Raw genomic sequence first — 53898 nt, forward strand, 5'->3', positions numbered from 1 at the left:
GCAAGAAAGATAAGTTCAGCAAATTCTTCTCGTTCTCACTCGGGACAGCAACACCACATTCCTCGAACGTATTCCAACTGAACACAACCATCACCCACTCCATGTTCGCACAACTCCAGGAACTGGACCTGACAACGTCTGTCTCTAGAAGCAGCAGTTTACGAGGAAGGAGAGACCATGATTGCAGATCTGGCCCTGGTTAGTGGGGTTTGGTTTTGTTATGTTCGGAGCGTTCCGAGGGATCAGAGGGAAGCTTTTAATAACCAAGAGTCCAAGTTATACAACAAGAAGGACCGACATAGAACGTGTTGAGCAGCTGGGGAAGTTAAAGAAGTTGTCCCAGAGGAGGACATCCAGATCAAGAACAGGATGCTGAGAGTGGACCAAGGAAGTGTGTTCGAAAATCTGTACACATGTACATTAGTGACCTGTTGTTTTCTGCATTTTGTCGAAAAATTAGTTTATATTTTGGCCAACACGGAGCGAAAATAAAGTTTTAATAGTTTTTTTGTGACGAATTACAAATTTTTACCCTGTTCAAGTGTGAAATTTTGCCATTGTTAACATAGCACTGGCCATATAATAATTTTTATAATGACCGGCGATGGTTGAAATATATGTTTATTGATCCATAGTACGTATATAGGGTGTTTAAGTTGGTATACTAATATTTACCTCAATTTCACCATGTTGAGATATCATACCAATTTATGTGACATAAATTTACCTAATTTCTGCTTCTGTTTTTGTATTTGCCTATAACAATGAAATATGTGAACATTTCCAAACACGCTGCAGCTAACAAAACAATGCTCAAGGACTATTCCATTTCGTTGTCAGGATGCCATAAACATCCCCATATAAATTTTCTTAAATGTGTGACGGAGTTAACATGGGGCATATATACCAGTTAAAACGAAAAAGTCCTAAATAGTAGATAATAGTCATAATGCATCTGATCCTATTATTTGAAAGTCGAAAATTTTGTCAAACACGGCAACATAGGGTCCATATAAACTCTGTCACATTTGTTTTGATTTTTTATAGTGTTACAAAGTTTACAACTCACTGCCGCCGCATTTAAGCGATATCTCCCTTCGTCTGATAAATAGAATCGTTAGTGCGACAAAGTTTAACTAGAGGAGTAAAACGATTATCCTAACCATGAGGGTTTATATAGTTTTGATAGGGGGAATCAATTTTACATCAGCGTGCCATGAGTAGGGTCACTAATATTTACCAATATCCTCAAACATCAATGAACTGGTCCTTCTATAATATACCGTGCTAAAACACAGGGTCATTTCGGCTAATGGTCTAAGAAAAAATGTCTATTTTACAACGATGCCTTTTTTCAACTACTTTACCATCTATTCCGAGTGTCAGGACTGAGGACCAAGAACGATTGGGGCTTAACAATGGTCATTTAGAAATCCATTCTTTGTTGCGACATGTGGGACCATCAGGTTATGAAATTGTTTTATGTAGTTAAACTCCTTTGTCGGTCCAATCAAGCAGGGCATGGCTAATTGCTAAACAGTGCACTTTTAAGCTTTCCCTCAAAAACATATCCTACTGCATGATAAGTCCAGCCATGCATAAGCGTAAGGCTACGCGTCCTCCCACTTCAAACTTGTACATTCCTATCATGGTACATAGCCTCACCTAACCATGTGCTTTCTGCCACTGCCGGTGCGCTTGTTATCGCAAGCGGGGTCATGATTAATGTTTATTGTAGTCAAACTCCTGGGGGGACCAATCAATGCAGGGCCATGGCTAATTGTTGATTATTAAACACTAAACAGTGCACCGTTTAAAATAATTTCCTTGGAAACAGATCTCAATCCATGCTTAGTCAGCCAAATGCTAAGTCATCCAAGATGTTTTTGTTGGAGGCGTTTAGTATGTTTGTCAGTGGGTCAGCCTGGGAGGACTACTTTGGTCATTGAGGGCCTCTTGTAGGTGTTGAAAGCATCACATCCCAGATTTAAGGCAACGCTGAAGACAGATCCTACTTGAGAGCAATCATTTTTGATCTAGAAATTTATTTCCTACAGCTCACTTTCTACTTAACTGGTACGCTAGATAAACATTGTAAATGGCAAAAAAAATTTGAAATTTTGTTTTCTTTAAAAGGTTGTTTTCCTTAATTACAGTAAGATGACCTGATTTACTGCAGAAGTTTGGGAAAAGGGAACAGTTTCAGTTAATCAGGGTTGGTGGTAAATTCAGGGTTGTTGAATGGAATTGTTTTTCATGGCGTATGGTAAGCACTATTGGGGGAAGGAAAAGCTGCAGGTTTGCGATAATCAGGGTTTTACGAGCAAGTTGAATATCTCGACCCTACTTAGTCCCCCCATCATGCAAACTGTACAGCACTGTATTATAATTGTCTAAGTCCTAATACTCCCAAAAGATGGTTCTCTGTCACGTCCGTAGGCAAAGAGAAAGATTGACAACAAATTAGTGTGGCTGGGAGCGGCAGTTTTGTTTTGATTTTATCAGGTCCGGGTATTTATCCCTTTTGTCTTAAAAGTTTAACGTTAAGATAACGCTCCTTAAATTAGTTTAATTGCAGGCGACATCAGATTAGTTTATACAGGACACGTTTTAACGAAGACACCATACTCTCCCCACAATAAGGGGGGCCATAATTGTTTCATTATGTATAAGTAAATAATTATAATTTTATCGGCGTTCTCAATAAGAGTTCTCAACTGCCTAGGCATCAAACCTGGCAATCGGTAATTTCTCCTCTGGCCCGGAATCAGCTGACCTAGGACAGAGGAATAAAGACGGTGGAGACTGTGTGGGAAGTCTACAAAATGTGGATGTTTTTTACAAGAACAGGGCTGGCAATGCAAGGGAAGAAAAATGGGCGAAACAATCATAAAGTGTATAATAGAATGAGAAGCGGGTCTCAATAAGAGGTCTCGACTGCCTATAGGCATCAAACCATGGCAATCGTAATTTTCCGCTGGCCGGAGTCAGCTGACCCTAGGTGACGCAGAGGGTCAAACAGGCTTGCAATGCAAGGGAAGAAAATGTGGCGAAACAATCATAAAGTTTATATAATATGATTAACAAATAGAAATTATATGAATTACATAAATTCTTGCCTCCTAAACATGAATATTTAGCAAAATCTCTTCGATAGCATTAATGATGTAGAGAGGGACATAAGAGCCTGAGGTTCTGGTGTCTACAGGTGTTTCACCCACTGTTAGGTCATTGTTCGAGACAGTTTACTTGACTAGTAGAACGGGGAACAACAGTGTTAAGAAGTTTATACTTTGTGCATAACTGAACCTCCAGAGAAGACACTGGCAATGCCAGGGAGGGTGAGTAGCTCTTGCCGCAGCCTCAATGGACTGCTGCCGTTACCGACCCCGGGTGCTGACGCTCGAGTATTAGCCTCGGACCCAGCTACTCACTAGCTCTGGGTTTCTGGCGGGGGGGGGGCCTTATTATATTATTATTACTGTATAATACACTTATCCCATTATAATCAATGGATGAAAAGGGAAAGGCAGTCCACTAACTAAAAGAACACAGGGAATTGATTGTTAATCTACATGCAGCAAAACCCTCAACGATGTGTATAGAAACATCCTGGTATGGTTTTGTGCGTACCTTTGCAGAGGAATTAGATTAAGCATGCACAAAGCACCACAAATACTGATGTCTGGATATGGAGTAAATCATTCATGATGGATATCACAGGAGTCACCATTGAAGCAACATGCTTGTGCATAATCATAGGAAAAATCTGATAGTGCTTACCTGTGGATCTCAATAGCACTGCAAGATACAACCAAGGAATGTTAGATAATAAAAGCCATCAACAGATGCATTGCAAGGTGTTCAGCATTAAAGAACAAGAGCCAGCTGACACAAAATGGAAATCACTAGTGTATCTTCACCATCGAGAATGAAGCTATCTGTGTCATCGCAATATGTTAATCCCAGTGCCAGACACAGTAACCAAGTTATCCAATGTTGGACTTATCTTCTAGCCGCAGCATCATACTAGTGGTACAAAGGGCCTGAAAACAACCACTGCCAGACACCACCGATGTTTCCCTCCGTAACTAGTGGCAAGAAGTAGGGTCCCACCAAGAAATAATGATGTCACTCCCTTTAGCGGTGGCCCTAAACGGGATTGTTCATACTGATGACAAGTATGAATGCATACTTGAGTCAATTTACAAGGCTGTCGAAGAATTGATGCGAACTAAAAAAGCAGCAACCTTGTGTGTCACCAATGGTAGCGTTTAACGAGACATGTGATAAACCGAGCAGAATGATAGAGCTTCGTCAAGGCGAAGCTATAACTGAGTTAGGAAATAGTTTCCTGGATCTGACTCTCTTCTCTCTTATTGTCCACTGGCCACGTCCTCTAGCATCATGTTGTCATGATTCTGAAGATTGCTCTGTCAGAGAAGGATCTGCAAAAGGGACAAGTAACAACAAATCGATTTTTATTTAAGAATTGTCTCTTGGAAGTTATTTTAACACACATATAGCTTACGTGTACATCTTAGCTGATGTTATCTTCTCTGTGTATCTATATTCTTGAGTGTCACTCTTAATGTCTTTTCACAGAGACTGGATTAAAACGGCTTAAAAAAAATAAAAACACAGGAGAACTGGCACACACGCCACAAATTTCGTGATAGGGGCTTTTCACCTATATTTGATTTCCCAGTGATCTGAAATATTTGGGATAAGGATTGTGCTACGGAAAGATCAATATTCTGTCATAACAGAGGTAGGCGGGTGAAAAAAAGCAGAAAGCAAAAAAAAACTGAACGTGTCTTGCAGTGAGTAAGAATATGAGAGGACCCTGCGTCCTGCATCGCAATATCTGCAGGGAAGAATACGTCATCCCCCATACTACTCAATATTATCCCATAAACTATATAAATATAATGAATGATTTTAGATAACTGTAATAAATGTGAGATGTTAGATTTCGCATATAAACATCGAACTATTTATGAGCTAGATGACGTTACCGGTCAATGCACAATAATCAGCATTTGTACAGAATGAAGTTTTTAAGCTTTTGGCCTTAGAATGAAAACTTGCGTGCGAATTAATTTTTGGTCTGTGAGAGCCCTAAAGTCTAAACCAATTATTGGTACCTTCAAAGCTTCAAGAAAACCTTGTTAGTTTGTCTATACTATAAAACAGACATGAACTATAATAGAATTTCGTGTCCTCTTGATTGTGACCTTATTATTACTGTTAGGTAGGTTAACTATTATTATATAGGTTTATATTGCAGTTCCAGATGAAGTTATAGACTTATAGAGTTAAACTTAAGGAGTTATAGACGGCTAGCTTGACACAAAAACCGGAACTAGGCAATTGCCGCTTACTTCGGCCTGATAATTGGTTTAGAGCTCATACAATATTAATTATAAACCCCAAATTTTTCTGCAAATGTTTTGATAATTCCCTTTTCTTGTTGAGCTGATTGCCGTTCCCTGAGAAAAGGCATTAAGTATAGTCACATCGATGTCATTTTGAGAGAAACGTGTTTGTCGTTTTTTAGGTAATTTTACTCGCATAAAAGGGGTTAACTTTGACATTTATGCGTAAATAAATTATTGTTGTATGTCCTAAACAGTAAACATGCTTAAAACTTTGAAAGCTTAAATAAAACTTCACTAACACTGATAGATCTAGACTTACTGCCTTTTATCAATTTCAACCGATTCTTCTCTATATAGAAAGGCAGTGAGTCCATTTTTCCTCAGATAATCATAAAGTTTAATTGACGATGTCAATTCATCGCAGCTCGGCGCGGCACAACAGCGCATCTCGCCGATCTAGCGAGGAGCCTCATTGAGTGCGCGGCGCGGCGCGGCACAGGAGGGGCTAAGTGCAAAGAAACTGCTGAGCAGCAGTGAGCAGCAGTGAGCAGCAGTGAGCAGCAGTGAGCAGCAGTGAGCAGCAGTGAGCAGCAGTGAGCAGCAGTGAGCAGCAATGAGCAGCAGTGAGCAGCAGTGAGCAGCAGTAAGCAGCAGTGAGCAGCAGTGAGCAGCAGTGAGCAGCAGTGAGCAGCAGTGAGCAGCAGTGAGCAGCAGTGAGCAGCAGTGAGCAGCAGTGAGCAGCAGTGAGCAGCAGTGAGCAGCAGTGAGCAGCAGTGAGCAGCAGTGAGCAGCAGTGAGCAGCAGTGAGCAGCAGCTTGAGCAGCAGTGAGCAGCAGTGAGCAGCAGTGAGCAGCAGTGAGCAGCAGTGAGCAGCAGTGAGCAGCAGTGAGCAGCAGTGAGCAGCAGTTTATTTGCACTTAGCCCCTCCTGTGGCGGCACACCCAGCAAATTCTACCGGCTGGGGTATATCTCCAAAAGTAAAATAAATAGAACCTTCCGGTTTTCAACAAAATTTCCGTCTCGTAAATTTAAAGTTAGCTCCCCAGGAGCAAAATTTGGGACAACTTAGATTCTGAATTAAATCGAAAAGTTTGATTTTGGACTAAATAAAAGATCGCAGCTTTTAAACTTTGCAAAGTAATGTCGTTGTCATAACTACTAGTACTAGGCTAAATGCAGCGTGCCAAAGGTGAACTTGATGTGACGCTCGAGGACTAACGTGCTGTTGAAACTCGATCACCTCTAGCGAGCCCGGCAGGCGGTAAGGTTTTTTGGGTTAAAAGTATGTGCAAGAGCAATCCATTCAATTTTCTATGTGAACGAACAATATACAGCCTATTATAAGAGCCCAGATTTCCACTAAAACACTGGCAAGTGCATAATGATTAATGCAAATGCTAAAGAGCTAAACACAGGAGGGGCTAAGTGCAAAAAAACTGCTGCTCACTGCTGCTCACTGCTGCTCACTGCTGCTCACTGCTGCTCACTGCTACTAACTGCTGCTCACTGCTGCTCACTGCTGCTCACTGCTACTAACTGCTGCTCACTGCTGCTGTCGCGCGCGCGCCCATAGCAGCAGTGAGCAGCAGTTAGTAGCAGTGAGCAGCAGTGAGCAGCAGTTAGCAGCAGTGAGCAGCAGTGAGCAGCAGTTGCGCGCAGCGTGCGTTGCCCAGTAAATACACGCATATAACTGCTGCTCACTGCTGCTCACTGCTGCTCACTGCTACTAACTGCTGCTCACTGCTGCTCACTGCTGCTCATTGACAGCAGCAGTGAGCAGCAGTGAGCAGCAGTGAGCAGCAGTGAGCAGCAGTGAGCAGCAGTGATATGACCAAGGAATTGTTATAGTATACTAGTTTCTCGTATGGGTTAGGGTTTCAGCATATGCGTTTGTTAGGGATTGGGCTAGGGTCCCGGTTAGGGTTAAAAAAGTCACGTGACAGTCGAGTGTAGAGTGATATTAATCATCATATCCGCCGTAGTCCGTACTATGAAGAGTTTACTGAGAGACAGTGTTACTATACCTAGCTTGCTAGTCTATATTATTATTAGTATATTGGTCACTATTCTCACGTATAATGCGAGAAAAGAGCGCCCGGTCTTGGGATTGGCGTGCCAGTTAAAAGATAAGACTGTACTACTCGAACTGACGACCTTTGATCTGAGGCTGATATTAAATAAGCTACTGAGAGGTGGGAGCGACAAGTGTGACTGAAGACATACTACCTATAATATCTGTATCAGCCTGTATCTTGGATCCAGATAACCCCCGATAAAGGGAGCAGTAGGGCAAAAGTTGATTGACGATGTCAACCCTTCCAGATCGTTGCTCTGCGCGGCGAAGCAAGAATGCTAGTTTGCGCGGCGCGTCGAAGGGGCGAAGTCCTCCAAGGCAAAAGTAGCTGCTTTCTAGATGCAGAGAGCCGCACTGACAGGGAATGTCCCCGTGTATACTGTATAGGGTTTACAGTTAACAGGGTTTATAGGGAGATGGGCAGGGTTATGTTACAACATCTACACGGGTTGTATTGTGACAGGAACGAGTAATTCTACAGTACGGAATTCAATTTATGCAATTATATTATCACTAGAAAGCCCGTGGTAACAGGAAGGAAGAAAGTAGTATTTTTTTGAAATAAATTTTTAATCACAAACAAAAATATTCATCTCAACCGAGGATACAGCCGATTTAAATATAAAACACTTTAAGTTTAAACAAAAAGTGATAACCACAATACAAAACCGATCAAAATGACGTTAAAACAATCATTGCACATGCATGTGCGCGTTTCAACACCGTTACCATGGTTACTACTTACTATGCAATCTTTTGCTTTGTGCCTAATAGTAATTTGAACGTGAACGGTCGTACATACAGACAGACAGAAAGAAATTATAATATTGACTAGATATAGAAGGCCCGTGGTCACAGGGAGGAAGCTAAAAGGATTTTTTGATAGTCATGTTTTTATCGCATCAAAAAATATTCATCCTGACCGAAAATACAGCCGATTAGAATGTAAAACATTGCAAACATAAACGTAATAATAATGTAACAAAAAAGCCGATCATAATGATGTCTAAAATCTTTGCACGTGCGAGACGCGCGTAGCAACCAGGCCCACAGGAGGGGCTAAGGGGTCGTTCACATATTACGTAATCAGCTGAGGGGGGGGGGGGGGGTTTCCGAATGATTACGCTAGTGTAATTTTGACACAATAGCTATGTGTAAAACTGATTACGGAGGGGGGGGGGGTAAAAATGTTCAAAAAAATGATTACGTAATATGTGAACGACCCCTAAGTGCAAAGAAACTGCTGCTAACTGCTGCTAACTGCTGCTAACTGCTGCTCACTGCTGCTCACTGCTGCTCACTGCTGCTCACTGCTGCTCACTGCTCAGCAGCAGTGAGCATCAGTAAGCAGCAGTTTCTTTGCACTTAGCCCCTCCTGTGCTGGGCGTTTGTACATACAAACAGAAAGCCCGTGGTCACACTCACAGCTAGGGAGGAAGTCTGAGGTTCCGGTGGTCTACAAGTGTTTCACCAGCTGTTTGGTCAAATCTAGCCCGTTACTTGGAATAGTAACGGAGGAACTGACAGTGTTAATAGTTTAAACTTTGTGCTATAACTGGACCTCAGGAAGAAGACATCTGGCGATGCCAGGGAGTGAGTAGCTCTTGCCGGCAGCCATCCATTGGACTGCTGCCGTTACCGACCACGCTAGGGTGCTAACCACGAGTATCAGCAACGGACCCATTACTCACTAGCTCTGTTGTTCTGAGCGGGGGCCTTATTATTATTATAATTATTATAATTATTATTACTATTGTTTAAGACAAAATGCTTGTATTGCACGCCTCGGCCGGCATAAAACCAAATATGCTTAAATTGTTGCGCCATGCTAAAATTGTTATGTTTTAAATCTGCTTTTTTGTTCAACAATGGAACAAAGAGCGAAAACTCAACAGAAAATTGGGATTCTACAAACTCATCAAGGCAAGCTTCGGTGGCGAAACATACCTGTCGATCAACCTACGGCCACAGCAGACTAGGAGACTTGCGCAACTCAGAACAAGCTCGCATCAATACAACATCGAAACAGGAAGACACGGCATGCATCGCCATAAACTTTCGAATAGGGCATGCAAACACTGTTCTACTACAGATATGGAGTCACTCAACCTTATTCTAGAGCTTCCGAAGATGAGCTTCATGTATTGCGCACTAATTACCCTCTTTATGAATATTTTCGTCACTGTTTGTCCCCACAATGTAAAACATTACTCTTCTCTGATATTGGACAGTTCTTCGCACACCCTACAACCATCGGACTATCGGAGACCTAGGAAGGTTCTTTACCAAAGCTCATGAACGAAGATTCCCTAAAGCATCCTCTAAACAAATTCCTAACAATAACAATATTGCCTAATGTAAGAATCGGAACTCATTTATAAGAGTTCATTTAAATTATTAGAAAAATAAATCTCATTCTGAATTTTTTTCGGGGATTATTTCTTTGTTTATTATAGTGGTTGCAATTTTATTCTCATTCTCTTGTATATATACTTTTTGACTTTTGGGTAAATTTAGTTTTTATAGCGGGTCAGACATTACCATTGTAATTTGATTTTTGAATCGTTTAATCCGTTTATGTAATTTTTGAGTTTTTTCGGAAAAGCTGAATACCATACGTGTAAACACTTTTTACTCAGTCTTTTATATGTGAATAAACTAATCGTTTGATTGATTAATTCCTCCAGTAACATCAAATATTTATACCATACCTGTAAAGATGGACCTATAGGCTTATTGTAATTTTGCAAGTTATACAATATGGTATTAGTTCCACGATAACAATAAACCTACTGGTTCATTTTATTGTTATCAGTTTTGTTATTTTTCTAATCCACAAATGTATTTTACAATTCAGTAAATGCACAGCTGCAAGTTAAGAAATTGGCAATATATTTTTAGAAGCAATTACGGACTCACGCTCAGAGTTAATCAATAATAAAGAGCGATCCAAATGTTCATTAATAGGTGTAAAACCATGTGGTGTGTCACGTGACACTAAAATCTCTTAACTTGGTCAAGTTAAGCCAGGTCCGACAAATCACGCGACTCGTGTATCCTGATTGGCACTTGTCATGTGACCATGTTCTTCTGTCATATATCTACCGTGTGCACGTGCGAGAACACTCGTGCACGTGCGGCAACATTACCCTGTCACGTGTAAGCTACGTATTATCACTATTGTAATACACATTTGAAATTGTAATTGGATTGATTCACACGCTATCTCGTCTCACAAATGTATTGCTCATTTTCTGCAGTACCTCATAGTTTCCAGGGTCCTGCACTAGTTAGTACTTTATAGTAGCTTAATGATGATTTCCTTATTGGTCCAATTTTCCAATTGTCAGCATTAATATGAACGATTGACATTTATAAATTGTCCCTTAACTATGGTAACTAGTAGTGTAACTATGGTAACTAGTAGTGTAACTAACATGAATCCTTTGTGAAGGCCTTCTCCGTAGCAGTAATTTTTAAAACAGTAAAAATTTATAAATCATTGGAATAATAAAATTATAAACTGTTACATGTCTTTTGATAGCCCTATTGTTCCATCATGGTATACTTATAGAATTGTTCGTTACAAGTGTCTGTATTCGTTTAATTACAACCTCCAGTTCACGTGAATGTACTGTCTATTATAAAATTATTACTAGTGTAACCCGTGCCTTTGAGAGAGAGAGAGAGAGAGAGAGAGAGAGAGAGAGAGAGAGAGAGAGAGAGAGAGAGAGAGAGAGAGAGAGAGAGAGAGAGAGAGAGAGAGAGAGAGAGAGAGAGAGAGAGAGAGAGAGAGAGAGAGAGAGAGAGAGAGAGAGAGAGAGAGAGAGAGAGAGAAGAGAGAGAGAGAGAGAGAGAGAGAGAGAGAGAGAGAGAGAGAGAGAGAGAGAGAGAGAGAGAGAGAGAGAGAGAGAGAGAGAGAGAGAGAGAGAGAGAGAGAGAGAGAGAGAGAGAGAGAGAGAGAGAGAGAGAGAGAGAGAGAGAGAGAGAGAGAGAGAGAGAGAGAGAGAGAGAGAGAGAGAGAGAGAGAGAGAGAGAGAGAGAGAGAGAGAGAGAGAGAGAGAGAGAGAGAGAGAGAGAGAGAGAGAGAGAGAGAGAGAGAGAGGGAGAGAGAGAGAGGGAGAGAGGGAGAGAGGGAGAGAGAGAGAGAGAGAGAGAGTAACTGGTGGCAACCACTGTCACCAGTAGTTGGTCACTAATCACGTGACTACTATAACCAATACCACCAGTAGTTGGTCACTAATCACGTGACTACTATAACCACTACCACCAGTACTTGGTCACTAATCACGTGACTACTATAACCACTACCACCAGTAGTTGGTCACTAATCACGTGACTACTATAACCACTACCACCAGTAGTTGGTCACTAATCACGTGAACACTATAACCACTACCACCAGTAGTTGGTCACTAATCACGTGACTACTATAACCACTACCACCAGTAGTTGGTCACTAATCACGTGACTACTATAACCACTACCACCAGTAGTTGGTCACTAATCACGTGACTACTATAACCACTACCACCAGTAGTTGGTCACTAATCACGTGACTACTATAACCACTACCACCAGTACTTGGTCACTAATCACGTGACTACTATAACCACTACCACCAGTAGTTGGTCACTAATCACGTGACTACTATAACCACTACCACCAGTAGTAGTTGGTCACTAATCACGTGAACACTATAATCACGTGACCACCAGTAGTTGGTCACTAATCACGTGACCACTATAATCACGTGACCACCAGTATTTGGTCACTAATCACGTGACTACTATAACCACTACCACCAGTAGTTGGTCACTAATCACGTGACTACTATAACCACTACCACCAGTAGTTGGTCACTAATCACGTGACTACTATAACCACTACCACCAGTATTTTGTCACTAATCACGTGACAACTATAATCACGTGACCACCAGTATTTGGTCACTAATCAAGTGACCACTATAACCACTGCCTCCAGTATTTGGTCACTAATCACTTGACCACTATAACCACTGTCACCAGTACTTGGTCACTAATCACGTGACCACTATAATCACGTGACCACCAGTATTTGGTCACTAATCACGTGACCACCACACCATGACTATGAACGTCACGGTATATTGTATAAGTGTCTGTCTCCTCTTTATTAGCAGACTGTATATAATATATATAGTTTATGTTAAGACTTAAGTGGTAGAGCACTATAATGTAACAATATAGAGTGGCAGTGTTTATAGTACTATAGTGCTATAATGATGCAGACCCTTCCTGCTTCAGCCGCAATTTACAGCATATCCTTTTGTTATAGTGGTCGATGTTTGTAATAAGATCACATTGTTTTCTATATGGTGTGAAAATATGAGCTAAAACCGACGTAATTTTGCTGAGTTATGGCTGTTTGAAATTTTTGATGAACGCGCGGGTGCCCATCGATAACAACTAAATGCTCGAAAATTTGTCGAAAACGCTTTCGGAGTGACTATATTTAAACTTCGATGAAGTATATCAAGTGGGTACTTCTCGGAAAATAAAATGTATGCAAAGACGATACGACTATTTTTGAGTTGATTTAATACAACTGCAGAAAATTATTCCAAATTTAAGCAAAAGATAGCACATTTTGACTACCTTTTTGGATTTTTACCCGGGGAAATCCTGGAATAATAACTTAATTTTAATGCCATCATGTGCGGCTGTGTTTCAGCTATCTTTATGCAAATTTTGCTGATATGCCAACAAAATTAAGTTGGTAAAAAGTTGCTTATTTTTGGCCCAAAAATCTGGGTTTTTTTTTGCGATTTTACCCGGGGAAACTCAGTCTTATCATTTCAAAACCACTTTTAATCGATTCTACGGTCAAAAGTACGTCCAGGAAGGTGTATTTGGGGTCCCTAGCGTATCGAGCAGAAAGTGCCCGACGCCCGTAAGGCATTCTACTAAATTAGTGCCCTGACCCTCTTAGTTCTTTAGTTTAACCCCCCCCCCCCCCCCCCCCCCCCCCCCCCCCCCCCCCCCTTAAGATAAGGTCCCTGCAGTGCTCCTAAGATAAGGTCCCTGCATGAATTGTTTATATCAGGGAATTTACTGGAAGTAGGACATGACTGTCCTAATCCATATTTCTTCACGAATGTTTTTGAAATTCTTGGCAAGGTACAACTTTCAAAAAGCCTGGGCACGAATCAAAATACTGCTTGTTTAACTTCAATACAAAATACTGCTTGTTTAACTTCAATACAACTGCAAAATAAGATTCTTCGTTAATTATCGAAGTACCGTGCGACAAGCCTTAGCAATACTCACGAAATTACTATCGCGAAAGTCACCGACCTAGATTTGGCCCTAAATAAGAAACGTTTTTACTTTACTGCAGCTGCTTGTTAAACTATATTGCAACTCCGAGATTTATCAGTGATGACAGTCGGGTACAGTATACACGGGAAGAGATGGTTTAACAACTTATTTACGTGGAAGGAAGGTGGTTATTGTAGGTTTGTAACAGGTCCACATTTACATTAGCTTGTACTTACTTATTTCACTTACTGAGTTTAGTTACTTAGGATGAGACTTTTGTTATGGTGCTTGTCGTTATTGATGCTGCCAGTGCATGTATCTATGTTCTTTTAAAATTCTTTTAATATCAATCGTATTTCAAAGAATGAGTTTTTGTATTTTGGTATGGTACAAAGTTTAAAATTATGTGCATCTTCAGAAAAAAAAACCTCGTGAGACTCACTTACTGAGTTTAGTTATTTAGTTTAGTTATTTAGTTTGGTTACTTATTTTACTTATTTAAGTTACTAAGTTTAGTTATTTAGTTTAGTTATTCAGTTTGGTTACTTATTTTACTTATTTTGGTTACTTATTTTAGTTATTTCGTTAGGTTACTTAGTTTGGTTACTTAGTTTAGTTACTTAGTTTCGTTACTTAGTTTAGTTACTAAGTTTCGTTACTTAGTTTAGTTACTTAGTTTAATTATGTAGTTTAGTTATTTAGTTAGGTTACTTAGTTTGGTTACTTAGTTTAGTTACTTAGTTTTGTTGCTTAGTTTAGTTACTTAGTTTAGTTACTTAGTTTGGTTACTTATTTTAGTAACGTAGTTTAATTATTTAGTTTAGTTACTTAGTTTAGGTACTTAGTTTAGTTACTTATTTTAGTTACTTAGTTTAGTTACTTAGTTTAGTTACTTAGTTTAGTTACTTATTTTAGTTACTTAGTTTAGTTACTTAGTTTAGTTACTTAGTTTAGTTACTTAGTTTAGTTACTTAGTTTATTTACTTACTTACTTACTCGCATACTCACATACTCGCATACTCACATACTCACATACTCACATACTCACATACTCACATACTCACATACTCACATACTCACATACTCACATACTCACATACTCACATACTCACATACTCACATACTCACATACTCACATACTCACATACTCACATACTCACATACTCACATACTCACATACTCACATACTCACATACTCACATACTCACATACTCACATACTCACATACTCACATACTCACATACTCACATACTCACATACTCACATACTCACATACTCACATACTCACATACTCACATACTCACATACTCACATACTCACATACTCACATACTCACATACTCACATACTCACATACTCGCATACTCGCATACTCACATACTCACATACTCACATACTCACATACTCACATACTCACATACTCACATACTCACATACTCACATACTCACATACTCACATACTCACATACTCACATACTCACATACTCACATACTCACATACTCACATACTCACATACTCACATACTCACATACTCACATACTCACATACTCACATACTCACATACTCACATACTCACTCATAATATTCACATACTCACTCATAATCCGCTAATGGATAGAAAATAAGGCGTCTACTAAAAGTAGGCTCACACGAGGATATTTACATTAGTCGCGGTTTATAATACCTCTCTCATACAAATAAACATTTAATTGGTTTAATTGGTTTAACTGGTTTAATTGGTTTAATTGGTTTGGTTAGCTCTTCTGTTTGAGATCTATCTATTTATTACTTGAACTAACTATTCAATTTCAAGTACACTTATCGATTGAATTTGCATGGCAGTTTATTAATAACAGGGAGTTGCAGGGTTAATGCTGTCTGTTAAGGAATGAACAGCCGAATGAATGAATCAGTAAATGGTTTTAGTATTACTTATAATAACTAATGGTTGTCATTACAGTAAGTAATGAGCAACTGTCTGGATTTTAGTTTGGCCAGCAGACATGAAGGCATCGTGGAGGTGTTTTAACATTAAATACCGACCATAATGTTTTATGAAGGAACATTATGTTTTGTACGCGATATATTAGACGAGGAGTTTGACTGTCTGAGATCCGGTTGTTGGGATTAGTTTTCAATTGTAATTGTGCAGCGCAAACTTGATAAACTTTGCCCATGACCAATTATGTTTGGTGTTATCAATGCTCAGCATAAAATTAAATATCCAGCATAACCATCGTCTTGAGCTTTGATAGCTCACGTTAATCTGGCTTATCGTCGTTTTATCGTTACTAAACTGATAACCATGATCACGCGAGTGTGCTTTGAATAACTTAAATACTTTAAATAACTTAAATGCTTTGAATAACTTAAATGCTTTGAATAACTTAAATGCAGCTTGAATTGAGAAACTATTGGCCATTCGTTTAGTAAGAGTTTGAAATTTGCCTATTCTGTCGTGTAAACACAATACGAGTATAGTTTATGTGACAAATAAGCTTAAAAAAGCTCACGTAAAGAATGTTTTCTGTTAACCTGATGCTCTTAACTTAGTTGGTTTTAAGTCTAGTGTCTCTTATTCTCGTGGACTCCAGCCGAATTATTGTTCGTGCTATTAGCCTGTTAATCAAGTGTCTCTCTTGACTCATGCTGATACAGAATAGGTAGCCTTGGAAAAATCACCAAGATTTTTGACCCTATTCAGCCGCTCTTAAGATGGTTTAATTGAGCGTCGGATGAAAAGCTGCAATTTTAGTTAAGACAATATTTATTTGTTCACTTATGTAATTTCAAATTTCTCAGCATTTGGAAGAAACTCAAATGGACGATAGTGGGTATCAGAAATCTTTTAAGTTTAGTTCAATAAAAACTGTTTTTTCAACTTTAATAAGACCATATCCAACTACCTCCACCAATTCTACCATAAGAACACAACCCTCTCAAAAGGAATGCCTTTCCTATATGAAACAATTTCCCGTGCGTCGTTACACTCTGCCAGCATGAATATGGGGGTATTATTAGAATAAATGTTTGCATTTATAGCTCATAACGACAACATGATTTCTTCTCGATATAATAGTTATTCAATAATCGTCTGTGGGATTGTCTGGCGTTTCCTTACCGCCGATATCATGTGTGACGTCATGTCACGTGGTGTGTGTGACGTCATGTCACGTGTCGTGTTCCACCATCATCCTCACCCCACACTCTGTCATATGTTTTCCCCTGTTTCCTACCCCGCACTGTTCTGATGATTCACGTCTGTGCCGGGAGACGAGCATTTTCCTTTCCCATCACTTCCTCCCGGGTAGTATAACTATCGACCTCGTCTTCAGTTAACATGGTTATTCTGATCCGTATGCCGACTTTATTTGTTTGCCGTGTTGATGCCACGCTAATCTTATTCTCCGTTTGCTATCTGCTGATATCTGGGCGATGAGTCTATTTTTGCTGAAGATCAATCTTTCGGATTGATTTTTATCATTGTTCATCTATTGAGCAATCATGAATAACTGTATATCTGTGATAACAATGTTACACGTACAGGGTGTACCCTATAATGAGAAGTACGTACGGTACTGGGCTTAATAAAGTACCTGTATTTACTAAGCTGAAACACACCTAGATAGTTTATAATTGAAAGCAAATCGATCCTTCCCAGTTATTTCCCGTGTGAATTGCTTTTATTACTCTATTAATAGCCACCTAGTAGCTAACCCGAATCAGTTGACCAATAAAGAACGACTGTTGACCAAATTTGAAGACTGATCCGAAAACAACACAATATGTAGAATCGGAAATATGATCTGAATTATTGCTAGCTAATTGCGGGGAATCCTGACAGCTTCGTATTGATATTACATGTGTGGAGTGAGGGTTTGTTGTTGATATCACATGTGTGGAGTGAGGGTTTGTTGTTGATATCACATGTGTGGAGTGAGGGTTTGTTGTTGATATCACATGTGTGGAGTGAGGGTTTGTTGTTGATATCACATGTGTGGAGTGAGGGTTTGTTGTTGATATCACATGTGTGGAGTGAGGGTTTGTTGTTGATATCACATGTGTGGAGTGAGGGTTTGTTGTTGATATCACATGTGTGGAGTGAGGGTTTCTTGTTGATATCACATGTGTGGAGTGAGGGTTTGTTGTTGATATCACATGTGTGGAGTGAGGGTTTGTTGTTGATATCACATGTGTGGAGTGAGGGTTTGTTGTTGATATCACATGTGTGGAGTGAGGGTTTGTTGTTGATATCACATGTGTGAAGTGAGGGTTTGTTGTTGATATCACATGTGTGGAGTGAGGGTTTGTTGTTGATATCACATGTGTGGAGTGAGGGTTTGTTGTTGATATCACATGTGTGGAGTGAGGGTTTGTTGTTGATATCACATGTGTGGAGTGAGGGTTTGTTGTTGATATCACATGTGTGGAGTGAGGGTTTGTTGTTGATATCCCAGGTGTGGAGTGAGGGTTTGTTGTTGATATCACATGTGTGGAGTGAGGGTTTGTTGTTGATATCACATGTGTGGAGTGAGGGTTTGTTGTTGATATCACATGTGTGGAGTGAGGGTTTGTTGTTGATATCACATGTGTGGAGTGAGGGTTTGTTGTTGATATCCCAGGTGTGGAGTGAGGGTTTGTTGTTGATATCACATGTGTGGAGTGAGGGTTTGTTGTTGATATCTCATGTGTGGAGTGAGGGTTTGTTGTTGATATCACATGTGTGGAGTGAGGGTTTGTTGTTGATATCACATGTGTGGAGTGAGGGTTTGTTGTTGATATCACATGTGTGGAGTGAGGGTTTGTTGTTGATATCACATGTGTGGAGTGAGGGTTTGTTGTTGATATCACATGTGTGGAGTGAGGGTTTGTTGTTGAACAGCATTAGCTACAGTAACGGATTCAGCTTTGCAGACGACACAAAGCTGATTGGGGCTATCCGAGGAATGAGTAGTGTGGAGTTACTGCAAGATGATCTCAACATAGTCATCGAGTGGTCACGTGTTAACAACATGGAGCTACACGAACAGAAGTTTGAGGTTGTAAACTACCCCCTGAATGGATCAAAAGCTCTAAGAGAGCTTCCGTTCTACCCAGAGACTGTTGAGTATACTACACCAAAAGGACACGCAATATCACCACAGGAAACTGTCAGAGACCTTGGAGTGTATGTTAGCAGCAGTAGGTCATGGGGTCCTCACATTGAGAAGACAGTTCAAGGAGCTAGAAAAATGGCGGCTTGGACATTGAGTGCCTTTAGAGACCGGTCACAAGTAGTCATGCTGACTTTATACAAAAGCATGGTTCGCTCTAAGCTAGAGTACTGCTGTCCAGTCTGGAACCCTACAAAAGTCACAGAGATACAAAAGCTGGAGACTGTACAGAGATCCTTTACTAGAAAGATATCTGGCTGCCGTGATCTCCAGTACTGGGACAGGCTAAAGAAGCTTAAGTTGATGTCCCTTCAGAGGCGGAGAGAGCGTTATTCTATAATTCATGTATGGAAAATTCTTAATGAACATGCTCCGAACGATACGGGCTTCGAGTTCAAGTCTCATCAAAGGCATGGTATTAAGGCAGAGATCCCAGCCATGAACAAAAACGCACAGTTGTCGGTAAGAACAGATTACGACAACAGCTTTAGAGTTAGAGCAGCTCAGCTCTTCAACGTGCTCCCATCGGAGCTCCGGAGTATCACATTGCTAGACAGTTTCAAAGTTGGTCTAGGCAGATTTATGGAACAGTACCCAGACACACCACCGGTTCCGGGATACACTCCGACAAACGATAACTCAATGCTGAGCTGGAGGAGGACGCACTCGATGCAGTTGTCCTGAGCACGCCCTGCCAAACTCACCAAAACGTACCAAAACGTACGTACGTTGATATCACATGTGTGGAGTGAGGGTTTGTTGTTGATATCACATGTGTGGAGTGAGGGTTTGTTGTTGATATCACATGTGTGGAGTGAGGGTTTGTTGTTGATATCACATGTGTGGAGTGAGGGTTTGTTGTTGATATCACATGTGCGGAGTGAGGGTTTGTTGTTGATATCACATGTGTGGAGTGAGGGTTTGTTGTTGATATCACATGTGTGGAGTGAGGGTTTGTTGTTGATATCACATGTGTGGAGTGAGGGTTTGTTGTTGATATCTCATGTGTGGAGTGAGGGTTTGTTGTTGATATCACATGTGTGGAGTGAGGGTTCGTTGTTGATATCACATGTGTGGAGTGAGGGTTTGTTGTTGATATCACATGTGTGGAGTGAGGGTTTGTTGTTGATATCACATGTGTGGAGTGAGGGTTTGTTGTTGATATCCCAGGTGTGGAGTGAGGGTTTGTTGTTGATATCACATGTGTGGAGTGAGGGTTTGTTGTTGATATCACATGTGTGGAGTGAGGGTTTGTTGTTGATATCACATGTGTGGAGTGAGGGTTTGTTGTTGATATCCCAGGTGTGGAGTGAGGGTTTGTTGTTGATATCACATGTGTGGAGTGAGGGTTTGTTGTTGATATCACATGTGTGGAGTGAGGGTTTGTTGTTGATAGTGAGGGTTTGTTCACATAGTCAATCACTTATCGATGGACGATGGATCAGATGTCAATGGAGAGATATAAAGCACGAATCATTCTTAAAAATAATTGTGCGCTATGAAACTCTAGTTTCTTAAACACTAATTGGTACAAGAATTACGTATTTCATTAACTTTGTTGAGTCACAGAATTAGTCCAAGATGATCTAGGTATATAAACGCTGGATAGTGGATTATATAAGGCCTATCCTGCTCAAAGTTAATAACCTTCAACTTGCTTACAAAAGCTTGGAGAATAATTAATGTGCAAAATTTGGAAAGATCATTGATTCTACCAGATTTAACTCTACTTGATCAGCGTTATACTCTACTAAATTACTCCTAATTACTTTTTAATTACCGGTACTAACACATGCAGACAGCTACTTCCGATTACAGTGACAATTAATTAACTAAATCATGTACTGCACATACTGCAGCAGTTCGACAAATGCATCCGAAATTGATGTCCAGCCGCGATTTACAGCAAATTATACTGTCTCTCCGCCGATTTTGTCAAGAAGACAGCTAACTTCTATATACTCTTGACAATTTACAATTTACATTAACGCTTCACACAATTGGATGTGTGTGTTCTTGTTGTTCTAATTAAGTAATTATGAGTCGTGTTATAATTACTCTCTAATTGTGTCCCACACAATCAAAGAGTTATTAGAAACCTTCCAATTACAGCCAATTGTTTTTGTTGTGGAGATAATTATAAACGTCCCTTCTCCTGCCATTTTATGCACTAAACGTTTATTTTATTCGTGTTCCCACTCAACGTGACACACCGTGCTGAAAAGTGCGTATTTTTATACATTGAGCTGGGTACGTCACTAATACACTTTAATACACGGTGTCTTATGCAGGCACTATATATATATAGGCACTATTGTAGTGCTGTAACATGTATTATTACAGTGTTAGTCGTAATGCTGTATCTTTTTCCCGGCTGCCGTGTTCCCAGCAGCATTCTGTGCTGTCACGCAGCACACGCTACAACACCAGTTGTATGTGCGGGTTGTTAATGTGTTGTTAGGTATAGTGCTAATTTATGTTTTTTTTGTTTAATTTTCCTTTTTGTTTGTTTGTTTTTGAACCCGTCCTCAATCTCGCACCCAACTAAGTCATGAGCACCAGTTTGTTGGTGTAGTGCTAATTTACATTTAATTATTACATAGTTACAGTGTATAGACGTGTGTAGTGTGTAGTATGTAGGGAGACCGTATCTTGTGTTTGAGTGTACGTGTTTTTTGTACTAATTGTTAGATTGATATTTTGTCAGATATTGCCACTGATATTGTCAGATATTGCCACTGTCAATGGATAGTTACAGGCCCATAGTGGATAGTTTATACTGGATAGCTTTACAGGCCCATAGTGGATAGTTACTGGATAGCTTTACAGGCCCATAGTGGATAGTTACTGGATAGCTTTACAGGCCCATAGTGGATAGTTACTGGATAGCTTTACAGGCCCATAGTGGATAGTTACTGGATAGCTTTACAGGCCCATAGTGGATAGTTTATACTGGATAGCTTTACAGGCCCAGATCCTTCCAGACTGCATATTCTAATCAGACTTCAAAGTTCATTTTGAACTGTAATAAACCTTCATGAACATTCTGAAAAGTATGCAGTACAATATCAGTTGTTGGTTACAGATATCTCGGCTGCAGTGGAATCTTGTACAATCCAACATGTATGATGGGAAATTGTGCACAAGACTTTGAAAGAACTGCAACTCTTGAGCCATCAAGTCGCACTCAAGACTTAATTGGTTTTAAGTATCCGGTCCAAAATACTAAAATAAGGTTGCTTCTGCTGGTAACGTGACAGATTGCAATCAACAAATCCATTGGTTGTTTTACCAATCATTAAACACATCATTGGGTTGTGATTTGCTCTCCGCGTTTGTAATGCTCGGGCTAAAAAGCTATTGAAATATTTGTGAGAGACACAAAGCGGTTGGTTGCCATGGCGATGCAGTTAGTTGCCATGACAACCACTGGTGATGCTTCTTGTTGCACTTTGATCCTTTTATTGCCTATTACAGATTAATGTTCCTATTACCGGTTATCCTGGGATGGATATTGTTGTCACGCTTTCTGCAATAACTCCGATGTTTTGAAGTTTTGATAACATCGTTATATGATGTGTTCTGTATGATAGCATGATTGCAGTCATTATTTTGCTCAATTGCATCGCAGTTTTTCGTCACGAATTCCGTAATTGCAGTAAATTCCGACACTTACTTTCTCTTGTACAAACACACTGCTTCCACGCAGTAACGTTGCCTGTTGGCGCCCCTGCCGAAAAAGCGCCCTCCTGTTGCGCCCTTTCCCCTTTTAACGCCCCTTCCGGAAATTAGACAAATTAGGTGATTTTAGAGGATATTACGCCGGTAAAATCTCTAAAAAAGTGTGTTTCTAGAGCAAAACGCGCAGTTTTGCTAGTAAGTACCACAAATAAGTTTTTCAAAATTGTCCCACATTCAAACAACGATTTGGCGCCCCCCTAAGATGCCCCCTCCCCCCGCGTACAGCGGGGCCCTTCGTTATACTTATACCACTGCGTCCACGTTGAAACATGTCAAAATTAAAAACATTTCCTGTTTCCATGTATAAAATTGAAAAACATTTCCTTGTATAAAACACAACACATAAGGTCTCTGCTAGCACTACAAATACACACGCCCCTGAAAACTTAAGTGCTTGCAATTCCTGACACTTTCCTCGACTGTGCACGCTTCACAATACAATTACATGAATTCTTCTGTAGACTATAATATATAAATATACAGTAAATACATAAATTATTTTACAGCCTCAAATTCTTACTTTCACTGATCTTGCTGACTCAAAAAATTTCCATACCCAATTTTTGGAAGCTTCTCGAAGTGCTATATCGGACTATATCCAGTAGTTGTAAAAGCGTTAGTTGCCATGGCACCTACCATGCACGAAGTATGAAACCTGCCTCTATCAACGTGGTGAAAAGTAGCGCTTTAAATAGCAACAGCAGCTCACATACGGAACTGGCAGTGTCATGTGTATTGTAGATTTTCAAATTTCGTTCTTTGTTAATATTATTATTTTGGTGTGGGGCGAGAAATCGTGTTATGATATTGTTTTTATCCTGACAGTTACTCTTGTAGCTAACGCTTTAACCCCAGAATAGCAACACTACAACTAGCAGGACTGGCAGTGTCATGTGTATTTGTCTTAAGCGTGTGCTTTTTCGAGGTGTCATGTGTATTATTAGTTCGTGCTGGTATCATGTGTTTTAATACTTTCAACACTACTACTCTACTATATAACAAATAATTTGAGATGATGAATACGATGTTGTTATATCGAAACGTCGAATAATTCCTTTCCTGATAAGATCCTTTTCCTAGTCGCAACAAACGGGATCAATACAAATTTAGCCCAAGAAACAGTGTCATGTCTATTGTAGATTCGTACAGGGTGTTTGACTGGTGACAGTGTCATGTGTATTATATCTCTCTCCGTAGTTGTACTACTGTCAGAGGTAGTCACACTTTATGACGTGAGTTATACAGTTATAATAGGGTGGCAATAACATGTGTCCTGACATGTAGCAGGGTATTGTAGGACACATTCGTCCTGACATGCCAATAACATGCTATTAACATGCTATTAACATGCCAATACCGGGCTGTAACTTAACTTGATAATGGCTATATCGTAATATGCATGTCAGGCTAGATGCTGCAGTTGCGACGTTGTATTTTGTATATGTTCTTTTGTGCAGTGATAGTTATTACAAGTATTATATGTATATGTAACTGCCTGCTTGTCTGTTGTGAATATGATGTTATGACGAAACGATTGCTGTTATTTGGAGAGAAATGAAAATAAACATAATAAGTTTTTAGACAGTATGGTTGTGTTTTTATCATGTTTGTTGAACAGTTTGATTTGTTTATTGATTCGTCCGTCACGTAAAAATGGAATTATCTTAATAATAATTATCTTAATAATAATTATCTTAATAATAATTATCTTAATAATAATTATCTTAATAATAATTATCTTAATAATAATTATCTTAATAATAATTATCTTAATAATAATTATCTTAATAATAATTATCTTAATAATAATTATTATCTTATAATAATTATCTTAATAATAATTATCTTAATAATAATTATCTTAATAATAATTATCTTAATAATAATTATCTTAATAATAATTATCTTAATAATAATTATCTTAATAATAATTATCTTAATAATAATTATCTTAATAATAATTATCTTAATAATAATTGTCTTGATAATAATTGTCTTAATAATAATTGTCTTAATAGTAATTGTCTTAATAATAATTGTCTTAATAATAATTGTCTTAATAATGATTATCTTAATAATAATTATCTTAATAACAATTATCTTAATAATAATTATCTTAATAACTTGACTTGCTAGCTCGATCAGTGGATCACGAAAGTCGTTATTGTTGCAACCGTATTATAATAACTAGCAGGAACCCGTATAACCCTAAAATGGTGTCAAGACTCAAGAGACTAAAATAATTATTACCTATTTAATTCGCGTTTTTGACACCACTTGGGGGTCCAAATTTTGGGCTCTAAAACTCCTATTCCTTGGCCAATTTTTTATTTTTTCATGCTGATTTGAAAAGCATAAAAGCATTTGACCCAGTCAAAAAAGTTTCAGTTGTATATCTTTTACGGTTTTTGCTGAAAGTCGCGTTAAAGTTGATGCTGTGGTGTCAGTAAAATGGCACAGATATATATATATATATATATATCGTCTCGCTTTATATATAGTAAGATACAATAATCAGGCGATACTTAAATTTACCGATAAACGATATTTACAATTCTTGTTCCATTAATTTCCTCAAGGATCACTTATATCTTTTACAAATAGCACTAATTACGTATCTGGCTTAATTACAGCTCCCAATCTCGACAAGATTGAAGTGGGTTTGGAATAATTTGGGTAAAGTTGTGGTTTTCCAATTTCCAGGCATCACTTGTCGCCTATCAGCTACCTATAAGCAGCTTTCAGTTGCATTTAATTGTACTACTACTTGCAGTTGCTTTGTGGAGATATTCTCAATGCTGATCATTGAAACCCTGATATTCTTTATAAGCGGCTATATTTTTAAAATAACTGCATCTTAAACGATCAAAGATTAGCCAATAAATAAACACTTGTTTCAAATTGCCAAAACAATTAGTTTTATTTCCTTTGTGGTTAGCATTGTATTGCAGATGTTTGTTCTTTGCGGAAGTTTGCACGTCAGATCTGAGGTTTTATTGCTGTTGATGACGATTGTGCCTTAACTGCACTTTTAAGGTTTTCGTAGCTTTTTTCCATCGTATATTTTGTCAAAAATATTTCATTCTGTTATACGGAAACACATATAGGCGTTCTTACAACCCATTGAAAAAACTACAAAGCAATTTTACACGGGCTGGAAAAGTAGCTATATTGGTATATTGGTCTCCATAATTCCTAGAGTACCAAGATTCTTGAACAATTTTCGTCTGCACTCACGGATTTTTCTAGACAACCCTATTATACCCTGCTATATATCTCCAGACTACATGACAAAGACAAGCCACTCATGATACTGTACCTATCTGTTGAGAGTGTGGTAGTCACGATCGCTGTTCAGCTCTTCTTTGTGAAACAAAAGGTTTTCAAAGGCGTGTAAGTGCGCGCCAATCAGTTAAATCAATTAAAATCAAATTACGAATAAACCGAATGGCGTGAATTTAATAAATGCGCGCCAATCGGTTTTTTCATAATTTGATCCTAATTATAAACTCGAAGAGCGTATGAATTGCTTTATTCACGTGCTGGAGAAAGGATGTTGTGATCCCCTGCCACAGCACAGGTTGCCGTATTTATCCTAGAAATACACACGTGTGTGTTTAACATTTCAAGCAACGCGAACGGAAACTATAAAGCAACCCTAGACAAGTTAATAGTATTAGTAAGTTTGTGCTGATAATGAAATAGTTAGTTTCTAGTGTTCACTTTTCGTTGACCGGCAAAGCTTTTTGTTTGTAAGTTAAAAACTCGATCTTTGTCACGTGATCGATGATAAAAACTTGACCATACTCAATTTAATGTTACTCAAATCTCAGTTAGGTTTCTCAGTCAGGTTTCTCAGCCAGTTTAACATATTTTCAGTGTTCATCGCCTAACAAGCCAGTTTTAGTTTGGAACAAGTTGAGTAGGGCTGTATCAGACAAAATCATATCACTGTGGTCACAGTGTGAGTAAGACTAAGATAGTAAGGTTGTACTGATAATGAACTAATCCACTCATTCCATTGTCTGGTTGTCTAGAATTTGGGCTAAATATTTCTAAAAGCAATAAATCGGATCCAATAATACGTGGTCAGTGATCTGTATGAGGGTGGCTGTCAGCATTCTACTGTTCGCATTGTCAAAGTCATGTTGTGAGCATTGTCAGAGTCAAATTTGACGATCTGTAGTCTGGTATGTGACCAGGGTTGATAATTTTCTGCCTATTCTTTAGCAATCTATTTATAAATAACCTTGTCTGAACTGAACTGAGGTATCCGAAGTGCGAACACGTTCAGATTCGTCGTGCTGTTGTTCTGATAATGCATAACTAAATGCTAATGTAGATGCTTGACTAAACTCATTCAGCTATTTCTCTCGTATGTAATTGTGCAGACTTATAAAGCTGTGAAGTTGATATTTCATGAAGTTATCGGCGTATCAAAGTTTGTTTGATAAACCGATAGCAGGGCTTCCCTCCCTCCTCTCCCTCCTCTCCCTCCTCTCCCTCCTCTCCCTCCTCTCCCTCCTCTCCCTCCTCTCCCTCCTCTCCCTCCTCTCCCTCCTCTCCCTCCTCTCCCTCCTCTCCCTCTCCTCCTTTTCCCTCTCCCTCTGATCCATCTCCTTCGCCATCCTTTTTAAGTTACGATGTTATATTATCAATTGATAATAACTAAATGTATTATTCACCAAAGTCTAGTGAACGGAAGCAAATAATTATACGTTGCACACCAAATTCTAGATTTTTGACGTGACGAAGTGCATCCTTTGTTGGACCATTGTCAAAAATTACTTAGTAGGTACCTGTTAAATTAGTCAACAGGATTATTCGCGGATTATTTTTTTCGTATTTTTGCGTTGGTTCTTGGTGTTATAGTTCATCTGTGCACTGCTCGTCATTACAACGAGCAGAGCGAGATGTACTCCCGGATATGCTAGCGGCTGCAATTACCGGCAAATCACCTCCTGATTGGTCCACTGCGGTCACGCGACACCTATACTGCTCGCTGATTGGCCGAAACCAGTCTTACCTGGTGTATGGACTAAGGTAACGTGACCATTTTAGCATTTAAAGTTACAATGACTGGGAAATGCGATATTGGACAGCTATTTGATCTGCTGAGCAGGCGAAGTGTTGTCCTATCACTGCTTTTGTCAGTGTGTTTGTCTGTTAGTTTTTCTGTGCGTTTGTTTGTGTAGTTACAATGTTGTTTAGTTGTGAAGGTTCTCCTGAAAAGTTTCCTAAGTGCTATCTTTGCTGCTCATTTCCGTATTCGTTTTAATGGTGAAGGAAATTGTTCGAGGCGTCAATTTGGACACTGTTATTGGCGTTATAGGTAATTTCACGTTTTCTTGTCTAAAAGTTTAAGATTTATGTGGTCCAAGTTTTCTTACACTTTAGTAAGTTAGCTTAGCAAAACTGATCCGACCAGTTTTGAAGGGTACTGATTATTTGAGTCGCTCAACGAAGAATTCTCGCATTAAATTATAATGAGTCCAGACTGTGTGATTTCGTGCGGAAATTTTTCATTTGGGGTAATCGTTTTTTGTTTGTTTGTTATTACTCAAACTTACACCCTTGATACAAAGCATGACTAAATGACTGACGAAAGCTTACTTTTGTCACAATGATACCATCCATGGTGCAATAACTGACCGAATAAATGAAGTCTGCACTTAAAATGCTTTGACCGCGACAAAATTCGACTTAGCGAGCGTTCACCTCATTATAATACGTATTATACGTATTATAGCCCGAACTGCTCCTTTTCACCTCATTATATTTAGTAGCAGAATCTGTCTGAAAGCCCGGTTCTCTGAAAATTCACAGCTTTCTGAACTTGACTGTGGGTTGACACGTTTATACACTGCTTTCTGAACTTGACTGTGGGTTGACGATACCTCTTAAAAGCTCAAGCATCTCCACTTGTTCGGTGCTGACACGGTATTCAGCTACCATCAACAAGGAGCCACTAGAATCACTAACACATGATACGTCACGTGACACAACTAAGCATGGCTCTCCTACTTTAACAACTATTTGACTGCGAATCTGCGGCTGGAACTCAATCGAAAGCTACTTGGCACTTTGGTGGGTGACAGAACGTGTTGTACTGGACTGCAGTTGTTTACATGAAGATGTAAACTTGGGAGCCAATTAGCGGGCTGATCTGTCGACCAATCAGCTCTCAGAACCCAGTTTTGGGACCAACCAGGAGCAAGAACCCAGTGACGGTGAGAAAGCAGGAGTGGTTAGGTAGCATGCAAACTTGACAATAACTCTTTAACTTTCGTGCAGGAATTTGGCTCTAGTATGATAAGCGATCTAGTAGTAGTATAGTCCACCTGTTTATCAAGAGCTGTACTGGTTCAGTGTTGACGTTGTGTTTAGGGAGCAAGCTTGCCACATTAAGCAGGGGGGGGGATGTGGGGGTGGGGGGTTCACACTCAACATATTAAGTTTGAGAAGCAAAGATCCCCCACTGCCTGAATACAGTGTTGAAGTTTTGTTTTGCGCCAATTAGCACTTTACTTTTGGTCTTCAAATTGCACTATATTTGTGCGGTGTTCAAATTGCACTAAACCTACCCTGTAAACAAACTTTTGTAGTTCATGTCATTATCATCGCACAGGCCAGGATTGAGAATACAGTAGTTTGGTGGGAACCCTGAGTAGTGTCCTTATTTCGAGTATAACCCGTCTTTTTCAACGTAATTTCAACGTAATCATTGCTTACTTGATACAAACAAAATAGTGATTATGAATTAAAAATCATGGACACCACTCGCTCATGTATTCTGAGTAATACAGGATTAAATGCTAATGTAACTGAACTGTTAATGTTATGGTAATGTTAGTGTTATGCATTGTGGCCGCCAGTATCTCGATTGCAATGCTGCGAATTTAAAATCGCCTCATATTTGCTCCGTGATAGTACATCAACATGTATCTAGTGTGTGTATCTAGTGCGAGCACCGCTTTCTTACGAATGCTTTCTTCTATCTTTTTAATAGTTCTGGTAATTATGTCATGTATGAGAGACGAGAAACACCGTCTTAGGACGCGAGGAGAGTTTACACTCCTGATCGCACTACAATTATAAATCAATTCCCTCTGTAGCGTAACGTCCTCAATAAATATAATATGTGTTTTTGTTGTAATTTATGAATTTTAAAACTATTTTTTTCTCATGCTCTTTTCTCGTGGAATATTGGCTGCTCAATTTTATCACCCTAGCATTGATTTCGTTTGAATATGCCGAAACCTTTGATTTGAAATGCTCATAATTTGATATCCTGAATTTTTATATCTTGTATTTTTAAGTGACTACATTTACTTACTTTCGGGGAGACTACTGATTTTTCGCACTTTTATTCGGAACTTATAACTTTGTAACGTTATTTTTATTGGATTTAACTTTAACAGCCGTTGGTGTGAGATCTGAGCAAGACCACACATTTGCACGCTAGTAGTTTGGTATTCGTTAGCGTCAAATTGTATCACTAACAGTAACACTAAGGGTAGCGAAACAACCACTTTCTTTTTTCTTTTGTTCAAGAGAGACTGGACCTAGGTTGCCCATAATAGAAATGGCCACTTGTTCATTGATATTTAATTTGACCCTCGTACATATATATATATAGGGAACAATCATTACCAATCCGTCAATTACATGAGACTATTTCTTGACAGGCAATTAACAATTCCCATTGTCTTGAAGAGTATATTCCAGTGGCTTTTTGATAAAAGTTAAAAGTTTTCACTCTTTTCACATAGAGAACCTGTCACCAGCAATTAAAAGTTCCATATGTGAACTCCACTATAGCTTCAGCTAAGTGTTTCAGGTTATTATGTTTCAGAGTTTTAAATTTTTGACGTTCTTTTGACAAAGTCTACATTTTCTTCATTTTCTTCATTTTATTTATTATAGTATTTATAGTATTAGTAGAGGTACCTAATATCAGTGCCATCTTGTCTAGTGCTGTGCCATTTGTGGGAACAATACAAATTCCTCCTTTTAGAGATTTTGGGAACAACTTAATGTCCCTCTATTCAGAGTAATTCTTTACGATATGAGTCTGGCAACCCGTCAAATATTAATTTTTCCGTACTTCCATGCTGTGCTGTGTAATATTTGAAAAATATTTGATAAAACCAATGCCGATAGTACGTGGTAATCGGTATGAGTCCAGCTTCATATAATGTCAGTGTTGCACTAATCGTGAACAAAAAGACTATAAAAACGGGCGTAGCCTATTGTTAAACTGTACAATTGTATCCATGTTAGGAGTAGCCCATTGTTGGTTGATTTAAGCGCGACCATGAAGTGATCTTAGTAAAGCTGGTCTACTTATTAATTACTAGATACTGCATGCTTTGTTCAAGTGAATTGCTAGACTGTACTGTTCACCACAAAAACAATGGCGGAGGTCGTGTAGGTTTAATAGGCTCGACTGAGACAATGTTGCAGTGCTTTTCAGCAAAGGAATTATTGTTTAAAATAGGTACATGATTGATAGAGCACTACCCAGAGGCAGTACTCGGCACTAACGCCTAAAAGGTTTAATTCAATTAAAATCAATTGAAAGATATACCCACATGTTATATAGTTATATAGATATAATGCTACTTCCAGGAAATTAAAAAGTTTTGAGTTTTTTATTGTTAAGTTTAGTGTCCAAAATGTCTGATAATAGCAGTTTCCCTTGGTCGTTTTTACTGCAGCTGAGTACCATCATTACTTATTTGTCGATTTCATAATACGAAATCGACAAATAAGTAATCATTACATATAAAACCTGATTTCACGCTCATAAAAAATCCACATCTATTAATTCCTTGCCGCTTAGTGGTAAGTTACATGTTGAGTTGTCATCTAGCTGTGCTTTGTAAACGGAGCTGTTTGAGGGATACTATTACCTTTCTCAGATGCAGTTTTACAGGCGTTGTGTTTTACTTACTGCTAACTACTACTTACTCATTACTGGTTGATGCTTGTATTTGTTACTTTGTTAAGTTGTATCACATAATGATAAAAGAAATTGCAGAACTTGCAATAGGTCCATTATAATTACACAAAAAATATGATTTCTAAACGCAATCATCTTTGTGAGGACTAGGCAAGAGATACAATCGTCATTGCATTTGGCACACGATACTTTTAGTTTTTACGTTTCTGCCACTCATTTCTTTCCAAACCAAACCGTTATTAATTTTACTACCTGATCACGACCTGGAGCTTAAAAAGGTATATACTATAATATAATATATGATAAAACTAGACCTACTTGAGCCAGGGGAATGGCCAGGGGTATCAGGAAGGCCCGGTACCCAACATTCTAATTAACTAGCAAAAAAAAACTAGGTAGAATAGAAACCAATATTATATCAATATAGGACGAATAGGACAGAAAGATCAAACCTTTTGTAGTTTCTTCTGGAACCTACAAGGGTAGTTTCACCTTTCTAACAATGGGCTCATCTGAGTTTGCAGTACGTTTGTGAGCCCCTGATCTCATCTCTTAACAATAACACTCAATTACAATATTAATCACTTACCATGGCGCGCGGCGCGCTACATACCAACGTTACTAAGGTAACTCAGCTTGTGTGGTTGGCAAGGTGCCAAGATGTGTGCCTGGATGTTCTTGGCAAGGATCCCTCTCTCCCTCTCATTATGACCTCTGTCACATCGCTCATCTTTGTCCTAAGACTAAGCCATACACCTCTTACCTTTGTTATAAATTGTATGTTTAGTTGTGGAGCAGAAGAGCTCGTTTACACTCGCTCTCTGCAGCAGCTCTCTCTTTCTCTCTCTCCCTCTCTCTTGTCGTGTTTTTCTTGCAATAATAATCACTAAAACAGCCAGGTATACACAAGTGGAACTGTTGTTAAGGTGTCATAAATGGTGAGCTGATCCACACTGGTACAGTTCAAATACAGGCTCCTTTTGTTCTCTCCTCCTGCAGTGTAACCCCTCCAGTATGCGACCAGTCCCACAATTATTGATCTCAAATCTACAATGGAGGCCACATTTATATTCAGCAAATCACCACATCTTAGGGATTATTATTTGAGGCTACTTGCATGTTCGAATATTCAGCCCTTATTTGTTGATGATCCAAACATTGCAGGTAATTTTTCGGTAGGTACTAAGTATAGTACTGTATGCTGTGTACGTTTTGTTGTACGACGTTCTGTGCAATCCTTCTTCTATTTGTCGGCGCTGGTTGTTCTTTGGAGCTTTGCTTTACATATCGTTGGTAATCGATAAGACTAAAATTTAGCTTTCTTCCCGTGCAGTTTAACCTCAATTCAAAAGGGCAGTTGATTTAAGTAAACGAATCTCAGACTCGTTCTCTAACAATATAATAAATATGTGCTCGGTTTGTTGGACGTTAGTCCACTAAAGTAGGCATTCTCTTAGTGGCTGGCTGGTCGGTACTACTTCCTTTTAATAGAGCTGATCCTCGCAATAAATTATATTTAATTAACGATTACGTGAAACTTTTATCTTAGGATTGGCTTTAACGACACAATGAGGAGGACTCTGTGCAGGATTACTTAAGAAATCTGGGCATTAATTGCTAATTACGGGTAATTACATGTGATTATAGGTAATTACAGGTATAATTGCAGGAACAAATAATGGATCCTCGAAACGGCCCAGTACTCGACGTACTAGACAAGGTACTGGACCCTAGTTGCCTGGTTACTAATCCCGGTATCTACAGATGTACTACACTTGGACCACTACGTTAACTCCCTGTGGTATAACGTTCCATTGCTAATTACCAATTTCCATTGCTAATTACCAATTTCCATTGCTAATTACCAATTTCCATTGCTAATTACCAATTTCCATTGCTAATTGGTAATTATCTAGAATACCCCTCCCATAAGGAGATAATGTTTCCGTACCTGGACCACACTGTTTATTTTCGAGCATCATGCACTGTAGCTACTGCGTTGTTATACTGTGAACTGTCAGTAAATTTATACTGTCAGTACTCTTCTTGTTATGCCTACTTTGTTAATATGCCTTCACTTGTTAATACTTTAATATCTTGATAGTAAAGTAGCGTGATGCAGTTACTAATGTGTCGTTATAATATTAATGTCAGTACTCTTCTTGTTATGCCTACTTTGTTAATATGTCTTCACTTGTTAATACTTTAATATCTTGATAGTAAAGTAGCGTGATGTAGTTACTAATGTGCCTTCACTTGTTAATACTTTAATATCTTGATAGTAAAGTAGCGTGATGTAGTTACTAATGTGTCGTTATAATATTAATGTCAGTACTCTTCTTGTTACGCCATATACTAATTTAATATCTTGAACTTGTCAATAATCACTAATCTTATCCCTATCTGAATGTTGGGGTCATTTTCAGCTCCCAATCGAGAAATTGCAAGTTTGAGTCCACTTTATATTTAATATTTTCAGTTGAGTATTGTATTGACTATCAGTAGCTAAAACCTGCACATATATATAATACACTGAGTATATTATATATAGAGGATAGATTAGTTACTTTTTATATGATCACAACAAATTAAAATTCCTTTCATTTAACATTTAACTATCAATTAATGCAGCCACGATTGGAGCCTCATGATAAAACTCAGCAGGACCAAGCTTGATATAATAAAGTATGAACATGTATTTGTACACACTTAGTGAGTATTTGTACACACTCGAGTACCAATTCAGTGAGTAGTGTCTCTGGTTATAATTATATTAACTCCTTGGACAGTGTCGCACCACTTCAGTAAGACCACTAATGATGATCACGAACATGAGAATCATAAGATTATATTGGCTCTGCAATGCAGTACTATTATTATCATTAGAGATCACTACAATCCAGTAGTGTAGGTAGTATTATTATTAGAGATCACTAACAATCCAGTGGTGTAGTATTATTATTAGAGATCACTACAATCCAGTAGTGTAGTTATATTATTGTTAGAGATCACTATTATAATAATCTAGTTGTGTCTGTAAACAACTATTTTATTAAAAGATTAAACAAAGTAAAACTTTAATCTTTACCACACAAACATATTACATTTTATGAAATGGTAATGTTTGGGCACCCTGCACAGCTATAATTGGATTACAATGCTTTCTAGTATAAACATTATCTATATCTATAAGTTTATAGACACTTAGATAAAATGTAAGTAGTTATTGTGGAGTAGGTATATTCTAGACACTCAGATACAATGTTAGTAGTTATTGTGGAGTTTTGCTTGTGGAGTAGATACAATGTTATTGTTAGTAGTTATTGTGGAGCGCGCGAGTATTGCTTGCGGAGGTATATTCTTCAGAAGTTCTATTAAGACTCCTGCGTAAACCTGGGTGGAGTTGTTGACTACAGTAAATACTGCTAGTTGTTATGACGTAAATCATTTTAACTACTACTTTTGGTTTCTTAAACGATAAATTACGACTTCCACAACAGTACTACCGACGGTGGTCTGGGAGTACTAACTGTTTTCTAACTACAAATGTGATTTGATAATCGGCTGTGTTTAAGTTATTAAGTTGTTATTGGTAGGTTGTGTCTGTTCCTACACTGAGGTCGACTGTAAGGGCATTACGCTAACTTTGCATTGCTTTATTTTACCCTTAATTTTAATAAATAATCCCAAGTCTTATATGTTTCAAAAATTAAAAAGCTTTTTAATTCTATTTTGCATTCAATGTTTTGGCTATCTCAACGGTTTTATTATCTGAAATTATCTTAACTGAAAATTTTAGACAGGAGCTCATCCCTCAGACTATGATATTGATATTAGGATATTCTAAGGCACATACTTTAATAAGTTTATACTCACTAAAGGGCAAAGAAGTGCGCCATTCTTACACTTATTATTAGCTATTAAAACCATTTTCTGTCATTATAATTCTTTTCGTGGTCCAGCCGTATATTTGGATGGTTCATCAATCTGAAAAACGAAAAAAAAACTTTATTAAAGGTACGCACTACGTGTGAGTGCACGAGACTCTTTAAAGAGACGCCCAAATGCTTCACTGAGCATTATCTAGGGTCATCAGGTCGAGGCACCACTCAGTGAAACAGAAACTGCTTACGTTGTTTAACGTAACAAATTAACAAGTGCTGATTCTTCATCGGATCATAACCAATAGATAACTCTTCTCGAATTTTAAACAGGAATAAACATTAGATTTTTAAGATCATTTTGCCTGTGATCTTAGTTCAGCATCAGCTAGCTGCTGTCTTTGCTGTTTTGATTCCGTCAACTTTTATGTTAAACTCTTTGTACCTGGTTCAATTTGAGATGGACATTCGAACCTCCGCAAACCTCCGCAGAGGCTTTGCTTTTTAAAAAATCCACCAATAAAAAATTTTATTTAGTTATTTAAGTGCTTTAGTTTAACTAAGGGTATCTAGTTCCATATTCAAGATATAAATGTGAACGTATATTTGGGGAGGTGAAGTATATTTCTTTAACACGTGACAGTGCTTTTGGGGTTTTATTGGTCGATTCAAGAAGCTGATTGTTAAGAAGAAGCTGATTGGTTAAATTTCATCACATGTCAAACAAATATCCATACCAGTTCAGTATTTAACATAGTTATTTAATTTAGGAGCTGTGTGAAGGCAACGTAGACCCACTAATACTCACTAAGACTCACCAATACCCACTAATACTCACTAAAACTCACAAAAACTCACTAAGACTCACCAATACTCACTAATACTCGCTAAGACTCACCAATACTCACTAAGACTCACTAATACCCACTAATACTCACTAATACTCACTTATACTCACTAATACTCACTAATACTCACTAATACTCACTAATACTCACTAATACTCACTAATACTCACTAATACTCACTAATACTCACTAATACTCACTAATACTCACTAATACTCACCAATACTCACTAATACTCACTAATACTCACTAAGACTCACTAAAACTCACCAATACTCACTAATACTAACCAATACTCACTAATAATAAAACTAATAAAAAATAATTAAACTGACCAATTCCCGAGTGCAGTTCGCAAATAAATCTATATATATTCATTCGATATATTATTATTATATATATAATATAACGTCGTATAATTCTTAAGAAGAAGAATTCGTCTACTATTATACTCCGCGTAGCTTAAAATATTTCACTGTAAATGCCAAGTTGGAATAGTTAGTATATCAGCTGTTGATGCTTTGTGTTTTGGGAAGATTGAAAACTTGGTTACCTTATTTTGTCTTGGAACATTTGAACATTATACGTTTACTGCCGTGTTTGAAAGTTTACACCAATAAAGATTGTTTATTATTTTGAATTTGATCGGTATACAAATTTCCACTATTACAACGATCCTAACGTCTGGGATTAAACTCGTCATTAATCGGATCAAACAATCTGATTGATGCTGTTAATTCATTAACGAGCCAGCCACCAAATGCACATCCACGGTGATCATCCAAATACAAGATAGATTTAAACAAATTCTAGGCATTAAGCCAAGTATTACGTATTTACAAACAGTCTGCAGTCCCCCTTAATGCTCACTAAATCTCAACCTTTCGTCTATAATATATTTATTATGACAAAGGCATGTAAACGTCGACAATACTTGATGCATTTTATTTTCAGTGGAGACTTTCATTTCGTCCCCCTTAATCTATTATGATCGCGACAGTTATCAAATCTTCACTATGTCAGGTCGATGAAAGATGGAAGCTGGCTAGATAATACTCACTTATACTCACTTATACTCACTTATACTCACTTATACTAACTTATACTCACTTATACTCACTTATACTCACTTATACTCACTTATACTCACTTATACTCACTTATACTCACTTATACTCACTTATACTCACTTATACTCATTTATACTCACTTATACTCACTTATACTCACTTATACTCACTTATACTCACTTATACTCACTTATACTCACTTATACTCACTTATACTCACTTATACTCACTTATACTCACTTATACTCACTTATACTCACTTATACTCACTTATACTCACTTATACTTACTAAATGCTCTGTCAGGATGAAAGATGGAAGCTGGCTAGCTAATCCAACTCGTAGCTTGTTGGTACCGGTAGTACTATGTTAAGTCACCGCATCCTACAATGCATAGTAGTGAGCCCACCCACGCCAGTAACGCCAATTCCCCCAAAAAACAGGTTAGTTAACTAAATAATTAATATTTAATCAATGTTGTAGTGAGTTTTAAAACACGTATAGTTCTGATTAAAAAACATATCAGTAATTTTTATCGTTACTCTCATAATAGTTTTATATTTTGCATCCTCTTTATAACTTAAATGATGTTTTCGTACTTTATCTAAAATCAGGTTGATCTACTAATCAAATGGGCATGTTTGCAATGCATGTCTTACTTAATGTTTGCAATGCATGACGCATGTCTCACTTAATGTTTGCAATACATGTCTTACTTAATGTTTGCAATGCATGTCTAACTTAATGTTGGCAATGCATCACTAAATGTATGTTTGTATGTCTAAATGTGTTATAAAATGTAACAATTTTATAACATTTATTGTTGATTGTGCGAAATCTGTCCGACAGCCAAATTAGCAGTTTCGGACAGGATACGCTTTCGGGCAGTAGTATTTTTTGGCGACATCTGTCCGACTTCGGATCACATTCGTTTTCACAAGCTCACGGGTACTCTTGTGACGTTGCTCCCACTGTTCTAATGCTGATTTGATCCATTGAGATCTGATCCATCGATACGTGATTGACTATTTAAGGACAGGATCGTGCTAGCCGTACACTAACAAACTGTAACAAGCTGCCGATCACAGTATATAGGAGAGGTATGGAGATCAGTTATCGCAATCAATGGCGACAATCTTCAGTTTACCCCTCGACGCAAGCAAGGCTCGGAGGACCCTGTCCTGAATTGATTTACATACAAATTAGAAATTTTACGTATACAAAGTAACTAGTAACAGTTCAAATCATGTCTCTAATTGGAAATGTGTCGTATTTAAATTGGATCATAATTTCGGACAGATGTCGTTTTTTTGGTAACATGAGTCGGACAAGAGTCGCTGTTGGACAGATGTCGGACAGATGTCGTGTTACCTTTATATACTATATATTATATTATTATATTATTGTTGCACAGCTTAGTTACGCCTATTTGTGTTATCGGATACTAGTTTTTAAAAAGGTTAACGGTCGGCCAGCATTTCCACTCGTCACTGCAAGCACTAAACATGTAATATTGTAATTGTTGGCGGAAATGGAGTGAGGTTCAGAGGTTAATGTTAATTACGATCAGTTTATCATGGTTATTATACTATAAATAAAGTCTTTTATGGAAAAATCACGTTACAGGAATAAAAAACAAAATTAAAACACTTCGCAACTCAATATCTATTCACAAATTGGACATCTATTGCGCACTGTTTCCAAAGAATCTAGTTTTTAGACTGGTATACCCCAAACTAGACCTGCGTAACAATAACGCTTGCTAAACAGTCCAATTATCAATTATCTTTTCTCGTGACATCGAGCACTGGCCAAAACGGCCCAATCACACGTTTTTAGACTGAAAATTGTTACAATTAGTGAGTGAAATTTCAAAAAAGTAAAAAGCAACGCGCACAATTTAAATCCTTTGCACTTAGGAAATTGATACCTTTTATAAAACCGAAAACAGGAAGTCTTGCAGTTTAATTTGCATGTATAAAAATGAAAATTACTAAAATGTTGCACTCTCATCTTAATGATTAGACCGATGGCGCGATTGGACAGCCACATTATGCACATATTAATGCAGCTAAACATTGAAAAACCTGGACTATTATTCCGCAAGGAGACTAACCTATTCACAGCTGTGTAGATCAAAGCAGAATCTTTGTTCGCATAAAATGGTATGGCGCCCGATCATTACGTTTCAAACCACAGGGATTGTTATTATTGTTTTGTATGATAGAGGCAAAGTATTGACATGGCTCTTAGACACGTAAGCAAGGTGGTGTGTGCTCTTTTATGATATTTATTGTTCGCGGTTTGGTAATTTTCGGTAGTTCTTGGTTTGTTTTGGGGGAACGTGCTTGTAATTAAAGTAGTGTCACCTTTAGTGAAGTGTAGTAGTGTCACCTCTAGTGTAGTACTAGCAGTGTACCTACTATTCGTAACCCTTGCGTTAATGGTCGTTAGTCATGTGGATTACCAGTACGTATAATATTATAAGTAAGAGGTTACTTTGCTAACTCCTTGTCACAGCAGCTGTAAGGCAAAACAAATATGAAGGATATGTTACGGACGTGACTATATATTATTATAGTAGTACAAAGTTATTAACACTGAGTCAATAATTTGAACGGACGGTTTCAGAAGAATATTCATTTTGATTTTGGTCTCATTAGGATCAGCTGATATTTGACAGAATCTTAATAATTTTTGTTTGCGTTACGGTTACGATTAAGTGCTGAAGATATCAAAGATATCGAGAAACCAGGAGACCAAAAAATTCAAATTTTAAGGTGAAGCTTGATTTTAAACCAATTACACATTTACATTAACGATCATAAATCTGCAAGGCTGATTGAATTTGTGCATAAAATGGATCTTTAGAAGGTCATCGAGCTGAAGTCCAAAGGTCAGGACAATCGTCTCGTACCTGACGTCTCTTATTATATTGTTCGGCTGCTTTGTAAGTCATAGTTATTTATTCAAGCGTACAATTTGGGTTAATATATGTTCTGGACCGGAAATGGATCTTATGAACAATTATTAAGTAGTCAAAATACATTTATAATAACCAAAATAATATTGTTGCGATATAAAATTGCCGGGCGCGCTTGCCAGTACTGTAATTACAAAACCACATACTGTTACGATAGTGTTGTGATATAAAGTTAAACTTGCCGGGCGCGCTTGCCTGCACTCTAATTAAAATCTCTTGACGTGCGTGGTTGGTGGTAGTTGTACCTTACGCTAAGTACTTAAATTTATCGACCGATCCAGAAACTTGAGTAAAGTACGCAGCCTGCCGCCCTGAGTTTAAACAATTTCCAGAACTATTCCATGGTTATTATGCTAGCATTGTGTATGTTTTTACTACTTATTCTATCCCGAAATTACAATGAAATACTGTTAACATGCCGTCTGTATCCGGAAATGTAATATGAGAATATGCACATATCCGAGTAAGCCATGACTTATGTAAAGCTTATAATGAGCAAATGAAGGTAGTTGCAGTATATACTGCAACTACCTTCATTTAAATTGGGCTCTTATAGATATATACACTGCTTCATTCGTTAGACTCTTGCAGTACCATTGGCTTTATCATTTCCTATTCCTGAAACAAAATCTAATTTTACAATCGTTTGATAGATTGCCTTGAATTGTAGTATGCTTGATACTTATATATATACTATATATAGTAGTGTAAACCATATCCATTCAGCGTTTTAAATTTGCAGCCAAAAGTGTAGCTGTTGATATGAGGCGGCGGCGGAGTAAAAGTTTGATACTTACTGTTAAGCATAAAAGTTACACGGATCGGAGACACTGGTTCATGGTTCAAAACTTTATTTTTATAAATTTATACAGCTAATGTCTTTCTATAATCTGCATCATATACGGCTGGCTGATGGTTATATCTATAATTGCTCGTGTCAATGAAGTGCACATTTTGTTGCTCAACTTTCTTTTGCTGTATCAAATATCACAGTAAAGATCACAACCATTCCATAAAAATGTTTGATGTAATAGTCACATCCCAGTTGAACTCATTTATAAGCAGCTCATTATTTAAACAATTAATTTAATTAATTAATTGTTTAATTTATAGGCAGTTACTCCACCAATATAAGTTATATGCACGGTATATGGATAGTGTAATTTTCAGGCCTTCTTAAAGATCTTTCGTCGATCTTTCAGTGTTTCTTTGTCTGGATACTGCACTTCTTAAATGTAAAGATTTTTAGCACAAATGAAAGTTGCAATGAGATCATTCATCTATCCAACAATTCCATTATGTCCACATTAAACATACGTTATTATATATATATACGTTAGCATAGGACTGTGCTCATTTTGGGCCTCATGGTAATCTTCCATAGAACAGAAAACAATTGCTTCGAGAATATCAAGTAGAGAATTGCTTTTTCAAATATAAAAGAATAGACCAAGTTGACCAAAATGATTGGGTCTTGGGAGAATGGTTGCCTTGGGATATAGACAAGTCTAGCGGTTCAGATATAAAGACAATGCTAAACATTACAGGATTCAAACAATAATAGACTTGATCTTATCGATTATAACTTTGGACAATAGGTGGAAAAATATGGAAAAGATGTACACGCTCAATGCTCAAATATTACAATAATTGTTCATCGAATAATGAATCGCTGTCTATTTGTCAAACGTTTGAACAATTATAATGCAAAGATGATATTTAGTTTTGCAAAACTATGAATATCTCTCACAATGAATGGTCGAGACATGACCAAATTGAAGTAGTGACTGATAAAATAAGAATCTCTATTTTTGAGTGTATTTCATCGAATTTATTTCTTTCGATTTCACACTAAACGTTATTCCGTCAGGTAAACAAGATTATTCACATAAACGTCAGCGGAACGAAGTTTGAGACGACTTTGAGCGTCCTTCGAAAGTTCCCAACCACATTGCTGGGTTCTTCTGACCTTGAATCGTACCTTGATTGCACTTCGGGAGATTACTTCTTCGACAGACACCGTCAATCCTTCGAGGCCATCATGTACTTTTATCAAACAGGTGGGTGGAATTCTTTACCATCATGTACTTTTATCAAACAGGTGGGTGGAATTCTTTACCGAGTATAGCCGGATCCTAGTGTTCGTGGTTTAGTGTTGCTCTGAAGTGACAAATTCGTTTTCATTACTCAAGTGTAATGTAGAAAATTAGCCCGAGGTAAAATTTAGTGTCTTCTAGGACACAGCCCGTGAGTTGTAAAATCGTGTTAATCGTGTGTAATTCTATAATGGTGTAGTCTAATCACAAACGATCAGAAATTTGCTGACTCTGACTGAAAGGAAATGAAATGAAACTATAAACGCGTTTTCAAAGTGATTTGGGGGGGGGGGCACATGATTAATTTGAATATAATAATTTAACGTATAATGATGGTACATTTTGGTATAGTATAATGTATGATGTTTAGAGGATGAATAATAAACCATTTTATTCAGGTGGTCTCTTACACGTGCCCTGCCATGTAGATCCCGAGATATTCCGACAGGAACTCCACTACTTCAAGATACACGATCTCATTCTCAAAGCACTCCCCAAGCCAGCGGAGAAAAAGCTCATGGAGCTTCCCAAACACAAAAACTTACAAGTACTGTGGAAGTTGTTGGAGTACCCTCAGTCCTCAGCTCCAGCCAAGTTTCTAGCAGTGGTAGAGATTGTGGTTATTGTACTGGCGGTAGCTTCCTTTTGCATCGAGACCCTTCCACAGTTTCACGAGAGCATAAGAGAGGGTTGGAAGAAAAATGAAACAGCTGCCATTTTCTTCGCGATAGAAGCAAGCTGCATGGTTGTGTTTACTTTTGAGTTCATTCTCAGAGTAATCAGCTGCCCAGATAAACTGCAATTCTGCAAGGGGATATTGAACATTATTGACTTGATCACAATTTTACCCTTTTATGTGACACTTTTACTCCAAAATGAGCGGGCACTTGATTCGTTTGTCGTGTTGCGAGTAGTGCGACTTGCCAGGGTCTTCCGAATACTTAAACTGTCGCGACACAGCAGAGGACTTATAACCCTAGGGCTTGCCCTAAGGGCGTCCCTTCGGGAACTAGCTCTCCTATTTTTCTTCCTTCTCATCGGGATTGTTCTCTTCTCATCGGGGGTTTACTACGCAGATTTGACAGAAGCCGACACGAAGTTTATGTCCATTCTGGACGGTTTCTGGTGGGCTGTCATTACTATGACCACTGTGGGATATGGAGACGATGTACCACAGTCCAATTGGGGTGAGTTTAAATGGATTACCAGCTATTTCTATTAATTTTCTTCATAATCTATTTTGGATAAAAGTATAAAGGAAATGTTTGCAAAACTGTTGCAGGGTTAAAGTTACTCTTACAATTGTATTTTATTTGGCGCAATAGGAAACAAAAAGTCTCACTTTTTTTAATCAATCGAGCTTTTGGATTTTAAATTTCTCCTCGGAGATGATTAGTTTCAATTTAATTCTTTAGAACAAAATTGATCAAGTAGCATTTAAAAGGAACTGTTCCACTAATAAATCATATTTTATGGTTTTGATCTTATCAACACTCCATTGCTGCGATTTTTGCTCAAATCAATGACAACATTTTCATATCTCCTAAATAATTTCAAAATATATTGCATCTCTATCATCCATATACTTTACCAATAAATATATTTGCGGTGATATCCCCGAACAATCCCGTATGTACATTGTATACATTGTACATTGTATATGTACATTGTATAATTCACATCTACTTCGAGTGTTTCGAGTGTTTGAAATAGAATGCTCATCATGCTTGTCAGGAACGAAGCAGTAACTGAATATTGATTATTAAATAACTACTAATGATTAACCACTAATTATTAATTATTAATTGCAGGTAAAATAGTGGGAGGAATGTGTGCGGTGTCTGGGGTACTCATGATAGCGCTTCCTGTTCCAGTTATTGTATCCAACTTCAACTACTATTATCAGCACCAAGGTAGTTATTCAGCTATTTATTTCCATTAGAATCTGTCTTCACTAAGTCTATTCAGAAACAATCAGAAATTTGAATAAAAGAACTATCAAAATGAGACTCAATAACACTACACGAATCCACCAGAGTAGTTGATACTGATATGTTTCAGATTTTTTAGACAACATAATTATGTTTGATAGGCAGTATTCACATATCATCAAGGTACGGTCAAGATCATCAATTGTAACGATTTGATAATTTCAGGTCCCTCCAGAGTTAATCAAGATGGTTCAGAGCAGGTTTGTTTTATTCACAAAGAATACAAACTTGTTATCAACTTCCATTGGTTGTTTTCAATACACGTTTTTTAATAATGGGTCGTCAAAATTTTCAAACCCGACTGACCGTTTTCTGTGGAATGGTGGAAAGTCAGAAATCATAATTTTATCTGCTTTCGTAAGATCTAAATTTTGTATTTTGCCTAGAACTGTGCAAGGTTTCGTCTAGATAACCTAGGTTTGATGGTCTATATTATACCATGTTACAAGTCTAGCGTAATTACCAACATGTTCCAGCGTTAATCACTGTTATATGAGTATTACAGTGAATAGAGAAGATAAATAGAAAGCAAGTTATTAACGAATTAAATGCACTCGATTTGTTACATGTTCGTCTCATAAACCGTCTAGATAAAAAATGCTAACCAGGGGAGCTTCATGATATTGTTAAAAATATCCTTGTGTTTGAAGTATAACATTCTTACAATAGCATTATAACACACAAATTCTTCGAATGAGTGGTAATAGCAAATCATAGCAAAAATTAATAACTCAATGCAGGCACTCACTGACTGAATTATTAATGCCAACGTATGTGCACTGACTTTTGCCCCCCCCCCCCCCCCCCCCCCTGTATTATAACACACAAATCTGCCTACAGATAGACAATTTGGCTGAGCTGTGGAGTAAAGGTATATGTGTGGTGAGGGACGGAGTGACACCCAGTGCTACACAGTCAGTTCTCATGTCGGCCGGGAGGAGTCTTACCCTCACGGCTGCTGTTACTCTCAACGCTAACGAACAAGGTGCACTTTTACACAATAAATACTTTCTTTACTCGATACTTTCTTTCTACTTTCATAGTCAACATGATTTTGTATGTATCAGTATATACTATGATTTTGTATGTATCAGTATATACTGTACATACATTATACAAAAAAAGTAAATAACGAGTATATTTTGCAGGGGCAGACGGAGGTGGCAGCAAACTTAAGGTAAACATTAATTTATCTGCATCCGGGCATGATTCCAAATCTGTGCTATAATTGTGCATCATATTCATAATTGTAACTCTTCGTAACTGTAGGTAACTAAAATTAAATGTACTTTAACGTCTTACCTCAGTATCACTTGATAATTCATTATACTAATAAAATAAAACAGTTATTTGTTTTTACTTACGTCATACCATCAAGTTTTAAAAACTTGAAAAAGAGACAACCAAAAAAAGTGGCTTGGACTAGGTTAAAAGACAGACAGATCTACTGACAAATCACTATCAATTGAAAATGACGATACCCTGAATACTGAAAATTTAGAGGATTTAGCTGACTTTATAATAGATTCATAATTGAAATTCTCTCATAATCTCCAAATAATTATTTCGTAGTAAAATTATCAGATCTTTCAGAAGTTCATTTATGTTCTATTTTTGATTTGAATAAAGTTATATAATGATAAAAACAACGTCGTCTTAAAAGATTGTTCGTAGTTTGCAGTTTTATGTTGTTGAATGTGATAATGATAGCCATGGTCTTGACGTTAAAATCACTTTGAATTTGTAACCATTCACACCAACAAAACCGCACTGAATATATTTTCATTGGTCAATAAAATTTCACAAAGGATGCTTTCACAGTTGAACACTTATCCAATCAACAATTTAACAATTTCAGAAAAAGAAGTCGGGGATAATTGCGTTGGCGCGGATGAAAATGCAAAAACCCACCAATCACCAACCAAGCTAGCGCCATATTCTTCTCAATCTATAATTTATTATTTTAAGCCTAAGCTAGGCTATTACTAAATTACTTCAAGGGATACAAAAATGCTATCGCAGTTATCAGTTGCCTGTTAAAGGTTTGGCATGGTTACCACGGCTACCAGGATTCCAACCTTTTCGCCTTAGATTTTTATAACGCATGATTATTTGATGAAGGAATATTTGTTGAAGAAGTTGTTTAGAATTGAATCTTTCATCAACACAATGTTCCAATAATCCAGTATGCAAAATTTCAAAAGCAACCGTTTGGTACCATTTTATAGTTTGGCGATGTTTCCAAAAATTGTTGACTTTTCAATATCAAAGGTCCTGATCCTCTAAAAAAAAGAAAAAGTGACCAACAACAATATTGCAGCGTATATTTTCTCTTAAAAAGTGTATGTCTTTCTTTTTGGATATGTTTTTACGTAGAGTTAGATATAGAACACTGACGATTGACATGACTCACGAGATGTTCAAGGTCTATTCAATTGATTTCCGGGAGTATGGGTTCAGAATGATTATAAAGTGGTCAAAATTTGATTCGTTGATATTTTTTGTTGAAATATTTTGTTTTATCACAATATTTTTAAACTGAGCCTTTGAGTCAATGAATTATAACATAAAAACAAAATATTAAATAGTGTTTATAGTTTTGTGTCCGTCTCCATGACCGCTGTTTAGTTCTCACGAGAGACACGTGACCAGTAAGTGTGTACTAGGTTACACTATAAGTATATATAATATATATATATAGAGACGTGTAATTAGGCAATTACTTCAATATTAGACAGGGCCAATTTCTCAAAATGTGTAACCTTCTTGAGTGGTTCTTAACAAACGCACAAATGAAAAACTTAGCGTCATGCATTAGTAAGTAAAGATGATACGAACGTATTTAAATTGCTATCTATCGCCAACGTTATAAATTGGTTTTAAAGTTTCGCTTATAAATATATCGGTTTTGAAATGTGTGGATCGCAAAGCGATAGTCATGGCCACGAAATTCCCTAACGAAGCGAAATAAAATCAGAAACACGCAGTGCGTAGTATATAATATTTACGATTGGGAGCTTTTCTTAAAACCTCCCCTCTGCACTCTATGAAATAATGATGAACGATGTATTTTAGGACGCTGATTCCGAATCACCCCCCCCCCCCCCCCCCTGACGTAGGGTAAAAATGCTTCCCTGAAGAGTTATGGACAAAAAACTATTTTGGTCACGTGACAAGCTTACAGTAAAACACAAATTCGATTGTTCAGTGGTCGGGTTAGGGTTAGGGTTGTGGTAAGGGTTGGGATTAGGGTTTATGTAAAACCGTATTGTTCGGCTGAAAAACCATTAAAACTAAAGTCACGTGATAATTTTTGGGCGAGCGATTTAGTAAGAGTCGCCTAAAACACTTGAGTGGATATTTAATATAGCACACACAAACGCGTGCTGTGTTTTTACATCCCGGAACGATACGTGGAGATTGGAGAAGTGCATATAAGACTTTCTACAGAAAAATTAGTTTATAAAACTCTTTAAATAAAAAATGATCAATTGATTATATTTATACATTTATTGGATGATAAAAGCAACTTGTTGTACCTTTGATTACATTAAACAAACTAATATGCATTAGTGCGACGCCATAGCAACAGCATTTCATTTTATAATGATTCTAAAGATTTAAAAAACCCTTTAGATTGAAATATGTAAAAGCGTCTTATCCTATAATGAGTGTAAAGAAAATGATAAATGTTATTATCTTCCATTTAGAGATTTAAGCTTAAGAAATGACCACTGTCCAGGACCTGTTTAAATTTGGGATTTTGCTTTTAATCATAATCTTTCCTAAATGTTAGAGCAGAGACATTTTTATATATAGTATATACCCTAAGCTTTAATCGGAATTATTTTCACCAATACTTCTAATTCGAAGTGTCAGTTAATTTATCAGACCAGGACTATAATTGCTTGCAGTTGCACCATTAGGATTAATTCTTGCCATAGGTTTCACCGCAGGGGTGTATGTAGCCACAGTGCGAGGAGAACCACTTCCACTGATGATAGACTTTGATCTCAAGTTCTTCTGCAACTTAAAACTAGCCGTAATTAAAGAGCCCCGGGAACTTTGTGAACGCGAACTCTGCTCTGTAGATTGAAGTCTTTTCCAATCCTGGTTCCTTTCAGCCCTGCAAATTGTGGTTGAGTTGATTTGAAGAACGGAATAATTATTTGCACCATTGGAAAGGATTACCGGCACTGGGAAAATTCTACATGAATATAACATTATGTGAAATTGTAAAACATTTACTTTCTCAACATGGATTATTGCATAAAATAAATATTTTATTGACAATACTTACAAGCAATGAACATTGAACATTGAACATCCCACAGCACTTTCTTTTTTTTTACACATGCTTTTAAGACGTCTAAAGAAAAGTTATAACCTCAGCAATTCGCCTCAGCTTAGACACATTAATAACACTGAAAAGTTGTAACCTCAGCAGTTTACCTCAGCTTAGACAAAATGCTGACACTTTACACTTACCATACTCATCATCTTGAGGAGGCAACTTCAAATTCTCTCCCCAAGTTAACCCTAAGAGTTGAGAAGAAGACGAAAGAGTGCACCTACATAAATAGTGCACCAGGTGCACTGCACCTACATAAATACAGCGGAGCTTCTTTGCATAAGAGTATTATAACCAGACTAAAAGGAAAAGGAGCAGGGCGAGCTATAATACGTATTATAGATGTGTGGCCCCAGCAGCTCAAAAAGGAGCAAGAGTAATGCTATACGTATAGTTGGAGAGTGGTCCCAGCAGTAGCTCACCAATTGATGCTATCACGTTTTTAGCAGAAGTGACGAAGAACGCCGGTTCAGTGGCTTCACACCATTGCGATTGAAATTGAGACCAGGGAGAGATACATTTTGGATATATTTACGTTGTTCGCCAATGTTTGAGGAAACACTTGATAATCTATTTAATCTTTGTTCCACATTCATAGCTCCGTTCTCCCTGCATGGTTATGGTTATTGCTATGAGTTTATAGATCTTTTTAGCCTTTTTTAGCACTGCTTCAAGAAGGTCAGTAAAAAACTGTGTTTTGGTTAGGAGCATGGTTAGCTTGGAGTCAGGCTTGGAGTTAGGGTTTCGGTTAGAGCGTTGCAAAATTCACAAAAACAAAAGTCACGTGACAGTTTTTCGCGAAGGTTATACTGTTAATCGAAGGAATGAATTTGATAATGATGACAAGGTCTATATTTTTAAAATCTCCATGCTTTTATTTAATAAATTTGAATTAAGAAATCACCGAATCAGATTTCATTATATTATAATAAAATAACAATCAGGGAATTCTTATCAAATGAACAAAAAGTGATTTTTTCATTCAGCATTCTTGCATGCTCTGTGAATATTTAAAGTTTCAACCATACAAGGCAATGTTAACAAGGCAACACTACCATATAAGGCAATTTTTTATGGTATAATATATATACCCACAATACTCAAGCTTACCCTTTGATTGCTGAGAAGAGATGTAAAAAGAAACCGTTGGTAAAGACGCGGAAACGAGCATTCGTGTGGTAATAAATAGCAGGGTTCACAAAACACGACATCTGTAAATTTCAATTTTATTAATTTCATTAAGCGACTGATACATGATACAATTAATTTAAATGATTGATAAGTGGTAACACAAGATTGTGGAATTCCAGGCATTAAGTTTAAATCTAATAATAGTAAATAGTGTTTCAAAGAATTATAATCCTGCAGTAAACACTAGTTAAATACTAGTTAAATACTAGTTAAACATTCTGTTAAATATAAGTTATATTTTAGATACACAAACCTGAAGCATAAGTGTTACAAAACGTGTGTATTTGACCATAGCTAGGCCTGGTAGATGCGGTATAAAGTTGTAGTACTGTAACATCCAGAAGAAGTAGGGCATGTTGGACGCCACGTACATAAACGTTATTAGCCCTGCAAAATGTTCTATTTTTAGGTAATTTGTTACGATATAACAAATTCGTTATATCAACAGTCAACAATCACTCCTTGCTTCATTTAATATAACATTATCTTTTAAAAAACCATCTAGCTCTTCCATAAAAACATTTTAATTACATAGTACTTACCTACAATGAGAAGATTAGCTTTCTTTATACTTGAAGTTCCTTTACTGTACGCTAGAGCAATCAAACACGAATTCAGTCCTATCAGGGTTATAGAGGGGCCGACCTAAAAACATTGAAACATCATCACCTTTATTTAAATCTTACCTTAGGGGGCAAACATCATCACCTTTACTTAAATCTTACCTTAGGGGGCAAACATCATCACATTTATTTAAATCTTACCTTAGAGTGACTAGTAGTGACTAGTAGTGACTAGTAGTGACTAGTAGTGACTAGTAGTGACTAGTAGTGATTAGTAGTGACTAGTAGTGACTAGTAGTGACTAGTAGTGACTAGTAGTGACTAGTAGTGACTAGCAGTGACTAGCAGTGACTAGTTGTGACTAGTGGTGACTAGTTGTGACTAGTGGTGACTAGTAGTGACTATTAGTGACTAGTAGTGACTAGTAGTGGTACACTCGTTAAAGTCGGTGTGTGGCGATTTTTGTTAGTTAGACAATCTTGCTTTTTGAGAATTTTTTCTTCTTTTTGTTACGCCATATATTTTTCTGATTGATGCATTTGAATGCGAAATAACATTTTGTTGTGATCCTTAATTCAGTGCCTCATTTAAAAATACCTAAAATTCGGAAAAATTTAAATACATTTTACCGTTTAATCATCAATCATCATAGCACATTCTATTCCTCAAATCGTGGTTTAATTTATAACATAATTTTATCGAAAACTTATTGTTTCGTTGTATTTTTAGTTAACTAAATTACGGTTTACCTTTTTATCAATTTATTATTAAACGAATTAAAAATAAAAATTATTGTTTCATTGACTATAATACTATACTTACCACGACTATGCAGGTGAGTATGACGTCATTCAGTCGGTAAGGAGCATTAGGGTCTTCTATGATACCACAACCTAATAGGTAGGGTACGTACTCAACCTGTTAAACATGTTGCTTTTATACTTTAATAGCTTTTAAAATGCCCATTTGTCTCCCTACTTTTTGATCTAATCTAAGACGATAACACAGTTTTAATACTTTTCACGCTACTATATTAGTACTATATAACAACTTAACAAGTAATATGAGCTCAGTATGTAAGTATGTAATCAGGGAGACATGCTTGAAAATGGCTGGAGAGAGTTCCTAGTGCCCCTGTATAATAAATCCTGCAGCTTCATACCTCTAGCGAGAGGACTCCTTCGAGAGTGACTATCGTATAAAGGTTGCTTCCCAGCAGGGCTATCAAGCTTATAAAGATCTTTCCTTTACGACTCGGAGGAGCGTCAAGGGGACGGAGACATCTGAACAGTTTATTAAGGACCATGGCGTTGATAAGGAAAGAGTTGCAGTCTATGAAAACGTAGCGTATTATTAGTAGTCCTTTGCAAAGTCCAGGTCCTAAGACCCAACGGTACCTGAAAAAAAACAATTATTAACTGAGAAAAACAATTATTACCTTAGAAAAACAATTATTACCTGAGAAAAACAATTATTACCTGAGAAAAACAATTATTACCTGAGAAAAACAATTATTACCTGAGAAAAACAATTGTAGATTTATGTCGATAAAAAGCTGCAGATAATTTTACTATATTACTTCAGGAGTATGATATATAAATTGCCTGCATTTGTCACTAACCCGATACTAGCTGTGATAACGACTGGAAGTAAATGGAACATCCCATGCCCCAAATCTTTATTACTATAATAAAGTAATTTTTCACTAATTTGTCACTAATTTTTCACTAATTTTTCACTGATTTGTCATTAATTTGTCACTAATTTGTCACTAACCCGGCACTAGCTGTGATAACGGCTGGAAGTAAATGGAACATCCCATGCCCTAAATCTTTATTACTATAATAAAGTAATTTGTCACTAATTTGTCACTAATTTTTCACTAATTTTTCACTGATTTGTCATTAATTTGTCACTAATTTGTCACTAACCCGGCACTAGCTGTGATAACGGCTGGAAGTAAATGAGTAAATGGAACATCCCATGCCCTAAACCTTTATTACTATAATAAAGTAATTTGTCACTAATTTGTCGCTAATTTGTCACTAACCCGGCACTAGCTGTGATAACGGCTGGAAGTAAATGGAACATCCCATGCCCCAAATCAGCAAAAGCCAGGTTCTGTACCAACCACACTGACATAGGATCCAGTTTAATTGCTTTGTATTTTACAGTGCCGTAAAGGATAAATGTGTTCCCTGTCCAACATAATATCAGGACTATCCAGTAAAAGACTCCTATTGTTATCTGCAAGTATATTAGTATCTAGTAATATTATCATAATCATTAGTATCTAGTAATATTATCATAATCATTAAATAGGATATTAGTATCTAGTAATATTACATAGAATTAAGAAAACCAATAAGCAAACATAAAATAAAGAAAACCAAAAATAAATAAAATTTGTTGGTTTCTACAGATTTATTTTTTTGATTTATATAAATAATATATAGGTAATTATATAATATAATTTATATAACATAATTTATAATTTTAAACAATGTTTGAACAACTCTTGTAACCTCTTCGCTTCTATTCAGCTCTGACTGGAGGAGAGTAATATTGAGAGCCATGATATCTGGAAAGTAAATAATTTAGTGAATAAATTAGACTAATTAGACTAATTGGCCACAGGACAAATATGTGTATTATCACAACCAATATATTTAGGAAATATTAGTCAAAAGTAAATACAGGCCCTAAAAAATAAAGTTAAAAATAACGCAAAGAAAGTGAAAAATAAACGGTATATTTCCAATTGATCCATAGCTCTTTTATTCAAATTTCCGATTGAGACAGAAGAGACTCAGTGAAGACAGATTCTAATGGAAATAAATAGCTGAATAACGTTAAACGTATCGACATTGAATAAAAGAACTATCAGAATGAGACTCAATAACACTACACGAATCCACCAGATTACCCAATTGATTCATAGCTATTCTAAGACTCCTTCAATTAGCATTCCCCCTGTGGCGCCGAACGAAAGCTCACTAATTATATTTACTTTCAACACTACATATAAACAATCAAATGGAAGTTAGGAACAGGTACCTCCTACTGAGAACACTCTTTATGTCAATTGTACTATGGAGACTAAGTGCTGGCAAGCGCGACTACCAATTTAGATACCACCTTACACGAATAAGGTAACACTGTTCAAGCGATGAAACCATGCCTTCACTTCACACGGCGGGAAATTAGTTTTCAAAGGTCGGCATAAAATCCGATAGATCTTTGGCGGCCTATTTGGACAACAATTAAAACAGCAGAAATTAGCGAACGGTTGAGATTTTGAACGGCTAT

At 37.3% G+C, this 53898-nt stretch overlaps 4 protein-coding genes across 6 annotated transcripts; 2 read left to right on the forward strand and 2 right to left on the reverse strand.

Moving 5' to 3' along the window:
- Positions 1 to 18703: 18703 nt before the first annotated feature.
- On the forward strand, positions 18704 to 19594 carry LOC134823906 (uncharacterized). The gene has a single exon (XM_063835503.1). It carries the CDS (start codon positions 18704 to 18706, stop codon positions 19592 to 19594), a length of 891 nt encoding a protein of 296 aa, XP_063691573.1.
- A 16-nt stretch (positions 19595 to 19610) lies between these two features.
- On the reverse strand, positions 19611 to 20704 carry LOC134823907 (mucin-2-like). The gene is made up of 2 exons (XM_063835505.1): positions 20701 to 20704; positions 19611 to 20332 (listed from the first exon to the last, which is right to left on the reverse strand). Exons 1-2 carry the CDS (start codon positions 20702 to 20704, stop codon positions 19611 to 19613), a joined length of 726 nt encoding a protein of 241 aa, XP_063691575.1.
- A 17014-nt stretch (positions 20705 to 37718) lies between these two features.
- Positions 37719 to 47026, forward strand: LOC134824214 (potassium voltage-gated channel subfamily A member 2-like). Of its 2 annotated transcripts, none has more exons than XM_063835990.1 (8): positions 37719 to 37857; positions 42268 to 42457; positions 42892 to 43680; positions 44305 to 44406; positions 44650 to 44684; positions 45325 to 45469; positions 45633 to 45661; positions 46343 to 47026. In XM_063835990.1, the coding sequence occupies exons 1-8, from the start codon at positions 37804 to 37806 to the stop codon at positions 46412 to 46414; spliced, it is 1416 nt and encodes a 471-aa protein (XP_063692060.1). In that variant the 5' UTR covers positions 37719 to 37803; the 3' UTR covers positions 46415 to 47026. The 2 variants fall into 2 exon arrangements, with proteins under 2 accessions (XP_063692060.1, XP_063692061.1); XM_063835991.1 differs by lacking the exon at positions 37719 to 37857 and adding an exon at positions 39588 to 39671.
- Positions 47027 to 48029: 1003 nt separating this feature from the next.
- Positions 48030 to 53494, reverse strand: LOC134824405 (uncharacterized). Of its 2 annotated transcripts, XM_063836306.1 has the most exons (8): positions 53115 to 53494; positions 52640 to 52836; positions 51752 to 51986; positions 51412 to 51507; positions 50569 to 50671; positions 50280 to 50413; positions 49946 to 50046; positions 48030 to 48610 (listed from the first exon to the last, which is right to left on the reverse strand). In XM_063836306.1, exons 1-8 carry the CDS (start codon positions 53163 to 53165, stop codon positions 48364 to 48366), a joined length of 1164 nt encoding a protein of 387 aa, XP_063692376.1. In that variant the 5' UTR covers positions 53166 to 53494; the 3' UTR covers positions 48030 to 48363. The 2 variants fall into 2 exon arrangements, with proteins under 2 accessions (XP_063692376.1, XP_063692377.1); XM_063836307.1 differs by lacking the exons at positions 52640 to 52836; positions 53115 to 53494 and adding an exon at positions 52366 to 52415.
- Between the last annotated feature and the right edge of the window lie 404 nt (positions 53495 to 53898).

The sequence above is a fragment of the Bolinopsis microptera genome, chromosome 12 (genome assembly GCF_026151205.1).
Source record: "Bolinopsis microptera isolate Bmic1 chromosome 12, MBARI_Bmic_1.0, whole genome shotgun sequence".
In the NCBI taxonomy this organism is placed as follows: Eukaryota; Metazoa; Ctenophora; class Tentaculata; order Lobata; family Bolinopsidae; genus Bolinopsis; species Bolinopsis microptera.

What these genes read in the sequence shown, in the direction of transcription:
- LOC134823906 (XM_063835503.1), top strand. Translation starts at nt 18,704, where the DNA reads ATGAGTAGTGTGGAGTTACTGCAAGATGATCTCAACATAGTCATCGAG.
- LOC134824214 (XM_063835990.1), top strand. Translation starts at nt 37,804, where the DNA reads ATGCATAGTAGTGAGCCCACCCACGCCAGTAACGCCAATTCCCCCAAA. An exon ending in CCAATTCCCCCAAAAAACAG is followed by an intron (nt 37,858 to 42,267) that starts GTTAGTTAACTA and finishes TTATTCCGTCAG; the next exon opens with GTAAACAAGATTATTCACAT. An exon ending in CTACTATTATCAGCACCAAG is followed by an intron (nt 44,407 to 44,649) that starts GTAGTTATTCAG and finishes TGATAATTTCAG; the next exon opens with GTCCCTCCAGAGTTAATCAA.
- LOC134824405 (XM_063836306.1), bottom strand. Translation starts at nt 53,165, where the DNA reads ATGGCTCTCAATATTACTCTCCTCCAGTCAGAGCTGAATAGAAGCGAA. An exon ending in AGCTGAATAGAAGCGAAGAG is followed by an intron (nt 52,837 to 53,114) that starts GTTACAAGAGTT and finishes ATATACTTGCAG; the next exon opens with ATAACAATAGGAGTCTTTTA. An exon ending in CTCTTCTCAGCAATCAAAGG is followed by an intron (nt 48,611 to 49,945) that starts GTAAGCTTGAGT and finishes CACAATTTGCAG; the next exon opens with GGCTGAAAGGAACCAGGATT.